This window comes from Bidens hawaiensis, unplaced genomic scaffold (genome assembly GCF_021521415.1).
Source record: "Bidens hawaiensis isolate Kalapana, Puna unplaced genomic scaffold, B.hawaiensis_p1.1 tig00024447_1, whole genome shotgun sequence".
NCBI lineage: Eukaryota > Viridiplantae > Streptophyta > Magnoliopsida > Asterales > Asteraceae > Bidens > Bidens hawaiensis.
The window spans coordinates 8,423-80,511 of record NW_027493858.1 but is presented as its reverse complement, the minus strand read 5'-3'; the positions used below and the strand labels follow the sequence as shown (position 1 = coordinate 80,511).

The window sequence follows — 72,089 nt, the reverse complement described above, 5'->3', positions numbered from 1 at the left end:
TTGTAACAAAATCCCTAAGGGATTCATTATAAGGTTGGACAACTCTATACAAATCACTAGTTAACTTCTCAAATTTCCTACTACAAGAAAATTGGCTGTTGAACAAGTTAACTAAATGCGAAAAAGAAGTAACAGAAAAGGGACGAAGACTTAGCAGCCATTTAAGTGCAGATCCTGCTAGTGTGGATCTGAAACCCTTGCATAGACATGCTTCCTTGAGTCTTTCAGGAATTGGATTGATCTCCATCCTCTCCCTATATTGAGCCACGTGCTCTTCCGGATCAGTGGTCCCATCATGCACCTTCATGTTGGGGGTTTGAAAGCGTTTCGGGACTTCAGCATCACAAATAGGTGGAGCAAATCTAGACAACTTATGGTTCCCTTATGGTATTTCAGGAATTGGACGGACCACTCCTGGCACGCTGGATATCATATCCTTAAGCTTCTGAAGTTCCTTAGCCATAGCCAAGTTGATACCTGTATCCTGCATAGAGCCAAGGTTAGTGTCTAAGGATATATGATTATACATGTTACCTCTCGGTTGATTGAACGTTGGTATCCCAGAAGTGTAGCCAAGATAAGAAGCATCTGCTACAGGAGTTGGTCCACCATAGGCAATGGTTTGCATGGGGATTATGTCTCCTTCATGAACCTCTGAGGATCTTTGATGTTGCACCCCTGAGGATCCTTGATTCTGCCATAAGGATCCTTGAGGTTGGGAGCTGAAAGATCCTTGGTGATACATCCCAGAGGATCCTGGTTGGAGGAACGAGGATCCTTGAGTTTGTTGACCCATGGATCCCTGTTGAAGGATAGATGATCCTTGTTGAAGGAACGAGGATCCTTGAGTTTGCTGACCCATGGACCCCTGTTCAAGGATAGGTGATCCTTGTTGGGAGATGAAGGATCCCTAAGTCTGTTGAGCCATAGATCCTGGAGTAGTGAAATCCAGAATCCTTGGCATCAAAGGAGTCTCATCCTCCAGTGGCCTCTTTCTTTTCTTGAGATCTTCAATTTCACGAAGGATCTTCTGATTAGTCTTGTTCTGCTGTTCCATGTATGATTTAACCTGTGAAAACATAGCAGAAACATCATTGTTAGAGTTAACCACCGATGTGGCAGCAGTGGTCTTTGAGCTCTGGAAGACTGGAATTTGTGTCTTGTTTCCAGCAGCAGCAGCCCGTGATGCTCCCGTGATTGGAGGAGGCATCAGCGGCAAAGTCTTTGATGAGAGAGAAACCGAAGATGGCATGGTTGATGAAGCAGAGGTTGATTGAGAGGCCATTCATAGTAATATGGGTAAGAAAGGTTGAATATTGATAAGGTATTTTCTGGAGTATAACACCAATTGCCCTACGGTGGGAGCCAAATTGTTTTGGACAAAAATCCGCTAAGGATAATGTATCCAAATCTGTTATGTGAGGTTTAGTGCTAAAATGATAACAACGAATATGTAAACGAAATAATAATGAACACAAGGAGTTGTTACGAGGAAAAGCCCTTGATCTTGGTCGGATCGCCGGCACAAAAATCCCGGGTGATGACAAATCGTCTATCACCACTTTATTACTCAAAAATTGGGTTTCAATGGTGGAGATTATGATCAGTAATACAATGATTTCTAAGTGTGTGTGTATATTGCTGTTGTATTCGCAGTGGATTGTGTGTCCTTTCCTAGCTGATCATAGTCTCTATTTATACATAAAAGTTAATAACTCAATGGAGTTATGAATAATAAAGACTATTAACTAATAATCCCTAAAAATCCGTCATTGCCTTCAATATAACTCTTTCCTTAATTATTCACGCGTTTTATTAATTTGATGGCGAGATTATAGCTTTGACTTGGTCATTGGCCGTTGTACCTACCAAAAATATCAACATAACAAAGGAAAATCGTTAATAAGTAATAAGTACTGAGGATCATTGATCCTGACAGGATCTTCAACATATTCTAAGGATAATTGATCCATATTATATGCCAGGATAACATATCCACAGTGTCAAATTTCCGTGCACTAACAATTATAAACAAAGTCACATCAGTGTCTCAATTAACGGCATTAGCCTTAACTTAACGGTGGAGTGATAAAAACAAATAAGTTGAAAGTTGGAAGTAGTGGGAGACAAAGTGAAATTTGGGAGTGTTATCTACCAAAGAGAGAAAGCTGAGAGTATTATAAACCAATAGGCCTTTGTTATATATATTTTGAGTTACGATTTTTTATTATTTTTGTAGAATTCTTTTAAAGAGTTTTTTTTTTTGCTACAAATATTTTTCACGCTTTCACATTTTAATATAATTTTTATTTTAAATTTTTTTCCTTATAACTTAGTTTTAAATATTGAAACAATTGAAAATAAACTTCGTATACGTTCGTATTGTTCGATTCGATTACGCCACGTATATACCAATCTTCATATATTATACAAAAAATGCTATCCACTTAACTTTATTATTTTTTTTTATTTTTGTCATATTACGTTCGGTGATCCAACATGCATAAACTGATAAAAGATACTAATAAACACATTCTCTCAAAAAACTAGTCTCAAAGAAACACCAGAAAACAATGGTAAGTGTTCCGGAGATTGTGATAAGCTCTTCCGAAGGTCCTCGGCTTGTTCCCGTAATCGCGATGGGTACATCAACCGAATCAAGCGTTGAGGGTATTGATGTGGTGAAACCATCAACTCTAATCGAAGCCATTAAGGTGGGTTATCGTCACTTTGACACAGCAACGGTGTACCAAACTGAGAAAGCTTTGAGATCGGGCCTCATAAAGTCTCGATTGTTGATCGGTTCTTCATGTAAGTAATAAAAACATGATAAATATTAAACCTATGAACCTGTTACAGCATGAAGAGTAGTAACCGCAGCAGGGTATGATGTAGTCGACATGCTTGTCATCTTGATCGAGTTCCCCTTTAGGATGTATAGTTAAGTGTTAGTGCACGGAAATTTAACACTGTGGATATGTTATCCTGGCATATAATATGGATCAGTTATCCTTAGAATATGTTGCAGATCCTGTCAGGATCAGTGATCCTCAGTACTAATTACTTTTTAACGATTTTCCTTTGTTATATTGATATTTTTGGTAGGTACAACGGCTAATGACCAAGTCAAAGCTATAATCTCGCCATCAAGTTAATAAAACGTGTGGATAATTAAGGAAAAGGGTTATATTGAAGGCAATGGCGGATTTTTAGGGATTATTAGTTAATAGTATTTATTATTCAGCTAGGAAACACATCCCAATACACCCAATACACTCTGCTCTCTACGAACACAGCAGCACACACACACTTTGAAAACATTGTATCACTGATCATAATCTCCAACTTTGTATCCTCATTTTTCATATTAATAAACTTGACGGTGATAGTTTTCACCGTCCGAGGGTTTTTTGTGCCGGAGATTACAATAATCACGTACTATCCGACCAAAGGTTACCTCGTTGATCCTTGACCAAAGTGATTCGACCAAAGATTATCTTGTTAATCCTTGACCGAAGTCATTTGATCAAAGATTGCCTTGTTAAGTTTTGACCGAAGTAAGATTATCGTAATTAAGGGCTTTTTCCCTCGTGATCAAATCATTGTGTTCACCAAGATTTCGGTTATACATTCGCTTTTATCATCATAGCACTATACCTCACTTTACAGATTTGGATACATTATCCTTGAGTGATTTTTGTCCAAAACATTAAGGATGGTTAGGGTTCTTGAGAGGAACCCGGTTTAGAAGAGAGAGGAGACACATGATTTACTTATGTGTGTGAGATTAGGTTATGATGTTAATTTATTCTCTCTATATATACACCAAAGGGGAAACCCTTTATTAGCTATTAAGAGTAATATGGCCCATCAACAATTACCAAGCTAATATATAATAAGGTATAATTAATTATTTTGATCTATTATTATATAAATGATAATGATGGTCATATAAATAAATATATAAAATATATTTATTCTTACATTCTCCCACTTGGCCGAGTAATCACTTATTTTGAGTATTAGATAAGCCTGATAAGGAGTTAACACTCATTTTAGCTTTAAACTTAAACTGAAGCAGAGAAATACAATCATTGAATTGAACATCAGCTCAAGACCCCCATTAATCATACTGCAGTCCTTATTTAAAACCTAAGTAGTTATGATTAAAAATTTTCAAGTAAGCCCTTCAGAACGTTTGATTTGTATATTTAATTCGTCTATATGTCATTATGCATGCAGAACATATTAAGAGACGTACAAAATCAAAACTGATGAGGAAATTTAATAGTTAATCATTCATAGTACGATATGCAGTTGAACGTGGTCATTAATAAACCCCTCATGATTGTAAGTGCTTTCATAATACTTATGGGTAATAGAACTTTAGTTATAGGATTCTTAAGCATATCATGAATGTATTCGATATGAAAATTTAGATTCCTCAATTCGTTCATAAACAAATAATTAATTTCATATCAAAATTTAATGCAGCACCTCTCAAACTGTTACTGTTTGAGAAAATATGGTAGCTGACTTTATCACAATAAGTCTTCAATATATAATTTATATAGAGTTTAATAAAAACTTATGAGTCCACTAATAAATATTCAACAACATTTATTGACAACAACGTTGTAATTAATCAACATATTATGTTGTTATGACTTAGGTTGTTGTTATCAGTTCATTATGACTCCTCCATGAGATAGATTTATCTACTGACATAATAATATATCCCGAAAATTACATTTTCTTATCTCTAAATATGACAAAGTTTAGAGTAATATACCGGTTTAAATTCTCACTTCTTCTTTTAAATTATAGTCTTTCGTTTCTTTTAAAGATATTTTAATACTCTTTTAGATGTTTCACATTAATCTAGGCATATCTAGTGTGTTACAATATTGAGTAATATCTAAACGAGTATAGACTTGAACCTACATAAGGCTTCTACTTAATGAAGCATAAGGTAATAATCTCAATGATCTTATTATCCTCTAAATAGAGCAATATTGTTTGTTACATGTGTAAGGACCCATTTAAGATAAAACTTATAGAACAATACTAATGTCCCTTTGGGTCTATCTTAGAATGTTATGATATCTATTATGTAAGGGATATATTTGAGATATTTCATATCAAAGTGTGTGAACAATGCTTTTATGTAACATATACTTTTCAGAAGAATGTCATCTATATAAGGACAAGTTTGTTTTTAGTTGCTCCCACTCATCTTGAGGTAGGTACATTAATCCACTTGGTTTTTGATGAAAATAATTGTATAAATATTTCATCAAATTTTGATGTTTGCATTAACCCATATATGGATTTTATTGACTTATAGACTAAATGTTCATTAACCTTCAGTTTATAACATTTAGGTTGTTTTATGAGCATGTAGATATGTAAGTCAGTTATTAGGGAAAGTTGTTTTAATGTTCTTCTAACGTAGCTCTTTAACTATTATAAGCTACTTGAACAGTGATGATCCTCAAAGAAATGTTTTATAATATAGGTTATAAGATTCTTTGATTATTTATTCCCTTTTGAATCTAACCTTTAATAATCAATTATGCTTCTTAGTGTCTTAACGTTTGTGTTAGGATTTAGTTTAGTTATGAACACCTTTTGGTGATTCAACCAAATCTCAAAACGTTAGCGACTTATGGAGTTAATTATGATTGATGATAATGGTTTAATTATAAGGGGTATGATCATTAAACTTTCCAACATCCAATTCAACTTTAGTTAGGGAGGTTACATAAGCATCAAATTTAGTAGGTTTTAAAACCTTGATGGCTTCCTAAGTTGATTTTGGGTAATTGTTTTGGACAAAAATCCACTAAGGATAATGTATCCAAATTCGTTTTGTGAGGTTTAGTGCTAGATTGATAATAACGATTATGAAACAGTTGCAAACACAAACACAAGAATTTGTTACGAGGAAAAGCCCTTCATCTTGGTCGGATTGCCGACACAAAAACCCCGGGTGATGACAACTGTCTATCACCACTTTATTAATATAAAAAATGAGGATACAAGGTTTGGAGAATATGATCAGTATTACAAGAAAGCTATGTGTGTGTGTGTACTGCTGTAGTATTCGCAGTGGATTGTGTGTCTTTTCCTCACTGATCATAGTCTCTATTTATACATAAAAGATAATAACTCAATAGAGTTATGAATAATAAAGACTATTAACTAATAATCCCTAAAAATCCGCCATTGCCTTCAATATAACCCTTTCCTTAATTATCCACGCATTTTATTCATTTGATGGCGAGATTATAGCTTTGACTTGGTCATTAGCCGTTGTACCTACCAAAAATATCAACATAACAAAGGAAAATCGTTAATAAGTAATAAGTACTGAGGATCACTGATCCTGACAGGATCTGCAACATATTTTAAGGATAATTGATCCAGATTATATGTCAGGATAACATATCCACAGTGTCAAATTTCCGTGCATTAACAATTGCCCCCAAAATGGAGGTTGTGATAAGATTCCATGGTGGATGCAACGGCAGGACATGGTGGATGCAACGGCAGGACATGAAATGCTTACCTTTATGGATGCTTCCTCTGGATTCCAATAAATTCAGATGGAACCATCTGATCAAGAGGATACAGCATTCATGACTCCTACCGACATATACTGTTATACTGCTATGCCGTTTGGACTAAGAAATTCAAGGGCAACATACCAAAGATTAGTCAACATGATGTTCAAGGATCAGTTGGGCAAGACTATGGAAGTATACATAGACGATATGGTGGTAAAGTCGAAGAAACCTGAGGATCACCTTAGAGACCTCGAGGAAGCATTCAATATCCTCGACCAGTACAATATGAAACTGAATCCGTCAAAATGCCATTTTGGTGTTAAGGCTGGAAAGTTTCTAGGGTACATGGTCACCCAAAGAGAGATTGAAGCAAGCCCCGAGCAGATTGAAGCCATCATCAACTTGAAGTCTCCTGCAAATGAAAAGGATGTCCAAAGGCTCACGGGAAGAATAGTTGCTCTCAATAGGTTCATATCAAGATCCTCCGAGAAGTGCAAGGACTTCTATGACATCCTTAGGAAGAATAAGAAGTTTGAATGGACGGAAAAGCATAAGGATGTGCTTACAGCCTTGAAGGATTACTTATCCTCAGCTCCAACTCTAATGAAGCCTGTGGATGGAGAATCCTTATATCTGTATTTAACTGTCTCAGGAAATTCAGTAAGTGCCGTTTTGGTAAAGGATCATGAAGGTGAACAACATCTCGTTTATTATGTAAGTAAAAGCCTCTTAGACGCAGAGGTCAGGTATTCTCACCTTGAAAAATTAATTCTTGCTTTGATTATGGCCTCAACCAAGTTGAGACACTATTTTGAAACACATACTATTATTTTAAGAACTAACTATCCTGTTAAGAATGTGCTTAGAAAACCAGAAATGTCAGGTAGGATGGCCAAGTGGGTTGTGAAGCTGAGTGCATATGATATTCAGTATGAGCCTAGAACAGCCATTAAATCACAAGCGCTTGCAGACTTTGTGGCTGATTTCAGTAGTAACATGCAAAATGAAGCTGATCTAGAAGTCCAACAACTTGAAGAAACCAAGGATCCTTGGATCCTCTTCACAGATGGAGCATCCAATGTAAGAGGAACAGGTTTGGGCATACTACTAAAATCGCTACAGGGGGACATAATACCCCAGTCCATTGTATGTGCATTCCAAGCCACCAACAATGAGGCAGAATACGAAGCACTTATCGCAGGTTTACTCTTAGCCAAACAGATGAGGATCAAGTATCTTCAATTTTATATAGACTCTTTACTTATAACTAACCACTTTAAAGGTTCTTGTACTGTGAAAGGTGAGAATATGGTCAAATATTTAGAAATTGTGAAGGAATTGGCGAAATCCTTCGAATTGTTCAGTATAATACATGTACCAAGGGAAGAGAATGCTGGGGCAGATGCCTTAGCAAACTTAGCATCATCGTTGAAGATCCCGGATGATGTAAAGGTACCCATCATTCATATATTGTCTCCGGCAATTGGAGAACAAGAATCCGTGAAGATAACAGTGGATTGCACAGGAGAACATACGGATCCTCCATCCTCTTCAAAAGTAGGATCTTGGATCCTTTCAATCAAAAAATTCCTTCAAGATGGAGAGATCCCTGCAGGGGAAAATCCTAAAGCTTTCAGATTAAAGGTATCACAATTCGTTATTTTACAAGATATTGTGTATAGAAAATCTCTTGCAGGTTCCTATCTGAGATGCATTGAGGATCCTGAAATACAAGAGGTACTTCAAGACTTCCACGAAGGCGATTGCGGCAACCACACAGGGGGAAGAGCATTATTCTCCAGGATACTGAGGACTGGATACTTCTGGCCAACAATGAAGAAGGATGCTATGGAATACTCAAAGAAGTGTGATGCTTGCCAAAGGCATGGAAATATTCTTCACCAGCCAGTAGAACCTATGTATCCTATATCCTCTTCATGGCCTTTCATGAAATGGGGAATGAATATTGTAGGCAAGCTACCAAAGGCACCAAGCGGAAAGGTCTTTATGCTTGCTATGACAGACTACTTCTCTAAATGGATTGAAGCAGAAGCATTCGTGCAAGTCCGAGAAAGGGAAGTTATATCCTTTATTAAAATAAATATTATAACTAGATTTGGTATCCCTTCTGAAATTATTTGTGACAATGGTTCCCAGTTTATCGGGAAAAGAACCACTAACTTTTGTGACAGTTGGGGAATCAAGATGATAACTTCTACTCCAGTACATCCTCAAGCTAATGGTCAAGCAGAGTCCAGCAACAAAATTATCATCAATAATCTGAAGAGTAAATTAGGATCCAAGAAGGGAAAGTGGGCCGAAAAGCTACCTTATGTTCTTTGGGCCGACAAGACAACACCCAAGAATGCAACAGGCCAGACACCATTCTCATTGGTATTTGGCTCAGAGACAGTAATTCCTACAGAAATGGTGATTCCTACAGCAAGAACGAGCATCCGTGATCCTGAAGCCAATGAAGAAATCCTTCTTGAAGACTTGGATACTGTAGAAGAACTCTAAGACCTGGCCAAAATCAGAATGGCAGCTTATCAACAAAGGGTAGTTGGGGCATACAACAAAAATATAAGAATCGGAAGATTTCAAGAAGGAGATTTGGTTTTAAAGAAAGCCTTCCAAAATACTACCAATCCGGCTGATGGAAAGTTAGCACCCAAATGGAAAGGACCTTATCAGATCGAGTCGGAGGCAGGAAAGGGGGCATATCATTTGCTTACAATGGAGGGCCACAGAATACTAAGAGCATGGAATGCTATCCATCTCAAGAAGTACTTTTTCTGATCAGGATCAAGTATCCTAAGAGGATCGAATATTTTTAAATGATATAGGATCCTAAAATCGGTAACATCTATCTGATCACTTATCCTTTTCAGATTCTTATTAATTTAAGGATAATATATTTTTAACGTTTGTCTTTTCCAAGTTTTTAAGTAACAATGCAGGTTTCAATAAGAAGATTCAATGTCTAAGAGGTTAGCCACCTCTCCCTCACGCTTAAGGTACATCGCTGTTTTCCTTGGCCTAGCCCACGATTGGGTATGACCCCCGATGGTCATACCCTCCAAGGTTTAAAGCATTTCACCTTTCTTATAAATTAGAGTTTCTACACTCTCGCTTGGAGCGCACGTTATCCAACGTATAGTCCGGGTCAGCGGGACTAGTACACGCTTAGTGGCTGACAACTTCGTTGCTTTCGGCTATATGGAGGATCCTACGATTTATGGTAGACGTACCATACCACCGGTTTATAACGTTTTCACGTTATCTCAAGACAAAGGTTTCTAACATTTTCATGTTAACTAAGGTTTATAACGTTTTCACGTTATCTCACGTTTGGGCTAAATCCCGGTTTGGGCGATTCCCCAGTTAACATCCGTATTTGGGCTTGTCCCCAGTTTTGGGCTTGTCCCCATTTTTTGGGCTTGTCCCCAGTTCACGGGCTTGTCCCCAGATTACACGGGCTTGTCCCCAGTTGCACAGGCTTGTCCCCAGTTTATTTTTTGGGCTTGTCCCCGGTTTATTGGTTTAATCCCAGATAATATCATAAGTTATTTGCATCAGGTATCATAAATTAGATTCTGAGGATCACCGAAGGATCAATACTTATGGATTCAAAATTCTTAAATTCAGTTTTATAAGGATTGCAAAAGGATCAATATTTATGGTAACTTAGGTCTAACCAGACCTTATGGTATGATTTCTACTTATAAATTTACATTTACTTGGCTAAAATCTTTATAAACTCTTTTTTGTAAGGATTCAGGATCCTTAAAATTGTTTTTACAACGATGCTCTATCCTTAAAGCTTTTTCTCAAAGAATATTTCTTAAAACTATTTAAAGATCTAAAACTATAACAAACACGCTTTTATAAAATAACAGACAATCAACAAATAGTTAAAAGATACTATTTATTAAACTTACTTGCAATTACCAAAAATCTTAACCCGTCTTTTAGTACAATTATTCTATGCTTGTAGTTGCAAAATAACACCATTCATAAAACTGGATCATCCACCCGGGTTAAACAGGTGTTACTAGTTGTTCATGATTTGCAGGGAGAAGGATATACAACCGGAAGGGAAGTTCCCAAGGAAACTCCATTAAAATATGATAATTATATCCAGCTTGTCAAATCTCATATGTTTTTGCAGGAAGTTTGAATTCAAAGGCAAAATGACAGCTGTGATCTTATCACAACCGCCATTTTGGGGGCAATTGTTAGTGCACAGAAATTTGACACTGTGGATATGTTATCCTGGCATATGTTTTGGATCAGTTATCCTTAGCGTGTGTTCCAAATCCCATCAGGATCAAGGATCCATAGTACTTATTAGTTATTAATGGTTGTTCTCATGTGTAGTCTTATATTTAGCAGGTATAACGGTTAGAAGACTCAGTCTATCCACTGACTTGCAGTCAAAAAGATATTGACGTGTCTGGATCAGTTATCCTTCTGAAGAGTTCCAGAGCTATGTCAGGATCATGGATCCTCGGTATTTGGTGCTATTAACGGTTGTTTCTTATATGAAGGCTGATATTTATCAAGTGTAACGGCTCCAAGACCTGGTCTACCCCCTATTTCGCAGCCTGAGTAATGAAGAACGTGGTCAAAATGGCAGTTACGATTATATTAAAGGCGAAGGCGGATTTTTAGGAAAATTAGTTAATAGCCTTTATTATTAATAACTCCATTGAGTTATTATCTATTATATATAATTGACATTATGATCAGTTATAAGACACATTGTATATACACACACCTGACTATTCTCTCTATGAGAGCTCGCACACATAGCTTTCGTTGTAACACTAATCATAATCTCCACAATTGTAACACCCTTTTTTGATTAATAAAGTGGTGATAGACGATTTGTCATCACCAGGGATTTTTGTGTCGGCGATCCGAACCTGATCAAGGGCATTTCCCCGTAACAAATCCTTGTGTTTGTGTTTGCAATCAATACATACTTTTTTACATCACCATAGCACTAATCCTCACTAAACGAATTTGGATACATTATCCTTGAGTGATTTTTATCCGAAACACATGGGTAATAAGGTTGTACAGATACGCTAGTACCTCTAAGCCAAACTCGCATCCCTCCTCTACGGTAATCCTTTCTATGGTGTGAAGGACTCTCCACAACATTGGCATAGCTTGAATATAAAAAATTCCCGCCAAGTTGAAGAACCTTTGAGTGAAATTGGGGAAAGGGTACTTATAACCTATGAGAAACGGCTGGGCCAGAAAGCAAACCCAGGTTTTCGAGATGCTGTCACTGCGAGCTGTGGAATCGAAAGGTCGGAAAACCGTGTTGATTGGAAAACATGATCGAATCTCATCAACTTCCGAGTCTGTGAATTTACAGACTTCGGAAGAAGGTTATTGAAGGATGTTTTGCGAATATAGTTCGTCATGAAGGAAAAAGGAAGAGGAAGAAGATGTAGAAGCAGTCGACATATCGGATAAAGATAAATAAAAAGATGAAAGGATACCTGAGATATGATTAAAGTGTGTGATTATAAAAGGATTATAATTATCACATATATAGGCGGCTTGTAATTGTGGTTTATGAATATCAACCGCCTGACACACGTCTAATCATCTACTATTTTGCAGATTTTGAATTTCAAAATGACAGCTGTGCTCCACTGTCACCCGCCATTTTGGGGGCAATTATTAGGCCATGATTTTTATACTGAGGATCCTTTATCCTTAACTATCTTATGGATAGTTTATCCTTGAAATTTATGTCAGGATATAAAGGATCGACGATCCTCGGTATTGTTTGTTAACTAATGATTGCATTTAGTATGGTGATGTGTTAGACAGGTGTATCAACTCCAAGATGAATTTGCATCAATTATCCTCATGGAACATCCTATAGCTGGAACATGGATATAGGATCCTAATTCAACATAGCTGATTATGGACGAACTCTCTAGAAGATTGAAGTTTAAATATCATCAACGGCTGTGTGACTCATTCTTCCGCTTATTTCGCTACTGTGTGACTATTGGCACGTGGTCAAAGGTCGTGGAGTGGCTAGGTGGAAGACTTCCGGATAGATAAGAAATGTTGTTATTGATATTTTCTTATTTAATCGAGTAATGATCGAATAGAAAACACACATGTACTTACACACACACTTGAGCAGAACTAAACACTCTCTCAACACTAGCTTTCATTGTAATCTCGATCATATTCTCCAACACACTTGTAATCGCGTTTTGTTCATTAATAAACTTGACGGTGATAGTTTTCACCGTCCAGGGGTTTTTTGTGCCGGAGACCGAGATAACCATATACTCATCGACCAAAGGTTACCTTGTTGATCATTGACTAAAGTGCTTCGACCAAAGATTATCTTATTAATCATTGACCGGAGCTATTTTACCAACGATTGCCTTGATAAGTTTTGACCGAAGTAAGATTATCTTGGTTAAGGGCTTTTTCCTTCGTGATCAAACTATTGTGTTCACCAATATCACGCTTATACACTTGTTATTATCGAATTGGCACCTTACCTCACATAACAGATTTGGATACTTGATCCTTAGCTGATTTTTGTCCAAAACACTTCCCATTTAGGTGCTAGCTTTCCATCTGCTGGATTGGTTGTGTTTTGTAAGGCTTTCCTCAAAACTAGATCTCCTTCTTGAAATCTTCGAATCCTAATATTCTTGTTGTATGCCCCAGCTACCCTTTGCTGATATGCGGCCATTCTGATTTTAGCTAGGTCTCTGAGCTCATTAACAGTATCCAGATCTTGGAGAAGGATTTCGTTGTTGGCTTGAGGATCACGGATGCTTGTTCTAGCTATAGGAACCACCATCTCCATAGGGATTACAGCTTCTGAGCCAAACACCAATGAGAAGGGTGTTTGACCTGTTGCATTCTTTGGTGTTATTCTATCAGCCCAAAGAACATATGGTAGCACTTCGGCCCACCTGCCTTTCTTGGATCCTATTTTCTTCTTCAAGTTGTTGATAATAATCTTGTTACTTGATTCTGCTTGACCATTAGCTTGAGGATGAATTGGTGTGGAGGTAATCATCTTAATGCCCCAACTGTCACAAAATTTAGTGGTTCTTTTCCCGATAAACTGGGAACCATTGTCACGAAAAATTTCTGAAGGGATACCAAATCTAGTAATAATATTTCTTTTAATGAAGGATATCACCTCTTTTTCGCGGACTTGAACGAAAGCTTATGCTTCTATCCACTTTGAAAAGTAATCAGTCATTGCAAGCATGAATACTTTTCCTCATGGCGCTTTAGATAGCTTACCCACGATATCCATGCCCCACTTCATGAAATGCCATGATGAGGATATAGGATACATAGGCTCTACTGGATGATGCAGAATATTGCCATGTCTTTGACATGAATCATACTTCTTTGAGTACTCCATGGCATCTCTCTTCATGGTAGGCCAGAAGTATCCTGTTCGCAGAATCCTAGTGAATAGGGCTCTACCTCCGGTATGATTACCGCAATCTCCTTCGTGAAAGACTTTGAGCACCTCTTGAATTTCAGGATCTTCGTTACATCTTAAGTATGGACCTGCAAGAGATTTCCTATACAGAATATTATTTAATAGAATGTATTGTGATGTCTTAATTTTGAAGGACTTAGGTTTCTCTGTGGCTGGAATCTCTCCATTTTGAATGAACTTCTTGAGCGGGAGGATCCAAGATCCTTGATTACTTGAGGATAATATTATCTCCCCAACTTCCTGTTCTCCTATTGCTGGTGAGAGTACATGGATATTGGGATCTTCGTATCTTCTGGAATCTTCAATGATGAAGCTAAATTTGCTAAGGCATTTGCCCCAACATTCTCTTCTCTTGGTACCTGTATAATACTAAAAGAATCGAAGAACTTTGATAGTTCCTTTACAACATCTAGATATTTGATTAGTTTTTCACCTTTAACAGCATATGAGCCATTAAAGTGGTTAGCCATCAATAAAGAATCCACATATACTTGAAGATACCTGATCGTCATGTGTTTAGCTAATTGCAAACCTGCGATCAGAGCTTCGTATTCCGCTTCATTATTGGTGGCTTGAAATGCACATGCAATTGACTGGGGTATTATGTCCCCCTGTGGCGATTTCAGTAGGATACCCAATCCTGTTCCTCTTACGTTGGATGCTCCATCAGTAAAGAGGATCCAAGGATCCTTGGTTTCTTCCAGTTGTTGAACCTCCAAATCAGCTTCCTCTTGCATGTCACTACTGAAATCAGCCACAAAGTCTGCAAGCGCTTGTGACTTAATGGCTGTTCTAGGCTCATACTGAATATCAAATGCGCTCAATTTCACAGTCCATTTGGCCATCCTTCCTGACAATTCTGGTTTTCTAAGCACATTCTAAACAGGATACTTAGTTCTCAAAATAATAGTATGTGTTTCAAAGTAGTGTCTCAACTTGGTTGAGGCCATAATTAAAGCAAGAATTAATTTTTCAAGGTGAGAATATATGAACTCTGCATTTTAACAAGCTTTTACTTACATAATATACCGGGTGCTGTTGTCCTTCATGATCCTTGGCTAGAACAACACTTATTGCATTACCTGACACAGCTAAGTACAGAGACAGCGGCTCACCATCTATTGGCTTCATCAAAGCAGGTGCTGAGGATAGATAATCCTTAAGAGCCTTTAGTGCATCTTCATGCCTTTGAGTCCATTCAAACTTTTTATTTTTCCTCAAGATATCATAGAAGTCTTTGCACTTCTCTGAGGATCTGGAAATGAATCTGTTGAGAGTAGCTATTATTCCCGTCAGTCTCTGGACATCTTTAGCATTCACAAAAGACTTTAAATTAATGATGGCTTCTATCTGATCGGGGCTCGCTTCTATTCCCCTTTTGGTCACCATGTATCCTAGAAACTTTCCAGCCTTAACACCAAAATGGCATTTTGACGGATTCAGTTTCATATTGTACTGATCAAGGATATTAAATGCTTCTTCAAGATCTCTAAGATGATCCTCAGCCCTCTTCGACTGCACTACCATGTCATCTATGTAGACTTCCACGGTTTTGCCTAACTGATCCTTGAACATCATGTTGACCAATCTTTGATATGTTTCCCCTGCATTTCTTAGTCCGAACGGCATAGCAATATAACAATATATGCCGGTAGGAGTCATGAATGTTGTATCCTCTTGATCAGATGGTTCCATATAAATTTGTTGAAATCCAGAGAAAGCATCCATAAAGTTAAGCATCTCATGCGCTGCCGTTGCATCCACCATGGAGTCTATATGTGGTAACGGGAAAGGATCCTTGGGGCATGCCTTGTTTAAATCAGTAAAATCGACACCCACCCTCCACTTTCCATTCTTTTTAGAAACAACAACCACATTAGCCAATCATCGAGGATACTTAACCTCTCTGATCATACCGGCCTTAAGAAGTTTTTCAACTTCTTCTTGTATGATCGCCTTCCTCTCAGGAGCGAATTTCATTCGCTTCTGATGGAAGGGTTTAATAAAATAATCAAGGCCCAACTTATGAGTAATTACCTCCTTAGAAATACCTGTCATGTCTGAATGTCTGAAGGCAAACGTGAATTTTCGTCGCTTTAGGAAGAATATTATATCCTCCTCGATCTCGTCAGGGATACAGGATCCTAGGAACACCTTCATGTCTGGATCTTCAGGATCTAAAGATACTTCTTTTACGTCTCGCTCCCGAGCTTCCAACACTTCCCTAGGATGTTGTTGTAATTGCTATGCTATCGTTTGTTTAGCTGTCGGCTTCATGTATGAAGAATAATAATTCTTGGCTTCCACTTAGTCACCATCTATTCTTACTACTCCCCAAGGAGTTGGTAGTTTGATGCACTGATGGTAAGTAGAGGCTACAGCTTTCATTCCATGTATCCAAGGCCTGCCAAGAATAACATTGAAACAAGAAAGATTGTCAATAACACAAAATTTTTGGTAAGAGTTTAACCCTTCAATGTATATTGGGAGTTTGATGTCCCCCAATGTTTTCTTAGTTTCACCACTGAAACCCACTAGCACCGAGGTTCTCGGGATGATTTCTGAGTCCGGGATGTTCATTTTCTGTGGTACGTCATGTTGGATGATGTTGACCGAGCTTCCACCGTCGACTAGGATCCTGCGCACATAATGGTTAGCAATAAATAAAGTTACAATCAAACCATCGTGGTGAGGATCTTGGATGCTTGTCTTATTTTCTTTATCAAAGAAGATTCTTTTGTCAATCGTCAAAGTATTGGATATGACTGGTCGTTCCCCGTTCTCTAACTTTGTTTCTTTGGCGTGTCTTTTTGCTGAGGAGAAAGAAGTACCGTATATATCTGAGCCACCGGAGATGAAGTTGATTACTTGTGCGTCTGGTGGAGGCGGAGTTTCTTTCTGTGGTACATCTTCAGGATCCTGGATCCTAGACTTTTTTCTCCCCAAGAGCTCTTTGAAATGACCCTTGCTCAGGAGGTATCCAATTTCCCTCCTTAAACCAATATAACCTTCTATCTGATGGCCAAAGTCTTCATGGAATGCACACCACTTGGACTTGTCTTTAAGGATGTTATTTTCTCATTTTTTCGAGGCCACCTTGCTTTCTCTCCAAGATCCTTCATGGCACAAATCAAACCATGAGTATCGACAGAGAAGAAATATTCGGAAATACTTGGGTAGTCCTCATCATCTTCTCCTTCTTCAACTGCCCAGACATTTTGATTGTTGGATTTCGAGTACAGCTTTGAGTCGTTGTTCCTGAATGAGGATCGTTGTTTCTGGTTAGATGACTCTTGTTTCGTTGGAGCTCCTAACCGTTCTTGGATCTTCTTGTCATCTTTTAGTCTTATAAATCTGAGTGCCCTGTTTCTGACTTCATCTAAAGTCCTGCATGGAGTCATCACAAGATCATCATAAAATTGGGAGTCCCTTTGAAGTCCCATCTTGAATGCTTCAACAGCCGTATCCATACCAAGACTAGGGATCTCTAGGGCCTCCCTGCCAAACCTTGTAACAAAATCCCTAAGGGATTCATTATAAAGTTGGACAACTCTATACAAATCACTAGTTAACTTCTCAAATTTCCTACTACAAGAAAATTGGTTGTTGAACAAGTTAACTAATTGCGAAAAAGAAGTAACAGAATAGGGAGGAAGACTTAGCAGCCATTTAAGTGCAGATCATGTTAGTGTGGATCCGAAACCCTTGCATAGACATGCTTCCTTGAGTCTTTCAGGAATTGGATTGATCTCCATCCTCTTCCTATATTGAGCCATGTGCTCTTCCGGATCAGTGGTCCCATCATACACCTTCATGTTGGGGGGTTTAAAAGCGTTTCGGGACTTCAGCATTACAAATAGGTGGAGCAAATCTGGACAACTTATGGCTCCCTTCTGGTATTTCAGGAATTGGACGGACCACTCCTGGCACGCTGGATATCATATCCTTAAGCTTCTGAAGTTCCTTAGCCATATCCTGGTTGATACCTGTATCCTGCATAGAGCCAAGGTAGTGTCTAAAGATATATGATTATACATGTTACCTCTCGGTTGATTGAACGTTGACATCCCAGAAGTGTAGCCACGGTAAGAAGCATCTGCCATGGTAGCTGGTCCACCAGAGGCAACGGTTTGCATGGGGATGATGTCTCCTTCATGGACCTCCGAAGACCTCTGATGTTAAAGTCCTGAGGATCCTTGATTCTGGAAGAAGGATCCTTGAAGTTGGGAGTTGAAGGATCCTTGGTGATAAATCCCAGAGGATCCCGGCTGAAGGAACGAGGATCCTTGAGTTTGCTGACCCATGGATCCTTGTTGAAGGATAGATGATCCTTGTTGAGGGAACGAGGATCCTTGAGTTTGCTGACCCATGGACCACTGTTGAAGGATAGATGATCCTTGCTGGAAAATAGAGGATCCCTGAGCGTGCTGAACCATAGATCCTGGTTGAAGGATAGATGATCCTTGCTGGAAGACGGAGGATCCTTGAGTCTGTTTAGCCACAGATCCTGGAGTAGTGAAATCCAGAACCTTGGCATTAAAGGAGTCTGATCCTCCAGTGGCCTCTTATTCTTCTTGAGATCTTCAATTTCACGTAGGATCTTCTGGTTGGTTTTGTTCTGCTGCTCCATGTATGCCTTAACCTGTGAAAACATAGCAGAAATATCATTGTTAGAGTTAACCACCGAAGTGGCAGTAGTGTTCTTTGAGCTCTGGAAGACTGGAATTTGTGTCTTGTTTTCAGCAGCAGTAGCCCTCGGTGCTCCCGTGATTGGAGGAGGCATCGGCGCAAAGTTCTTGATGAGAGATGAACCGAAGACGACATGGTTGATGAAGCAGAGGTTGATTGAGAGGCCATTGATAGTGATATGGGTATGAAAGGTTGAATGTTGATAAGGTATTTTCTAGATTATAGCACCAATTGCCCCACGGTGGGCGCCAAATTGTTTTGGTCAAAAATACGCTAAAGATAATGTATCCAAATTCGTTTTGTGAGGTTTAGTGCTAGATTGATAATAACGATTATGAAACAGTTGCAAACACAAACACAAGGATTTGTTACGAGGAAAAGCCCTTGATCTTGGTCGGATCGCTGGCACAAAAACCCCGGGTGATGACAATTGTCTATCACCAGTTTATTAATATAAAAAAATGAGGATACAAGGTTTGGAGAATATGATCAGTATTACAAGAAAGATATGTGTGTGTGTGTGTATTGTTGTAGTATTCGCAGTGGATTGTGTGTCTTTTCCTAGCTGATCATAGTCTCTATTTATACATAAAAGATAATAACTCAATGGAGTTATGAATAATAAAGACTATTAACTAATAATCCCTAAAAATCCGCCATTGCCTTCAATATAACCATTTCCTTAATTATCCACGCGTTTTATTAATTTGATGGCGAGATTATAGCTTTGACTTGGTCATTAGCCGTTGTACCTACCAAAAATATCAACATAACAAAGGAAAATCGTTAATAAGTAATAAGTACTGAGGATCATTAATCCTGACAGGATCTGCAACATATTTTAAGGATAATTGATCCAGATTATATGTCAGGATAACATATCCACAGTGTCAAATTTCCGTGTACTAACAGTAATTTTAAAAGTCTCAGTTTTATGGATTAGCTCTTAGTTAGGTTGCTATCATTTTCAGGATTCTAAGTGTGTAAGATTTGGCGCAGTATGGTATACAAGAGGTGTAATTGGAGTAAAATTTAATATCTCTCTTCCCCCCGCCTCTTGTACTTCTAACAAGTCATTATAAAGACTTTTACTGCTCCCACTGACCTTAGAAACCTTTAGGAAATTAGCATACTTAGGGTCAGTATTTAAAGACCAATAGATTCTAACAGAGAAACAAGTTAATAATATAAGTTGTTGCGGTTTTTCTTGGTGAGGATTAATTTAGTAAGAAATCTGAATTTTTCCACGTTTAAGCAACAATGAAACTTTTGTAAGAGTAGTAGTAAATTCTAAAGAGATAAGTTTTGATGGAATAATGTTATGATGGAGCAGTTTCTTGTACAAGAGGTGTATTTGAGATAATATTAAGTTTTCACTCCCCCACCTCTTGCAAATCTTGTAAGTTATGATTAAGACACTTAAGGCTCCCACTGATCTTTAATATCTCTAGGAAAAATACAAGAGAAGCTTCAATGATGTACATGACGTGGGAATCTGTCATATATATGTTAGACTTGATTTGATTCCATTAACGTCCTGATGTCATAATAAACTTAAAGGACATATTTAGAAGAATCGTATTAAGTATATATGATTGGATCTCTTTAAGACCGCGGACCATAGAATACTGATTAGATACAAGTAAATAGCATTTTAAATGATAAAAGAATTATGTCTGAATATTCCGTTTGAATAAGTTTCACGAATGTCAGTGAAATATAACTTATGGTGGACCCATACTTATTCCTTAAGCCAAGTAATGTTTAGGGCATTTAACACATTATTTAAAATCACTAAGAATGAGATTATATGAAAAATCACACTCATCAACCATGTCATGATTTCTCATGAAATTTGGTTTTAATAGATGAATATTATAGGTCTCATTTGTCTTTCGTTAAATTTTTATTTGCATTATAACAAAAGTTGTGAAAGTATACATTATCATCTAGTTCTATTTTATAGATGTTTCAATCCATATATTGATAACAAATAATATAAGATTTTAAGGTAAGAGTGACTTTATGTTGGCTATGCAAACCTTATAACTGTCATAATGTAACTTAAGTATTGATACTAAATTCTGATTAATCTTCAGAATATTTAAGGTATCATAAAGTGTAATTAAAAGACAGTTTATCATGGTTCTAATAACCTTAATATTTAAATTTGTCACTAACACTCATGTTAGTTATTTGTTGATTTCAGGTAAACATATAGAACTAGACTCAACAAATCATGTGTTAATGGGAATATTAGGATTAGCATACTTATATATCATTATTATACAACTATTAATTTTAGCTAGTTGTTCTTTTGAATTATGGATAGTCTTGTAATGTCTATGCCTAATCTAATGGCATATTTTTGCAGTGGGACTTCTCCTTAAGAAACCTAAAGCTGGAAGTAATACTTGTATTTTGTCTATGAACCTTAGAATTATCCTCTTTTAGGTTTTAGTGGTAGTGAGTTGAATAACATCATATTTCTAGCACCAGACATTTCTTTTCATGTACATATGTTGTTGATCAACACACTCACTTTCCTTTGGTACTTCTGAGTGTTATAGTTGATTCGTAAGACACTAAATTGTACAGCTGAAAATTTTAGTATGTAATGTACTAAAAAAATGTATTTATTTCCATGTGTAAGCTCTTAATTTTACGGGTCATGGTATTTTACATTATGAAGTATTCGGTAATGCCATTTAACCTTATAGTTAGAATTTTCAAGAAAGAATGCATGCATCTTATGAGTTATTTTGATTAGTCTTAGGAAAAACTAAATCAAGAATAACTCTAGTGATAGCGTTTATTTAAATAAATTATTGATTATCATTATTATAAGAGACATTATGATTGACGCATCCCATTTGTTATGCTCTAGTTTTTAATATAATGATTGTTATTAGAAAGAGCAGTAGGATAGTCATATCATGTCTTAATGAATAATTAAAATTCAGAAGAGCTAAATGTTATTAAAACTCTTTATGAGACAAAATTCAATTGTATTTTAAGATTAGTGTGGATGATTTGGATGAGATCGTTATTTATGGAAGAAAATATAGTGAGTAATATTATGGGATATTAAAATAATATAGATTAAAGTTTATGATCATTAGATTAATGAAAGATCATTAATATGAGGATCACTATATTTTATTGAAGATGTGATATGTCTATTATTAGCATCAAACTAATAGACTATAATTAATAGTTCTACTTAAACAAAAAATAAATCACCTTTGGGCAGAATTAAAATTTATTTAAGTATATGTGCAAAACAATTGCAACACATCACCTTCGAGCAGAAGTGAGACAATTATTTTAATTATTCACGGGCTAGTTTTGCTAAATAAAAATGTAACAAATCACCTTTGGGCAGAAGTGAGGCATTTGTATCATGTTAGGCAAAACTAACAAAAGCTTTTCAGTTATACTTGAATGATAGGGTAAATGTAACTCATCACCTTTGGGCAGAAGTGTTACATCAAAAGTTCATTCAAGTTAAGCCTTTATGTTTTGTAAAATGTTATAATATTTAAGGTTTACAAAACATTTAATTAGTTAATAGCGGAAAATGTTTAGAGTAAGGATTTTTAAGTTTCCGGTAGGACTTTATTTTGCGGAATTAGTTCTCGGAAATTTTTGGTTCCCGAGAATTGCCAGTTTTCGACTTTTAGTGGGTTTTTCAGTATTTGGGTGTTTACATGATTTTATGGAGTTTTATGAAAAATGTTGATTCCGTTAGTGAGTTTTCGGGTTTATGGGTTATGACCCCAAACCATTTTATAAACTAATAAACTCTTAGAACACATAAGTTATTTTAAGCCCATAATACATGATTTTTTAAATAGCCCATGAACCCGTAAACTGGTTTAAGCCCTTAACCCATGATCTTTATTAACTAAATTAATAATGATAAGATTTGGTTCAGATCTTTTTAATGATTAACAATTATATTTGTTTCCTATTTTAAGGGGATTCAAATCTTTTAAGAAAATATTAAAACTTCTAAGTTATCCAAGATTTGAAAAAATATTTCCTTAAATAATCATTAACAAATTTTAATCTAGATTTTGAACCAACATATGTATAATTTTCGATAATAATGATGAACACGAAGAACATCATCGAAAATTTTAACAATTAAACATAAAAAAAACTTGGAATCGAAATCTCTAAACATGAAATTAACAGATCGAAAATATTAGAGTTTACTAAATATGAATTTTAGTGATTTTAAACAGTTTCATGTATTGTTTTCGTAATAGAACATGAAAAAAAGAAACCTAAAAAATTAGGGTTTATCAAGTTTTAGTCCATGTCTTCTGATTCAATTCCAGATTTACAGAAAACATGAAGAACTGATTAATCAACATCACTCTGATGCCACATGTTGATCAGTTCTTCATGTAAGTAATATAAAACATGATAAATATTAAATCTATGAACCTGTTACAGCATGAAGAGTAGTAACCGCAGCTGGGTATGATGTAGTCGACATGCTTGTCATCTTGATCGAGTTCCCCTTTAGGATGTATAGTTAAGGATGGTTAGGGTTCTTGAGAGGAACCCGGTTTAGAAGAGAGAGGAGACACATGATTTACTTATGTGTGTGAGATTAGGTTATGATGTTAATTTATTCTCTCTATATATACACCCAAGAGGAAACCCTTTATTAGCTATTAAGAGTAATATGGTCCATCAACAATTACCAAGCTAATATATAATAAGGTATAATTAATTATTTTGATCTATTATTATATAACTGATAATGATGGCCATATAAATAAATATATAAAAAATATTTATTCTTACATCGATCCAAGATTTTTATCACCACCAAGCTGTGGTGTAACTCTATTGATCGACATCTTGTTGTACCCGCCATCAAGCAGTCTCTCAAGTAAGAACGTTATGTGGAAATGATTAATATAAGGTACTAGGACATTGGGGAACTCACTTGGGCCTTCGAAAACATCTAGGTAGGGACGAATCAGGGCTTTAATCCCGGGTTCGAATCCGACAGGGAGCTACGGCCTACGGATTCCACCCGGTTCCCACGCATTAGGCGTTATGGTCTCACGTCGGTTGATGAGTTGACCTTGAACAAATATAGATTTACACGTGAGATTTTCTATCATTTAACAATAAAAAAAGGACATCATGATGGGCCTTCCAACTCAAGAAATTTTAAGAACGATTAATTGTTATCTATTTTTGCCTTTAAATGCAAACAGGCCCACCAGACCATAACCAAACAACAAAGAAACTTTCTCTATATTTGTTGCGATTCTTAATTGTTTAAATCGTACTGAAAAATCAAAACTAAACCGAACTAAATTTAAATATTGTATTCGAACTTTTGAATTAGGCTAGCATTTGAAGTGAATTGTAAATTCGATTTTCGAAGCTAATTCAACTTGTGATATTTGAAACCATTCAGCTTAAATATCTAAATTCAGATTGGTGTGTATTTATATTTTTTATATTTTTATTGTGAAATCAGTCTCTCTATCCTCGTGATTAAGTGTAAGGTTTGTCTACGTATTACTCTCCTCAGAAGCTAACAATACATATGCTATTTATAGAATTCATAGGGTAAGAATGATGATACTATCTATTGTTATTAAAAAAATTTCCTGCAATTCAGACGCTAACAATTCAGTCTATTCGAATAATCCAGAATTCTAACCTAACTATAATTTTCAAATTTGATTTAGTATTTCACAATCAAGTTCGATTCAAGTTAATTCAATTTTTAATTATTTAAAACCAACTACCAAAATAAATCGAAATTGACCTGGTAAACGCCCTTAGTTTTTGAAAATTTCAAAAATTATATATATAGATAAAGATCAAATGTTGGTGCCACAACCTTTCTTAAGAAACCTATTCTTTTAGTATTTATGATTTTAGTTTCATCATTGAAACCAGTTTGTTGGTGATGGGGTATTGGCTAAAGTGTGTCTTGCTAACTTACTTTGTGGTGAGTTGCTAGGGTTCAAACCTTGTCTCCTTCATATGGATATTTTTTCCTTATCTATTTATTTTTTTTAATTTTTATGGGCTATAACATTACTATTTTTTTTGCCTTTCAATATGTATTCTTTTTTTTTTAAATTATTTTTAAGTATAATAATTTGAGGAACCTTTGTTTCAGATTTATTTCGGTATCGTAACAAATTTAAGTGTCACCAACTACAAACGCAACGCCTCGTATAACATAAATATAGAACGATTGTGCCACGGGATTTACCTTTGCAATCTTACATGCACTTTAAATGCAATAATACCTGACCTAAAACAATGACAGATCGCTTGTACGGATGGTTATTGCTAGGAAGATAAACATTACCTTTAATTCAATCACCCTGTTTTTGAGTCTTCGTTGTGATATATTTTTGCAGCAAAAAGCCATTTGATTAATCTTTCTTAGATAATTTGGTGGGGGAGTAATTTCCTGAGGCATGCCCGAGACACGTTTCGGTATCACTTACTATTTCGATTATGTTTTACTTTGTTCCTCATTTTGATATACTGTGTTTGTTCTTTGAATTCGCACGTGATTATTGCTTCAATAATAATTATAACCGAAACCGCCTGAATTCGCGTCGACTCTCCACTACAACACCTAGGTTTTATCAACTGAATAAATGTCGTTTTAAGTATGTTATTTTTGTATCATTAGTTGTATAAATTCTTTTTTGTTTTAGTTTCGGTTTAGTAACGAACGTAACTGAAATCAACCGAATTCATGTCACAACTTCCGGTTTTACCGACCTTATAACCATTGTTTCAAGTATGTTTATTTATGATTTTTTTTTTGTTTTGGTTTCAGTATCATAACGAACGTAACAAAAAACAATGACTAGTGAATCATAAGTTTTTTTTTAATTTTTAGTGCTTTTTATTTTTAGTTTTTTAGTAATTTAATGTCTTTTTGCTTTATTATATGTAAATATTTTGTCTTTCTTTTCTTTTTAATTCCGACGCAGTAACAAAAAAAATTGAAATCGACCTAATTCGTGTCGACTCGCCGTCGCCAAACACGTGTTTTATTGCTCGAATAAATTTCGTTATAAATATGTTATTATTTTTTATCATAAATTATACGAGTATCATGGATGTTTAATAATTTAATTTTTAGGTTTAGTGGCAATACTGTAACAAAGCAAACCAATACCAACTGAATTTTGTTGCTTTGATCATAATTGTACGTGTGGCGATACTTTTTGGGCGCACACAGATGTATTTTTGGATTTATTGTTGTTGCCTTTACGAACTTAAATGATACCAACCGAACTTGTGAAATTACTCTGTCGCCGCAATGCGGCGGTACTCAACTAGTTTTGTTTTAAAATAACTATTATTAACTTTTTTTTCCAGTTTAGCGTAAACAGAAAATATTATTCGGCAAAGATAACAGTATTAATTCTTTTGGTGATAATATATGATTTTATAAGTCACTTCTTTCCATCTGAAAGTAACAATCGTATTGCTTGATTAAGATAAGAATGTTTAAAAAAATAGAACAAAACAAAATTTAGGAACACTAGTTTTTTTGACCTATGTCGTGTTGCGACATGGTGGTTAATCTTTGTAGAGGTGTTGCTAAAATAGTAGTTACGTTGACTTTATTATTCGTCTAGTAGTTGGTATAATGTAATTCAAAGCATAATTTCTTGTTTGTGTAATGGCTTGAATTTGTTTTCATCATTTGCTATAATGAAAGGTGCTAAAACACCAACTGCAAATTCATGTCATATGCTTTAAGCAAGTGCTTGTCATCTAAGGTTATAATATTAGTATTTAACAAAATGTTTCCCCTTATGACGGAGAATTAAAGTAGTTGTATAAGAATTTTATACAACCAAAAACACAAAGGGTGCATTACACAAAAAGCTTAAGAGCATGTACAACATAAGAAGCAAAGGTTATAACAGACAATGCAAGATATTTGTATTTTAACAAACTTACATATCAAAATCAAATTGAAGGATGAAGTTAAAATTAAGAAATGCAAAATTATATTATCAACCTAACTTCAAAATGTGATTGTGATTGGCTGGGGAATCTAAAGCAATAAAGGTGGAAGACTTAGTGGGTAGCAAATGGAACAAATATGATGGTATGGAATACAATCAAAAGAAGCTCAAATATGTGAAGCAAATTGTTAAGAATGTAGCTAGATAGTGTGTACAACAAAAGAAGCAAAGTGTACAAATCACATTGCCCTTTGTTCTGCTTTAATATATACTAGAGGTTGCTACTAGAGGTTGCCCTCCATCACGAATCAAACACACATAAAACATAGTACGTCATAATAACTTTACCATCACGCCATCTTTTTCATTGCTCGATTTAGTATGAAATCTATAAAAACAAAAATCTATTTTTATTTTTAAAAAAGAAAACACAAAGAAAAACAAAAACAAATGAAAAACACAAGGACCGGCTAAAAGGAGGCTTGAACTCGCGACATGCGAGTCTCAACACCACAACACCACCACAACAACAACTTCCATCTTCGGTATATATGCTAGATTCAATTAATAAATACTCATAAAACATATTTCAAAAAAAAAGAGAGAGAAACTTAGTGTGATTAGACCTCCTAACGTACAACAACTTTAGGTTTGGCTTTATATATAATATATTTATTATGTCTGATGCGTTTAGTTTTATAATATCGATCGATGGGTTTTCTTCATAACATATCCTTTGTCATTATATTGCAAAGTTTTTGTCTTCGTCGATGAAATAGTTATACTTTAATTTAATTTAATTTAAAACAGTGTTAATCGAAAAAGTATTCATCAATATACGTGTTGTATAAAATATTTATAAACATAAGCTACCGACCACAATTGTGGTCGTTATAGAATACCTGTACCAACCACATGTGGTTAGGATAGGGCTTGACCAGATTTCACTTATGACCAACCTTTTACCGATCACATGTGGTTAGGATAGATTTAGCGGGAATTTTGGCGCGTCGTGAAAATTTATCCCGACCACATGTGGTCGGGAAAAAGTAAATCTCTTTTCTTTTAGATTTTTTTTTTAAACTTAACCAGATGAAAATGTTATCACAACACATATACTTACCATATGTGGTCGGGATTTTATTATGTTTTGTTTGTTAATAATGTTTGATATTTTGACTGTGAACTTCTAATTAACTGAAATTAGGGCTTAATTTGGGTCAGTTTAATATGGGTCAGTTTGAATGAATCAGATGTTTACATCTGAATGGTTCCATTCAGATGTAAACAAACAGCCCCTTAGTTTGGAATGTTGCAACCCCCATCTACCTGTAAGTATGGTCGACTCGTCAGTAAAGGATCTGACCCCAAGCTAAGGTAAGCTCGTTCGTTAGATGGTGTGTGGAATAATTAGTGAAATTCGAAGGTTTATTTCAATAGTTATGTTTCAGTCATTGTTATTTTTTTCATGATGATCCAAGAGCTCTAAGAAAAATTCACGAATTTTAAAAACAAATGAAGAGATTTTCAAGGTTGGGTGAATCTAAAGGCTGTTGTTAATAAAGTGACAACAAAAGGATCTAGGAGATGAAAGGCTCATACGGCCCGCAAACTGCTAGTCATTTGTTAACAGGTTCGGGTGGAAATATTTTTTATTGATTTTTAAAGACCGGCTTTTGTTTTATGCTACACCCATATGGTTTATTGTAGGGTGCAAACAAGTCGATCCCAATCTCAAGCTCGGCTCATAACTTGGTTAAGGCGGCCAAGAGACTGGCCGAGTTGCATACATGTAATTAAGAAGAATATGTTTCACATTTGTTTCAACTTTTTATAGTATAAACTTCATGATAAATGAATCTTCACAACTTTATGTAATTGTTTATATTTGAACTTTTGGCATGAGCATAGATAATGTACCAAGAAAGGTTGTGGGTGCTGTGATTCAAGAAGTAACTTCATACATTTTCTTTCGTTTTGTAAGTATTTCATTTCATTGTTAGTTTACACTTTTAGTTTTTCCTGCCAAGTGAATATTTTATTTGCTTTTTTAATATGTATATATTGTTCATGTGTATGCACATATATTTATATGTTGGTTAGTATTACGAACACGACTAGTTTGACCCGAAATATGAATATATGTATGGGAATGCATGTATACGTACATATGTATATTGAACTTATAGGTTTGTTTTAAGTATATTTGCATTTTTGTTAATACGTATTATGTATTTATTGTATGTGTATGCGAATATGCATATATATGTTAATATTACGAACACGTCCCATTTGACCCGAAATGTTTTTTTTTTCCTTTAATATAGGATACAATTCAAAACAAGCTCACTCAGATGCGATGTGAAGCGGGTGATTTACCGGTTCATGAGGTTGGTGTCTTAGACGTTCACTTGGTCTACGCTGTGATTGGGAACGAGATATTGGCAAATGGTTAAAATACAACCAGCAATGTGGCGTGCATATACAAACAACCAACACTATCACATGAATAATCATGCAAGAACAATTGACGGAATTGTGCGCCGAGATTGTTGAAATTAAGTGAATGACATGAATAATCATGCAAGAACAATTGACGGAATTGTGCGCCAAGATTGTTGAAATTAAGTGAATGACAAAGGGTAGCCTGAGTCAAGATGATGAAGACACCTATATGATGAAGATATATTGAGTTATTAGTTATGATATTGTGATGGTTTTTATGACAATAATTTAAACTATTTAGTTTAACGTTTTCTAATTTGACGTTTATGGTTTTATTTGTTAAAAAAAGTTTAGACATTTCATGAACTATATCTTTACAATTACATTTTAATTGGTAGAAAATCTGGAAAAATTATATTTTTTTTAAAACTGAAAAATACCTATACCAACCACATGTCGTCGGTAAAGGTATTTAAAAAAAATCTTATACCGACAACATGTCGTCAGTAAAAGTTTTTAATTTTTTTATTTTACATTTATTTTTAAATAAGAAAAAAAACTATGACAAAACTTTTTGTGACCGCTTGTGGTCGGGAAATGTGTACTTATACCGACCACAAATTTGACTTATAGCGACTCTTTTGTATTGACCAACCTATATCGACTACATGTGGTCGGTAAAACTTGTGCCGACCACACGTGGTCGATAAAGGCGGTCTGATCAGAGCAATTTTCTTGTAGTGATCGTTAGTAAAAATAACGTTAATCAACAACAATGACTTCTTCTACTTCTATTTCTAAGTGTACTTCAAATTGGAATAATTGCAGAACGATATTCTTGTGTTTGTCTTTGATTTTTGAATCTTAATCAAGTAACAGAAAACATTATATGCAAAAAACATTATATGAGAGACGTTTTGTCTTGATTATACATTTAGCTGTATTTTATATTGTTTTAATTTATTCTGAACCTAGTTGTAAAATTGATTTTTAAAATAACAAATTATATATTTTTTTCATAATTATATTATTATTATTGTTGTTGTTGTTTAATAATAAAATCTTATGATAGATAAGGATTGTAATATATCAAAACTTTTTTAATGGAAATTTTTAATTTAAATAAATAAATAAACATTAACAAAATCTTCGGACATGGAGATATAATTTGCTTTTTCTTTTTGTATTCGTAACGAGAGTTTTTTTTTCCCAAACTAGTATTGGTGAAAAACTATTTACTACTTTATTGTTGATTAAAAAGTATTTACCAAACTAGTGTTTCAGTTATGTTGTTTTCATCTTTTACTTATAAATTAACATATTAGTCTTTTTAATTTTTCCAATTTAGTTCATCAATTATCAATTTTCATATCATATGTTTTATATATTTTTATGCTATTAATTCAATATCATATGTTTTATATTATTATTTCTCAGTCATCCTTATTTTACTAATTCGGATAAGAAAATTTTCTTTTGTTTTCATTTCTTTAATTATTATTTTTTTCACATAAATTTAGTTTTTATAATATATTTATTTTACGTATGTGTTTTTGAGTATAGTTTTGGTACCGTAACAAGTATAACTAGTACATACTTGAGTTCACGTCGAACAGTCGCTACAACGTTTGAGTTTTACCAACGTTTGGGTTTTACCGATTTTTTTTGTTTTTAATATGTTCATTTTACGAACTTATTTTTTGGGTTTTGTTCCGATATCGTAACGATCCTAACAGATACCAACCGAATTTACGTCAAATAGTCACCGCAACACTTGGGTTTTACCAACGCTCGAGTTTTACCGATTTTTGTTGTTTTTTGTTTTAAATACGCTCATTTTGATAATTTAATTTTTGGGTTTAGTTCCGATACCGTAACGAACCTACCAGATACCAATCGAAGTAATGTCAACGCTTGGATTTTAATTACACCCAATTTTTTATGTTTTAAATATGTTCATTTTACGAAAAATTGGTAAAACCGGGATGTTGATAAAACTCGTAAAATGACGATATTGGATTGATCAGATAAAAATTCATAACCAAGTAAAAAAAAAGAGTTAAGTGATTAAAAGACAAAAAATATTGAAACCAAATTCGTAAATGACGATTTACAAAAAAAAGGAGAAATCAAATAAAAAGAAAAGATTCATAGCTAAAATAGTTATAAAAAAAAAAAAAAAAAGTGTTTGGATTGATCGGAAAAATATTAACGAAATATGAGATAAAAACAGAATTTATGAACTTAATAAAAGAAAAGTTACATAGACTCTAATATGTTAATGTAAAAGTAAAAGGTTAACACAAAATAAATACAAAACACTACTTTGGTAAATATCTTTTAATCAACACAAGTAATAAATATCTTTCCATCAAAAATAGTTTAAGAAAAAAATTCTTCATATTGTCAGTTTATGTTTGCTCATTAAGATTATACTTAATCATTTGAACAAATTATATAAATAGTATTTAATGTGTCATTTTGAGAGGCATCGGGCCGTCAACCAAGGAATAGAAAGAATATTTTACAACTCGAACCTTCATAGATTTTACAAAAAAATAAACAATATTTTTGACTCGTTACTTGTTCCATCCAACATGTTTAAAAAAACATTGAAATATCATCCCCACAAATCCCACACTCAGGATCATATTCACTGAAAAAAAAACTAGTACCAAAGTTCTCAAAGAAACACCAAAAGCCATGGTAACTATTCCGGAGACGATGATAAGCTCTTCCGAAGGGCCCCGGCCCATTCCCTTGATTGCAATGGGCACAGCAACGGAATCAGGCATTGCAGGCATTGAAGTGGTGGCACCATCAACTCTAATTGAAGCCATTAAAGCGGGCTATCGTCACTTTGACACAGCAGCAGTATACCGAACTGAGAAACCCATTGGGGAAGCCGTTGCAGAAGCTCTTAGATTGGGCCTCATAAAGTCTCGGTCCGAGATTTTTATCACCACCAAGCTGTGGTGTAACTCTGCAGACCGCCATCTTGTTGTTCCGGCCATCAAGCAAAGTCTCAAGTAAGGACTTCTTCAAGTTTCATTATTATTAGCTTATGATGATATATTTTGTTGTTAAAGCTTAACCAAGTTATAAGAAAAGATAACTAGATATTAAGAGTTTATATATCAACTAATGTAGGAATCTAGGACTAGAGTATGTAGATCTATATCTTATACATTGGCCACTCAAGCTGATCCAAGGCGATTATAAAAGCCCAATTCCAAGCGAGTGCATAGCCGCGATGGATATGAAAGCAGTCTGGGAAGGAATGGAGGAGTGTCAAAATCTCGGACTTACCAAATCCATTGGTGTAAGCAACTTCTCTACTAAAAGGATCGAACAAATTCTTTCATTTGCCAATATTCCTCCGGCTGTCAACCAGGTGATCATCTCAAATATGTATCAAAATAAGATCTTTTAAGTTATGAACTTTCTTCATCAATGTGTTATTTACAAAAGACTTGAACTGATGATCAATATTTTTTTTTCAACTATGGGTTAATTAGTTTCTATCCAAGACCAGCAACTTAAGTTTGCCTACAATGAAGCAACAATTGTCTTGTAATAGCAACTTCACCTTGATGGTTGGAATTTCACCAACTATCAAGGTGACGCCATCAGAAGTTGCGTGCTATATATCTTAGATAACGACTTCAACTGCTATAAGACAAAGATATGACGGCTCAAAGACACAAAACTCACTATCTTAGATAGTTGCTTACTCCAAATTGAGAACAAAAAAGTCCATATTTTACATCAAGGACTTTGAAAATAAGCCATCAACTATAGATGATTTATGAATTATGACATTAAAATAAAGTAGGTAAATTGGTGAAACTGACATCATTTATATCTGGTTTGAAGATTGAGATGAATGCACATTGGCAACAACAAAAAATCACCAATTTTTGCAAAGCAAATGGCATCCTTGTAACTGCGTACTCCCCGTTAGGTGCGGCTGTTAATAGCTCATGGGGGCATGACATTGTCATGGAATGCGATGTTCTCCAAGACATTGCCAAGTGTAAAGGGAAGACAGTGGCTCAGGTACTCTTGATTTCCTGATATCTAAAGTTATAGGAGCATGTTTTGAAAAAACAAATGCAAGGAAATAGATAAAAATGATAATTCTTTACTATATGAAGTCAATTGCTAATTGCTTCATATCAAATGTCTAATGCTATGGTATTAACACGTAGATTTCTTTAAGATGGTTGTATGAGCAAGGGGTAAGTATAGCAGTTAAGAGCTTCAACACGAAAAGGATGAAGCAGAACCTTGACATCTTTGACTGGTCGTTGACTAAGGAGGAATTGAACAAAATTGGCCAACTTACTCAACGCAGGCGTCTTTATCTACTTGGGACAATGGTGACTGAGCATAACGATATACTTGCTGAGATCGATGCAGAGCTTGATTGAAGAAGTACTATGATTTGTGTAAGTTGATGTTTAAGATCATGCAGTCCGTACTTTCTTAAGATATCGTTGTATAATATCTACTGTTTTCTTTTTTTCAACATTGCAACAATGTGAGTAGGGATCTATAACTATATTTGAAATTTATGAGTGTTTTGAATAGAATACTTCTGCATGCTACACTGATATTATGCTCAAGAAATTATAAATTGAAACACACCGTTAGACGTTAGGTATGTTTATCTTGCATATATATTAATTTGATAATGAACACTTGTTATACTTAGATAGTTAGTGTATAGCAATTAGTGAAAAAATAGTACAAGTATTGCTAACGTAGCCTTTATCAGTAATTCGGTTTATGCCGTCCAGAAAATACCCAAGGCTACTTCATATATATGCCCATCGATATTAACTTATGAACAAAATGATAATGTATATTTACAACTTGACAAATTACGTGAACAGAGAGGAAAATGATAATTTACTTATGAACAAAATGATAATGTATATATACAACTTGACAAATTATGTGAATAGAGAGGAAAATGATAATGTATATATAACTTAATTATGAACAACTTAACAGAGAGACTTAACAAATTATGTAACTGGAGAGGAAAATGATAATGTATATATAGGTATAATAAAAAATAATTAAGAGGATGATAATGTATAACAGAGAGACTTAACAAATTATGTAACTGGATAGAAAAATGATAATGTATATATAGGTATAATAAAAAATAATTAAGAGGATGATAATGATATACATTATGTAACTAAAGATTAAATGATATATTTACATATATGACCAAATTCAAAAAAGAAAAAAAAATTAAAGAAAGAAAAACCCGAAAAGGCCGATACTCGTTTAAAAAATCCTTGAAGAGAAATGAGTACACACACGCACACTAGACTAGTCAAATGAAAACGCTAATAACATAATGGTGAGTAATAAGATAGCGTAATGACGTGATAATTGTGTGTAAAGGTCTCAATATAACAATTCATACAATATTTATTAAAATGGTAACTAATATTGTCACCAGGCCTCTAGTAACGGTGGTAAGAAGGTTTTCCTTTTGCGGGGTCCTCCTGAGAAGGCCTCGAGTTTGATAACCTAGAGCGTCAAAAAGTTGGGATGTTGGAAACTTCTCGTCACATAATTCGAACTTGGGTAATGGTGATTGATGAGCCAAAGGCTTAGCCCCATCACTTTCATACTCAAACTCAAATCTCACAATCACAAATTTCTATGTTCTTTTCAATCGCCATTAAAATAACTCAATCAAAAACTTCTTCTACTGGGACTCATATTTTTGGTAATTGTGTGATGGTAGCTCATATTCAGAGGATTATCGGGAGGTGCCTTGGCCGGATTCCAAAGTTCCGGTAGATATGTGTTTTTGGTTGTACTCTTCTTTTGTTAAACATAATAAGATTCGGTAGAAGCTATTATCTTCTCGCCGTGGTGGTTTATTTGGAGGCATCGAAGTGAGATTGTGTTCAACAAAATGATCTCACAAGGGAGCCACTTGTTGATTCCATTAAGGCAACCGTGTCTTTATGGGCTTCGAGTACAAATGTAAGATTTAAATTAACTTAACTGAATGGCTGAAGCACCAATCCTTGTTATGTTATTTTTTCTCATCCGGTTAATTGTTAAGCCGTTGGTTCTCACGTTATTTAATCTTAATTTTGGATGGTAAAAAAAAAAAAGAAAGCTTCTACTTCTATATCTAATTGTACTCCAACTTGGAATAAATCCACAACGATATTCTTGTGTTATTCAAAAGATCTGTTTGGGTTGAAACAAATCGTATATTTACTTATGAACAAAATGTCTTAGATTTTGTTTCTTAATGGGCCAACAAGTACAATAACGGGTCATCTTAGATTTTAACGGTTATTTGTTTATTCATGGTTATATCATTATATTATAATTTTAATGTTAAAATCTTATAATAGATTAGTATCGTAAACGGTAAACGAATCAAACATTTAGTGATCACTTAACGAACAATTCGTTGGAAATTAACCTAATAACTTTTTTTGAAGGACATTATTTATTCGTTTAAATGTTTAATTAAATGGCGGTCATGAATATATGATTTGTTTTTTCTTTTGCATTCACAAATATCTGTTTTGTTTGTCGCTTAAGGTAGTTCAAATATATTTCGTTTATACTTATTAAAACAAATTAAATAGCAATACTAACAATGTGTCTATTGAGAGCCATCGGCCGGCTACCAAGTAACAAAGAAACATAGAAATATCATCCCTACAAATTAAGTATGTTTCGCTTAATTCGTTAAATAATGTGTCTATTTCATAAATCTCCGTTTTGTTTGCCCCTTAAAATTGTTTAAATATGTTTCGTTTATATTTATTAAAACAAATTAAATAGAAATACTAACAATTTGTCTATTTAATAGGTTACCAAGATCAAAGGAACATAGATATATCATCCGTACAAATTAAATATGTTTCCTTTATCTATATCTATATTTATATTATATAAAAAATATGAGTTAATGACCTCTTAATTTTTATGAGGTAACTTGTTGCTTTAGATACAAATACATTTTAAGGGTAATAACCGTAATATCATCTTTAGAAAATTTTGTCTTTTAGCAAAAATAATGTACGGTTGATTTCAATTCATTCAATAATAATTGTTGAATTATAGAATAGCTATATATATACCCCTTATTTTTAAACCAACCACCCCCACAACGTTTAAACGTTTATAACTTTTTCACACGTTAATATTATTTAAAAACCATCTCTTTATTTTGAGTATGGTATTGCTATACTTTTTTCATTTAAAAACTTAATGTGTTACGTGATTACCATTAAGAATTGGTAAACGGGCCGGGCAGGTTCGGTCGTTCGGGTCATGGGTATAAAAGCTTAAGGTTGGAATGGATCGATACAAAAAAAAGTTAATTTGGTTTGGGTCAGGACGGGTTCGGGTCGAAAGAGGTCAAGTCAGAACATATTTCAGGTTATAACAGTGGCAGGCGGAACGGGTGGCGGGTTAAGACTCGTTCAATGTAGCCTTACGTGTGCACCGACACTTGATTGCGCGCGTACAGTCGTTGTGTGACGTGCTTACTAACACCGGTTGAGCTTCCAATGCCGCATTACGAGCATACTATTGCCGGATTACACATGTACTATTGCGAAATCACGCACCTACTGAAACGGCAACACGGTTATCCGTTCGATGTCATGTTTGCGTACATACCCCGTTACATTACGCGGACACCTAGCTAGTATTAAACAATGTGTCTATTTCATAAATGTCCGTTTTGTTTTCCCCTTAAGGTCGTTTAAACTTTAAATATATTTTGTTTATAGTCATTAAAACAAATTAAATAGCAAAACTAACAATGTGTCTATTTCATTTTGAGAACCATAGGCTCGCGACCAAGTATCAAAGAAACATAGAAATATCATTCCTACAAATAAAATATGATTTGTTTATATTCATTAAACAATAAACAACATGTCTATTTCATAAATGTCTATTTTCTTTGCCCCTTAAGGTCGTTTAAATATGTTTCGTTTTTATTTATTAAAACAAATTAAATAGTAATGCTAACAATGTGTCTATTTCATTTTGAGAGTCATCGGCCGGCTACCGGTGTCAATGTGTCTATTTCATAAATGTCCGTTTTATTTGTCCCTTAAGATCATTTAAACATGTTTTGTTTTTATTCATTAAAAGAAATTAAACAATAACAATAACAATGTGTCTATTTCATTTTGAGAGCCGCCAGCTACCAAGTAATAGGAATAACAAATAATGGATAAAATACAATAATTGTTTAATGTTATTAGGTACAAAAATATTCATATTCATGAAATTGATCCATGAAATCACATCATATGTTTTCGAAATCATCAATATATGTCTAATTAATCATCAGTTCACAAAAAAAAAGATTTGGATCGTCAATTGATCAATTTTTGTACTTTTCTTCATGAAAAATGCTTTTGAGCGTAATTATGGGTTTTGAGAGTTTTTATGAAAACCTTACATGGATTTGAGCGTATTAAATTTAACATTGAGCGTTTTTGTAAAATGGCTTGAGTGTGATCCGCGTACATATTGTACGTTAAGCGATTATTATACGATAACTTTACCCTTTTACCCTGGAAGAATAACTATTCGTCTTGTCTCTTCCAATTAACAATTGTTTGTCTTCATATACTAAAATGTTTTTGACTCATTAAGTTCTTTAATCCAGTATGTATAAAAGAACATAGAATATCATCCCTACAAATGCATACTCAAAGATCATATTCATTGAAAATACCAGTATCAAAGAAACATTAGAAACGATGGTAACTATTCCGGAGACGATGATAAGATCTTCTGAAGGCCCCGACCCATTCCCTTGATTGCAATGGGCACCGCAACAGAATCAGGCATTGCAGGCATTGAAGTGGTGACACCATCAACTCTAATTGAAGCTATTAAGTTGGGTTATCGTCACTTTGACACAGCAGCAGTATATCAAACCGAGAAACCTATTGGGGAAGCCGTTGCAGAAGCTCTTAGATTGGGCCTCATAAAGTCCGGATCAGAGATTTTTATAACCACCAAGTTGTGGTGTAACTCTGCAGACCGCCATCTTGTTGTTCTGGCCATCAAGCAAAGTCTCAAGTAAGAAGTTCTTACATTATTATTATTATTATTATTATTATTATTATTATTATTATTATTATTATTATTATTATTTTTTAAAATCAAAACAACTATGTTGCCTAGGTTCCACCGCTAACGGCCACACTTTTGTTAATGCGCATCGAAACATATATACCATTGTTTGTCAACAATGTATAGTTTGGGTTGTTTATGAAAAGCTAGTTTTGTAGTTTATGACAATATCTTTGTGGGTAAAGCTTAACCAAGTTATGAAAAAATCATAGTTAGCTATTAACACTTTTATCAACTAATGAAGGAATCTGGGACTAGAGTATGTAGATCTATATCTTATACATTGGCCACTCAAGCTGATCCAAGATGAATATTATAAAGGCCCAGTTCCAAGTGAGTGCATAGCCGCGATGGATATGAAAGCTGTCTGGGAAGGAATGGAGGAATGTCAGAATCTTGGGCTCGCTAAATCTATTGGTGTTAGTAATTTCTCTTCTAAAAGGATCGAACAAATTCTTTCGTTTGCCAACATCCCTCCAGCTGTCAACCAGGTGATCATCCCTATTTTTCATCTACGACTTTGATAATAACCCATGAACCATAGGATGATTTGTCTTGGTAGAACAAATTAAGTAAAAAGATAAAATGGTGAAACTAACATCCTTTTATATGGTTTGAAGATTGAGATGAACCCACATTGGCAACAGAAAAAAATCACCGATTTTTGCAAAGCGAATGGCATCCTAGTAACTGCGTACTCACCGTTAGGTGCGGTTGGCAATACCACATGGGGACACAACATTGTAATGGAATGTGATGTTCTCCAAGACATTGCCAAGTCTAAAGGCAAGACTATGGCTCAGGTACTCTTGATTTCTTGATATCTATAGTTATAGGAACATGTTATAAAATTGAAATGCATGTAATAGATAAAAGTGATACTTTCTTGACCATGAAGTCAACAACTATTGTTTTATATCAAATGTCTAATGCTATAGTATTAACATGCAGATTTCTTTAAGATGGTTGTATGAGCAAGGTGTATGTATAGCAGTTAAGAGCTTCAACGTAGAAAGGATGAAGCAGAACCTTGACATCTTTGACTGGTCGTTTACTGAGGAGGAACTAAACAAAATTGACCAAATTCCTCAACGTAGGCGTCTTTATCTATTTGGATTACTTGCGAGTGAGCATAATGATATAACAGATGAGATCGACACAGAGCTTGATTGAAGAAGTAATATTATTAGTAAAAGTTGGTGTTAACATTATACAATGCATGCTTTATTAAGATATCATCAGTTTGTTGCTTATCTTCAAATTGCTTGTCCGCTTTGTAATAATTATTGGACCATAATCTAGTTCGTTAAACCATGAGTATTGGGCCTACAAGACCAAGTTGTTTCAATTTTACTATTAATGGGTCTAGATAATACTATTATGTATTTTAGCTTGGGTCAAAACAATTGTTATGGCTGGTTATAAGCAAAGCACATGTGTGTCTATGTTTGTTTAAGTCCATATATGAAGAAACATGAAATGTATCCGGGTCGGATCCATGTCCAAGTTCCCCAATCTTCAAGATGAACGAACCACCGCCTTGATCTCCTTCTCCGGTTGCTCAGATCTGCCATAGAAAAGTGGGGGTGTGGAGGTGACTGCTAAGAGAATGAACTCTTGTTTACAGACACAAAAATATGTGGGAGCCAAGGGTCCAAGAGAAGGTCCTTTCAATGAATGATAAAGGCTCCTTATAAAGGGACTCCATGGCTACCATCATGAACCCTAACCTTTATTGGGCCAGACCCGGTTAGGGGTTACCTCCACAAACCCCCAGCCCAATGGGCCTAATTAGTAGACAATAATAATAATATAATAAACATTATACATAATGTAATATATAAAGGGTCGTACCGGGTTTGACGTACCCTACACCTACAATATAGGATTGGAACAACGTTAGGGAGTTACAAAAGGGAAGGTGGTTATCATTGAACCATCACATCGTTCCAAATATCAAATACACAGATTCATATCCTATATAAACTATGAAAAAGCCAATTAGACGGTGTGTGTTTCTATTGGTGTGTATTTAACGTTCGTAAACAAATTCTAGTTTATTATTTTTGTTATTCGAATTCTATCGTGTAATCAATTTAAGATGATTGTAACCTGTTAAGTAAATAAGCTATTATTGACAAAGCTCATCTGAACTAGTCAACATACATCTCATTTTGTTTAACAATGTTCTATTCATCCTTTCCACAAGACCATTTTGTTGTGAAGTGCCCACAACAATTAAATGTCTAGCTACACCATGGTTTTTGCAAAATTGATGACACCAACCATTGTAGAATTCCAATGCATTATTTTTTCTAAGTTTCTTTAATTTTCTTTTAGTTTGGGTCTCCATCAAGACCTTCCATTCTTTAAATCTATAAAGGTTTCATCTTTATGTTTAAGAACAAATACCCAAACCCTTCTTAAAAAATAATTGATTAAAGAAAGAAAATACCTAGCTCCACCAAATGAACCAGTCTTTATACGATCCAAATATTAGCACGCACATAGTCCAAGATTACCTTTGTTCTATGCATCCCTTTCTTGAATCTAGCCCTTTTGGTCTTCCGTAGTACGCAATTTTCACAAAAACATACTTCACAGGTTTTGAGATAACGAAACATTTGTTATTTGTTTAGTTTAGTAAAACTTTGTGCACTCATGTGACCTATATTATGACACAACAATACAATAAAGCCATTAATCACTGTTTTTGCAACTACAGAAATGCCACTAGGAGTAACTTCACCATTTAAAAGGTATATACTACTGCCACTTCATAAACCACATATCATGAACATAGACCCCTTTTATGATCACTTCTAACTTTTCCATCTTTCAAGCTAATATGATATCCCATACCCTCAAAAGTACCAATAGAGGATATTCCTTTTCAAATCATGAGTGTACCTTATATTTGCAAGAACAATATTGGTACCATTCTCTAGCTTGGAATGAAATAGTATCAAATCCTTGAATATTGGAGGGTTTATTATCACCCAATCGTACGTAGAGTTCCTTTTCTTAAGAGGAGTCAAATGACAACAACATCCAGAGTCCATTCATCTTATACTTCCTGATCTTGTCACAACATATACATCTGCACTCTCATAGCCATCGAATTCTTCATGTTGTGCACGATGACTCTTTTGCCCCTTGGAGCTACTTCCTTCACGCTTCTTCTTTTTCTATTCAGGGCAATCCCGCTTGATCACAAGAGTTACATATGAAACATATCTTTGTTCACCCTTCTTCTTGAATGATCTTTGTTCATTCTTACCCTTTTAAAAAGGCCATTAGCCCCTTCATCTCTTAATTCACCCCTCTTCTTCATTCCATTGACAAGGTTTCTCTACCATACATCAAAGTATCAACAAATAACTCATATGATGATGGTAGCGATCGATGAGAGAAAGATTAGGGCTTGATATTCTTTATATAATACGATCACAATGTTCTTTAATACGGGTTCAATGTATTGAACTCATCATTATGGTCCTCTAGAGACTAACCTAATGACATTTGAAACGTATAGAAATGTTTCTTGAGGTACATGTAATTAGCAAGGGACTTAGTCATCTACAGGCTCTCCAAATGAGCTGAACTCCGACAGTCGCCTGTTCCTTTCAGATTTCTCAAAGCACTTTATCACCAAGACTCAAGATGATGACATGTGTTCCTTTTCAAGAATGTCACACTTCTCTTTCAGTTAAGCCTTGAGGCATATTCTCTTCATCCAATAACACATCAGAAGGCCCCATAGGCACCAAAATGCTCTCATCTTGACACACCATAAACTTAAATCGTTCTTCTGTTAAACTTATACATGATTGTTGCAAATTAAATAGAACAAGACGTAGAGGTATCTTTGAGCAAACTGAGCTGAAGCTCTTATACCAACTGTTATAGAATTAAGTAGAATTTGATCAATAACACCGAAGAACACACTCAATCTATGATTATGAACATGGACAAAAACTCAATGAAAACCCAAATTGACTTGGGCTAATAATAAAACATAAATGAAAACTTTAAACATAAACAATAAAAATTAAATAAATTATAAAAATTATATATAACCTTAAGAAACTACAATAAAACTGATAAAAAGAGCAATTTGACATAAAACTTATACATGTAAATTAACAAGTAAGAAGTAAATAAAAAGTTGTACTTTCTCAAAATATTTCTAGAATAACAAATTAATGAACATACACAGTAAAAATCCCATGAAATATGCATGGTAGGTCTGCGAAGGATGGGACGAGAACAAACATTTATGTCCATACGTTAGAATCCAACAAATGTATACCACGTTTGATTTTGTTCTTGTAACAACTGTGTTAAAAGAATACACATTTATAGGTATGTTACGTATGTATATATGTATTAATCGAATACATTGTCAAGTGCTTCCATGTTTCTTCCTTCCGACCATGTTTTGGTGATCTTCGATAGACCTGGCCTGATGTATTAATAAAACCCAAAGACAGCAAAATAAACAGTATATCAGAACAAACCGGCTAGTCGCATTTTATAGCTGCATAGAGGTAACGAACAAAGAGCAACGAGGCATGGAAAGCCACACTTCCAAGTAGTAGAAATATGCCATAACTGACACAAGCCATGTACCCAAAGAAAAATGAGGTTTGCATGAAACCACTCATATCTGATCTCTGGATAAAATAATAGATGCAATAACCGTATATAAAAAATCCTGTTGACCCGCCACAGAAAAATGACCTGTGTCAAATAAACAACTCTTATTAGCTCAGGCATTGGATACGATAATCACAAAAACTAAAAAACGTACCTCCACCACCACTCATGATCTTCAGCAGCCAATTGGAAGTATGTCAGTGCAACCGACACTAAAGCAGTCATGATCAAAAGCAGAATGAAGACTACAAACACAATACTGTAAAGTGCGTACACGCGAAAGCCCCAGACACTTGTAAATATGTAGTAAAGCTGAATATATATAACACTGAAAGGCAGAATACCAGCTAAAGCCATCTGAGGAACAACGCCCCTATACCAACGGAGCCGAGGAACCTCTTTAGGACACTTGGCGGTTCTACACGGAGCTTGGAAATCAGTTGCTCGGTTTTTCCCAATAAACCCTCCTAAAAGAAGCAATGGTGATGCTAAAAATACCGACAAAACCGTTAATATTACTATTCCTCTTAACGGCAATGCAGCAGTTGTTCCGTAAACGACAGCAACACTATTTAGGAAAGTAAATGTAAGAAAGAGGGGCATAAAAAATAGCCCTCCGGTCAGCATTAGGTTCTTCATCTGTCAAACAAATAAACTAAGCTTATTAATTGAATAAAGGTTAACAGATTATATGTATGATAAGTTCACATACCCAATGGATTCCTTCAAGTTGAGAATAGAGAGAAACAGATGTATATCCCGAGACTACAGATGCAACTGCATATACAATAACAAGTGCATTCCAGAATACTCCTCGAGCATAGGGTGGAAAGAAACCTAGGAGGCCGAGAAAAAGAATCGATATGATGCTGCAAATGTAATAAAATGAAGGTTACAACTTACAAGATTAATTTCTGATGATTGCACAGAATATTAAGTAAAGGTTAAAACGCCTACAGTACAAGCAAGTGAGTGCCAGAACCAAGCGCAGCAGCAAATAAAGACTTGTGTTTTGGGAATCTAAATACATCACCATGGATGTTCTTCCAACCGGTCTCTTCATGATTTTCAGCTTCCACGTCACGTGCGTAGCTTTTATATTTTCATGCAAAATAGGAAATTTAGAATGAGATTAACATATTGGTAAAGGATATAATTGTGTTAGGTTTATAGTAATTATACTTGGAAATGTCTTTGCGAAGGACTCGCACATAAAACGTCACTAGAAAAATTGTCAGAATGATGAGCATGATTGAAGAGAATGTAAGCGAGTGATGATGAACCGGTAACTGGTGTGGTAAAATTGAAGAATCGATGTATTTCTCCATTCTGTTTTCAAAAGTCTGATCTGTCTTCTTCCACCTAACAGAATATGTGAAGCTGACATTAACTTCTTTGTCCTCTGTCATGAATGCCAAGGATTGAGTATCTGCTCGACGAACGACCTCTTTAACACGGTCCTTATTGTAGAAAACTTCAAAATCAAAATGTGTGTAAACGATAGGTACGCTATCGATTGCTTCATTTTTATAGTTGTTTCGCATCCATCCAATGAAAGCCCATACAGGCAAGTCATCAAAATACAACTGCATAAAGTAATCCTTCGCGATTGCATTTATAAACTTAGAAAGTCTCTTTTGCTCAGTGTCTTGTTGCATAACACTTCATAATCTTTATCCACAAGGAATTCAATCTTGTATGGAGTTGAAACAAGCCGATCCCCGTTCAACATTTCACCTAGATTAAGGTTTTCTTCTTCCACAGTATCTGTTATCCAATAAACAATTAGTGCAAACTTAACAAAATACCAAAGAAAGATAAATATATCTCAAAAAAGAATTACCTGCAGAGCAATAGGGAAGATCATAATAAGAATATGTTTCCCTGCACACAAAATAAGCACATTTGTATAACCTGTAGACACATGATACCTTTTACATATTAAATATATATTTGGAGAACTGAAACTCACCGGGAATTACGGTATGGACCAATTCTATCGGCATAGAAGGGGACTATATCTCCTTTACTAAATCGATTATTAGAGGCATCTGATTCTGCTTGACTTCCAAAGCAGATCAAATGAAGAGCAATAATAAATAGCATTTTAGGTAATCCCATCAATCTTATTATACTGAGAAAAACAAGTGAGAGTATATAAGCAACTAACAAATAAACAGATGTACCCAGTAATATCTCACTGAGAATATATGAGTAACTATGATCTACCAAAGCAAGGGGTGTTCGGAATTCAACTCAGATTCGAAAATTTTGAAATTCGACTCTATTCGAATTCGCATGTCAAGGTTGAAAATCGGTTTTCAAAAATTTGATACAAATTTGAGTTCAGTAATCGAATTTGAAGCGAATATGAATATATGATTTTCAATTTGATGTGATTCGAAATTTGAATTCATAATACATATATATATATAGGGGAAAGTTAACGTACAAATGAAATTAACGTGTAAACTGTGAGAATCAAGTAGAGTAATTATATAATTACTCTATGATGTAATTACATAATTACTCTACTTATATATAATTACTCTACTTGATTCTCACAATTAGCACGTTAATTTCATTTGTACGTTAATTTTCCCCTATATAAATATTAATATGTATATACACACACGCATAGGGATGAGATCGGTACCAACCGGTCCCGGTCCCCAAAAATCGCAAATTTTTGGTACCGGTACCGAAATCTTTGGTTCGGTACCCTACCAGTATTGAAGGTAAAAAAATCGGGAAATACGGTACCGGTACCGGTACCGATACCGAAACTCAAAACTTTGGTACCGATTCGGTACCAAATCGGTACCGATTTCGGTAACGGTACCAGTACCAGTCCCGAATTTGCTTCTTCTTCTTCTTTTTTTTAATATTGATTGTTTCTTAAGTTTGTTGATCAGTAACATAGTTTATTATTTAAAGTGAATTTGAATTAAATCGAATTTATTCAGATTCGAGTTTCAATTATGATTTGAATCAAATTTTAAACTGGGCATAAAATTCGAATTCGGATCCGAATCGAAAAAATAAATCTAAATCGGATATGAATTCAGGTATAAAATATAAAAATTCAAAAAAATCGATTCGGCTAATTCGAGAATTCGTTATTTGATTCGTTGAACACCCCTAACTAAAGTTGAGGCTAATAAATTAATAACTATGATCATTAATTCATGTAACTAGTGAAATTTTAGACCGAACAATGTTAAATCCTCGTGTTTGTTAATCCTATCATACGGGATTGCTATCACAAGAGGCTAAAGTCAACCACTTGTTCTACTGAGTTCAACTAAGAACTCGATAAATGAATCTAACAATTGCAAGTATATTTCAAAAATCAAGCTGAATCATAGTGTCTAGATATAAACAGTTTAAAAGTGATGAAACTAACATGTTAGCACAGTTGAGATAATCGAATAACACAGCTACAATGATCAAGTAAATTTGAACAACGTACAATTGAAAGATCAGTGAACTAGAGAGATAGAACCTTTTGTGTTGACCTGATGAAACTGGTCTTCACTGATTGAAAGTTTCGAACCATAAATGGTGTTTACTTGGAACTGGTCACTGGAGGAGACTTTGACTTTGACTTTGAACTGTTTAAGTTGAGTTGTGTGCTCGGTGGTTAACTGTTATAACTTTAATAAGTTACAAAATGGTCCTTTGACTTATGCTTGACATGTAACTTAAGGCTATAAGTTTTCTCAAATTGTTTACACGTTTTCATCTATATTAAGGCATCTTATATGAGTCATTTGATAATATGTGATTTGGTTTCCAACGAGATTTATTTTGGCATCCTACGAAATTTACTTTGGCTTTCGACAAGATTTATTTTGGTTTCTGACGGAATTTTTATGGATCTGACGAGATTCTTTTGGCTTCCGATGATATTTTTGGAAAAGTACCAGATGTAGGTTGGTTAAAAATCCCATCAAGTAATGATTAAAATGTGATCAAGTCGATATAGGGTTGACATATAGTGAATTGGTTGGTTAAATACACACTTTGTCGACATTGACCGGTCAAATAGATATTTTCAGTATCAGTTATTAATTTTATATATATATATATATATATATATATATATATATATATATATATATATATTTGCAAACACTTATTAACATTTTTCAAATGAACATAAAAGGATATTATATAAGATAATTCATGACAAGTTTGGTAAAAGTGTTTCTGTTTAATAACATACGTTAATTTAAGAATTTTCTATAAATGATATGATAATAAGAAAAAAATGTGAAAATTATAACAATACCACCTTAACGGGCAAAACGGTTAGTACGGAAATAAACTAGGGTGGTTCGGTAATCTCTAAAGGGGTGGTTGGAGGAGATTAATAAAGTCCAAGGTTTAGTTCGAATTACTTGGAGGCTAAGTTCGTTTATTATTATCTGTTTAATTTTAAATGTTTAGATAATTCTGTTTCTTATTTGAGTTTGAGTAGGACTAGGTTGCTGGGTAGTATATAAGCCATCTATGTTTAGTTTATTTTTATTGTAATCGTATCTTGTTTTTCAGTTTAATAAAAACAAAAGAGTCGATCGTCCGATCAATCTCAGCGTGTTTATGTGTTTGTGTATGCTTCCAGTTTAACAATTGGCATCAGAGCATACTTACGATCAAGGGGCCAGAGCAGAGTTCAATTGAAGAAAAGAAGAATCCAATTGAACCCTAACTGGAAATCGTGACTAACATACCAGGCGGTTCGTTTGAAGATTGCACAGCAACAAAAACCCAATTAATTCCGAAGATGGCAGATTCTCATATTGCAAGTGGGATTAGGAAACTCAACCAATCTAACTATACGACCTGGGCTACGTGTGTGAAGTCGTACTTGCAAGGGCAAGATTTATGGGGAGTCACAAACGAGCCTGATACGGAGTTGCCCAGGATCGATACGAATGGAGCGGTGCACAAGTGGAATGTTAAGGCGGGCCGATCAATGTATATCTTGAAGACGACAGTAGAAGAGGAGATGTTGGAATATTTCCAAGAAACCGAGTCTCCTAAAGTTGCGTGGGATACATTGGTGAATCTTTTTTCTAAGAAGAATGACACCCGGCTTCAATTGTTAGAAAGCGAGCTGATGTCATTGTCTCAAGGTGAACATTCAATTCCACAGTTTTTCAGAAAAGTGAAGACTTTGTGCAGGGAGATTGGTGAGTTGGACCCACAGTCTAGAATCGGAGAACCTTGGATGAGACGAATCATCGTCCATGGTTTGAAACCGGAGTACAGGACCTTCGTTACCGCAATCCAAGGTTGGCCAACCCAGCCTACTTTAACCGAATTTGAATACCTGTTAGCGGGTCAAGAGGCACTAGTAAAACAGGTCACCGGGGTTTTGGTCAAGAACGATGCCGAGGCGCTTTATGTCAAAAAGGGTAAACATAAACAAAAGTATAATCGGTATCAAAACCGAAACGGTGACAAAGGAAGAAAGGTGGCTGAGAGAAAAACAAGGGTTACGGAAAAGAACACAAGGTCGGGGATAGGAAAACAAATAAGAATAGCAAACGTTTTCCATGGAAGTGTCATAAGTGTGGTGTTAGAGGTCATATGGCAAAATATTGTTGGGAAGAACAACAAGAAGAAGGAAATCACGCCGAGGTAGAAAACGAGCAAGCGTGGGATGCCGAGGCCCATGTAGCTCAAGTTGAAGATGTGGTAGCACTTACGGTAACCACCGAACAACAACTGAACAGCCTTGACGAGTGGATTGTTGACTCGGGATGCTCCTACCATCTTACCGGAGATAAGAGTAAGTTATCCAACCCGAAGAAGTACGAAGGAAGCCGGGTAGTTGTAATTGCGGATAACTCGAGACACTCGATCTCAAACATCGGTAACGTTAATTTTCCTTATAAACATGGCCAAAACGAGTTAACTCTCGATAATGTATATCTTGTACCCGGGATGAAAAAGAATTTAATCTCGGTACCACAAATAACCGAGACCGGGAAATATGTTTTGTTTGGGCCCAATAGCGTGTAGGTGTTTGATAAATTCGAGACGAAGTCGAAATCAATGTTGGTGGGGCGAAAGAAAGATACTGTGTACGTGTTATCTGTTGAATCAGCCTATGTCGAGAAGACAAGAAACCAAAGTAGCATGGATCTATGGCATCAACGACTCGGGCATGTCGGTTATGACAAACTCGAGTTAATGACAAGAAGAGAGGTAGTGAACGGCTTACCCAAAATGAATTTTTCCAATGAAACGGTGTGTGCGGGTTGCCAATTTGGTAAGGCTAGTCAACAACCTTTTGAAAGATCGAAGATGAAAACAGTTAAGCCTCTTGACCTTGTCCACACGGATGAGTTTGGCCCGGTGAAACAAAAGTCCCTCGGTGGAGCGGGGTTCATGATCACTTTTATAGATGATTATTCTCGGTTAGCTAAGGCGTTTGTTGTAACATCGTGAAAATTTCGAGTTCAAAATATTAAGTTTTCCAAACTCTAGGGACTGAATTTGCCAAAATCCAAACCTGAGGTTTAAAAATGAAAATTTTGATTTCTTGTCCTATCGCGCTACGCGACGGGACAAAAGACAGGCCCATCGCGTACCGCGATGGGGCTTGGTCAAAGCTTCTGGAAGAGGTCAACAGCGATACGCGATCGCTGCTGAACCAACGTCATCGTGTATCGCGATGACGTGGTCTGACAAGTTGTGACACGTGGCACACGGTGGCATAGTCTGCCGCCACGTGTTGCCACGCGGCACAACGCCTGTAACGTGTCGCCACGTGGCAGGTCTACGTGGTGACGCAGAAGGCCTACGTCGCGATACGCGACGGGCCTGACCAGGAGGTCATCGTGTATCCCGATGGGCTCCGAAATTTTGTCTATAATTAGCAGGTCCGTGGTCTTCACATTTCACATCAAAATCACACACACAACTCTCTCTCTAACATCTCTCTACACCTCGATATTTGTACCCTCGATCTACCTCGATAAACGTGCCATAATTCCTCGATAAGCATGCCCGATCCATCGATTTCCGTGTCGAGTTACCTCGAAGTGCATGCTACCCTCCACCCACATACGACCAAGGAAGGTGTTTGTTCTCAAAAGGCGTGCCAAAGAAAGGTGTGTCCAAGTTGATCGAGAAAGTGAAGCGGCGTTGGAGTGCTGCTCAAGTTCTTAGGGTTTCTAAACGCCAAAAAGGTTAGGTGTGATGACAAATGTATATAATATAAGATTATATTAAAGGCTTAAGCCTAAAGTCGAGGTTATATTCGATACCTGGAAGAGGTCAACAGCGATACGCGATCGCTGCTGAACCAACGTCATCGCGTATCGCGATGACGTGGTCTGACAAGTTGTGACACGTGGCACACGGTGGCATCGTCTGCCGCCACGTGTTGCCACGCGGCACAACGCCTGTAACGTGTCGCCACGTGGCAGGTCTACGTGGTGACGCAGAAGGCCTACGTCGCGATACGCGACGGGCCTGACCAGGAGGTCATCGTGTATCCCGATGGGCTCCGAAATTTTGTCTATAATTAGCAGGTCCGTGGTCTTCACATTTCACATCAAAATCACACACACAACTCTCTCTCTAACATCTCTCTACACCTCGATATTTGTACCCTCGATCTACCTCGATAAACGTGCCATAATTCCTCGATAAGCATGCCCGATCCATCGATTTCCGTGTCGAGTTACCTCGAAGTGCATGCTACCCTCCACCCACATACGACCAAGGAAGGTGTTTGTTCTCAAAAGGCGTGCCAAAGAAAGGTGTGTCCAAGTTGATCGAGAAAGTGAAGCGGCGTTGGAGTGCTGCTCAAGTTCTTAGGGTTTCTAAACGCCAAAAAGGTTAGGTGTGATGACAAATGTATATAATATAAGATTATATTAAAGGCTTAAGCCTAAAGTCGAGGTTATATTCGATACCTCGATAAAAAGAGAAATAAACATAACAAAGAAAAGAATAAAAGATTGAATAGTTGATAATATATATGTGTGTAAGTATATATTATTCTTTGTTATGAAAATATTATTTAAGCAATAATAGTTATTCTTAAATAATAAAATAAAAGAATACGTTTCTTGGAGAAGAAGAAATGTCGAATTTTATATATAAACTAAAGGTTTATAATTACTTTTTAACTAAAGGTTTTCAAGTAAAAGAAAATTATGAACTAAAGGTTCATCGAGGTAGAGATATAAAATAAGACTAAAGGTCTTAAGTCGGATTGTATATCCGACTAACAAATGGTTATACTCGTACTATAGGTGCGAGATAGCAAGGGAAAGACCCTCGGACGGTGTTGAAGCCGATCCCAAAGAGAAAAGGTGAATACGTCCCCAAACGTTTATAAACTTGTTTTCAAAGGAGTCAAACATGTTATATGAAAATTGTTTACAAGGAACTATGTGTTTCTAAAACCGTTATAAATAAGAGTATAAGCCTAGCCCTCAGGCTGCAGTATATGTGTGTCTGGATCCTTACATATGTGGTAGTACGCGGTGGGCGCATCGCACCACGCTTGGTCGTAGGACGCTTTCCTATAGGAAGCACGACCATGTGTATACTTACGGGTACTTAACTAAGTCGAACACTGCGGTGTTTGCTGAGGTAACCTAGTGTAGAGGCTCGAGTTTATAATTGTGTTATTTAACTTTGTTATTCCTAAGCCACGATGGGCCGAGGCAGGCGTAGTCTCGAGGGGTAATAAAGTAAAAGAAAATGTTTTAGCGTCAGCGTGTTCACCAGCATTCGTTGCTGACGTATTTTATTTACATTTTGCAGGTGAACAACGAGAGCGCTTGGAGAGACAAGGTGCTATGAATATCCGAATGGCTCGGATTTGTTTTGTATAAACTTAATATATATAAATGGTGGTTTTGTAAAAACAAGTAAACTTAATCGGGAACCTTTTATAATCCCGACTTTTGTATATGTAAATATTTACAACTTTAATCCACATGTTTATAAGTCTTCCGCTAAATTAACGCAACTATGTTTTATTTACAATTGTGGTACCAACTGTTGATCGCACTCCTAGGCCCAAGATGGGGGTGTGACATTTGTGAAATTCAAACTGTTTAAACAGGAGGCGGACGGGTTACCGGGTTGAAAATAAGAATGTTACGGTCAGATAACGGCGGGGAGTACACGTCACGGGAATTTAATGAGTATCTAAGGTCGTGTAATATTGGTCGGCAGTTAACGTGTTCGAATACACCGCAACAGAATGGTGTCTCGGAACGTAAAAACAGACACCTAACCGAAGTGTGTGGAAGTATGACGCACGGTAAAAACGTACCTGGAAGATTTTGGGCTGAAGCGATGAAAACCGCTGCGTATATAATCAATCGCTTGCCTCAACAAGGACTCGATCAGGTGTCACCATACGAACTGTTGCTGAATATCAAACCCGATGTAAGTTACTTAAAAGTGTTCGGATGTGTTTGTTATGTGTTCATACCGAACCACTTACGACACAAGTTAGAGAAGAAGGCCGTGCGTTGTATATTTGTCGGGTATGACCAAGAGAGAAAAGGATGGAAGTGTTGCGACCCAACTACCGGAAGATGTTATGTATCCCGGAATGTCGTCTTCGATGAGAATTCCTCTTGGTAGTCACCGGGAAAAGAAGCATTACCGGATACGGATCAGTTGAAGGCATATTCAGAGTCCTCGATGATCAAACTTAATGAGTTTGATAATAGTGAGCTGGTGGAAATTGAACAAACAGAAGCCGAGTGTTCTGTTAATGAGGAACCAAGGGTCGAAGAAACCGAGGAACAGCCCGTGAGACGTTCGGGCAGAAGCCACAAACCGAACCCCCGGTACGCACATTATGTAACCATTGAAGAAGAGGTGAAAGAGCCAAAAGACTACTTTGAAGCGAGTGAGAAACCAGAGTGGGTAGAGGCTATGAAAGCTAAGATAAGTGCACTCAGAAGCAACGAAACGTGGGAGTTGGTTCCAAGACCGGATGGAGTAAAACCGGTAACGTGTAAGTGGGTATATAAGATCAAGAAGAAAGCGGACGGGACGATTGATCGGTATAAGGCGCGGTTAGTTGCGCGGGGTTTCTCACAAGAATATGGTCTCGATTATGATGAGACATTTAGCCCCGTTGCTAAGCTAACCACGGTTCGGGTTTTGTTAGCACTTACGACGAGTCTTGGGTGGAGTCTAGAACAAATGGACGTAAATAATGCATTCCTATATGGTGATTTAAATCATACAATTTATATGGAACAACCCATCGGTTTTGAAGAGAAGGTCGTGTTCGGTTATGTATGCAAATTGAAAAAGGCGTTATACGGGCTCAAGCAATCACCGCGGGCGTGGTACGATAAAATCGGAGAGTTTCTCAAGCATTGCGGATATAGAAGTACCGTTGCGGATGCGAGTTTATTTGTCAAGCAAGACGGGCCGAATATTGCTATATTTTTTTATCTATGTAGATGACTTGATTATAACCGATAATTGGAAAGAAGAAACCGAGCAGCTTCGAGTTAACCTTAGTACTCGTTTTAAAATTAAGGACCTGGGCAGATTGGGTCATTTTTTGGGTATGAGATTGAATACTCAAGTACTGGATTGGTATTACATCAAAAGAAGTATATGTTAGAGTTGTTGCAAAGGTTTGGAATAATGCCAAATTCAAAATTGGCAACACCACCCATGGATGAAAATTCTCGGTTGTATCAAGAAGATGGAAAGGAGTTGGAAAACCCGACTGAATACCGACAGATTGTAGGTAGTTTAATCTACCTAACTTTAACGAGGCCGGACATCGCGTTCGCGGTTGGTGTCTTAAGTTAGTTCATGCAACAACCTCGTCGTCCACACTTGTATGCGGCTTATCGTGTTCTAAGGTATGTGAAAAATTCGATCGGGCTCGGAGTGGAGTTTAAGAGGGAGTCGAGTACCGAGTTAAATGGGTTTTGTGATGCGGATTACGCAGGAAATCCAAACACAAGAAGGTCGACAACCGGGTTCGTGTTTTTCGTTGTTAAAAACATGGTGTCTTGGTGTAGTAAGCGACAACCAACGGTGTCGTTGTCGAATACCGAGGCGGAGTATAGAGCCTCGGCAATGGCAGCTCAAGAGTTAGTTTGGTTGTTTCGACTACTTGGTGAACTTGGGCAGAAAGTTGACTATAAAGTAAAGATGTTTTGTGATAATAAATCCGTGATTCAATTGGCCGAAAATCCCGTGTTTCATGCACGCACCAATCACATAGAAGTGCATTATCACTACATATGTGAAAAGGTGTTAAACGGTGAAACCGATTTAACGTACGTGGATACGAAAGAATAAGTAGCCGATATGTTGACTAAGAGTTTGTCTAAAGTCAAAATGTTGAAGTTTTATTCAAGTATGGGAATGAAGAAGGTTGGTATGGAGAGAGAGTGTGAAAATTATAACAATACCACCTTAACGGGCCAAAACGGTTAGTACGGAAATAAACGAGGGCGGTTCGGTAATCTCTAAAGGGGTGGTTGGAGAAGATTAATAAAGTCCAAGGTTTAGTTCGAATTACTTGGAAGCTAAGTTCATTTATTATTATCTGTTTAATTTTAAATGCTTAGATAATTATGTTTCTTATTTGAGTTTGAGTAGGACTAGGTTGGTAGTATATAAGCCATCTATGTTTAGTTTATTTTTATTGTAATCGTATCTTGTTTTTCAGTTTAATAAAAACAAAAGAGTCGATCGTTCGATCAATCTCAGCGTGTTTGTGTGTTTGTGTATGCTTCCAGTTTTACAAAAAAAGATGTTAAATTTGACGATTATATAAAAGTATGATATAGTGCACTTGGGCGGGTGTTTTGGTGTTTGGTTTTCTAGCTTCTTGCTAGTCTTTGGCGTTCAATAAAATTGGTTGTTCAAATAAATAAATAAATAAAATATTTTACTTGGGCCAACCAAACATTAGCAGGCTAAAAATGAGGTAAGCATGTGCACGTCAATGCACACCACCAGCAAATACAACCAACAATGATCATTAATTTCTTGTAGTTTCTTGTTTCAAACAAACTGAGGTTACAATCTTAATAAATACTAAAACGGAGTTAATAATGTAGTTTGACCTTTAATCTTGGAATCTAGTTTGAAGATGAGAGTAATATTGTAATTGACAATGAGTGTTCCTTCATATATAAACAGCAGGCATTACACTTGTTGATATCAAACAATATGGGACAACCTGAATCACCTGATCAGCAGCCTCGGTCTCAACCCGATGAGCCCCTAAAGATTCAGGTTTCTGACACTCCCCAAGCTGATGATCATAGTCAGGTTCAAATTCTTAATGACTCTAAGCCTCATTATCCTCACGCCCCCGTTAGAAATGTGCAAGTATTTGCGATTGTCTTGTTAGGTGTAAGAGTGGTTACATGGCTGTGTCTCTTAGCGTCACTCATCATTCTAGCATCCAACACTACTCCAACCATTTATACGGAACTTTTTACATACAAATTCGGGTTCAACGATTTCCATGCTTATCAGTAACTCTCTTTCTCTACAAATTAATAAAAGAAATAAATTCATTATAAACTCGTGCTTTTGCGAATGATCATATATTATTTGCAGGTACATGATGTCCGCTATAGTGATAGGTTTTGCATACACATGTGTTCAAGTAACCTTTGAAGTCTATCAATTAGCCACGGGTAAAAGTCTTATAACAGGCAATATGCTCCCCAAGATCATCTTTTATGGTGACAAGGTTAATTTCTTTTATTTTGTTGTTATTTTTTTACAAATGAAAGATTTCATTTAAACGAGTAGTGTTTACATCAAAATAGAAGGCAAACGGGCAACAAAATGTACCGCTAGCCTTTCTGAATAACAATCTAAATCGTTTAAAAGTTTAAAAAACTTTATTATTATCATATTGTGTATGATAAGGTGTACACAAGGATGAATATATCATATATGTGTTCTGTCACAAACCTGTATCGAATTAAATTAAACTCAAACTCTAAGACCACCGGGAATTGGAACAACTTACAGATTCAATTGCAAATATGTGATTAATTCCTAAACCAAATCTTCACCAAAGGGATGATCGAGATTACAATGAGTCAAAAAATAAAGAAAAAAATTACAAACCAATCTCTCAAATGAACACTCATATTACAAAACAAGAATCACCTAACAATCTAGAGAAGATTATGAACGGGCCCTAGATTCATTGATGAACACAAGAAAATAAGAGTAAAACAAGAATCCTTTTAAAAGTATTCATTCAATATATCCACTCCTTCTAATTATCAGCTGTCCGGTCCAGCGCTCCATCTTCAAGTATACTACAAACAATATTTCAAGTTACCAAACAAACTCAAATTTGCTAATGAATTGACTACCTTTTAGCATGTTCAAAGAACTGAAGAGTGTATTATGTGTAAGACCAAAACTATAAGGCTATCGTACCAAATAATGTTTGTGCAGCTAGTTGTTCGTTAGTTTGTTTTGTATGTTTTTACTCGTAAACTGCCAGTTTGTTTTATTCCATGACAATGCTATACTGATTAAACGTTATTTTCAGATTCTATTATGCTTTCTAGCTACTGGTGTTGGTGCGGCATTTGGTGCGACAGTTGATTTAAAGAAGAAACTTGATTGGATTGATGACCTTCTTTTGTTAATAAATGATGGGTATTCATTTCTGACTCCATTTCGACCAAAGCTTGATAACTTCTTCAACATGGTTTATGTTTCGGCTTCTTTCCTTGTTATTGCCTTCTTGAGTTCAGTAGCTTCTTCAATTCTATCTTCTTTGGCCCTTCAAAAGAACGGATCATTTACAACCTTTGTCTGTCTTGCTTCTCATGTTAAAGAATAATTCAGATCATGCGAGCCGTTGAATGAGTAGCCATTGAGGAGATTTGCTGGTTCCAGGCCGTTGTGGGAGTCTTTAGGTGATAGTAATTCTTGAATAATTATAGGTTGTTTCATTTCTGTTTTTTTATTACCTTTGTTGTAAGTCTCATGTTTATTTAAGCATTGTCTTTGCGATCAATAAAATCACCTTGTTCATGTTGATGTGTATGTACATGTTCGGATCGTGCATCATGTTTGATCTCAAGCCCATATGAAATCTGGCCATTGGACATTTGGACTCAAATTAACTGATTGACATACTCGCTTTTATGATAGGTTCATCTTCATTTCAAAATAACGCCTCTTTCTCTTTCCCCCTCTCTCCATAGTCGTTCTTTATACATACTGAGGTCATATGTATACTACGTTCGGTCATTTGAAAATGATCCCAATTTTATCATCCGCTTTAAGGTCCCAAAAAGATTGAGGCATCCATACTACAATGCAACAACCTTCAATCTTATCATTCAATTATTATCATTCATATGAGAATATTCTTGCCACCAGTCTCACAATTTTACATTTTTTTCATTGGACCTCCGTTTAACTCCATTAAGTTTAATCCCAATTTCAAATTTATGTTTTAAAGCTTTTGATCTGAACGAGGATACAAGTCGATTGGTGTAAAACCTTACCTTGAAACGGTGCTCCAAACGTCGATTGGCTTGATTAATTGGAAGTTTAAACACCCTTATCCTCCTTCCAATCGTCTTTTAGAGCACCATTTCGAGATAAATTTTACATTAATCTACTCGTGTCCTTCTGATTAAAAGCTCAAAAACATCAGTTTTAAGTTTTAAATTCAAGTAAAACTCAATATAGAGTTACTTTTTTTAATTTAAATGGTGGTTCAATGAGAAAATATAGTATAAAAGGCGGGACCGGTGGAAAAACATTATCAAGTGAGGATATTATTGGCCAACTGTAAAAAGATTAGATAATTAAAATCCAATTTTTCTTGTTTAAATAATCTTTGTGAGCCCGTTTCCTTTGGATAGAGGTACGGTGTGCCTACATCCCACCCTCCCCAGACCCTACTTATAGCTTTGCTGTCGGTGGGATTTTACTGGGCATGATTGATTGATTGATATATAAATGACCTCGTCACTTGAATGATAGTAATTTTTGTTTCTTAAAATTTCATGTTAGATTCTTGAAAGCGAGCTAAAAAAGATTCCAGGTAACTAACTGATCTTCAAAATAGCTCGATTTTGGGGGATGAAAGTGATGCATGCGTTAGCGTTTGATTTTTCTTTATTTACTTAAAAGTGGTGGTTGGACTAAAATACGTACCCTCAGCTGCTGAGACTGACATTTAACGGATAAACTGGACGATAGCCATAAGGACTCAAATCGATAACATTCTAAAACCTGAGGCCTGATAAAAATGAGAATTCGTACTCAAGTAGATAGAGTGGCCAAACCAGCTTAGGGACTCAAACCAAAATTGACTAAAAAAACATGTTTCATAGAGCTAGGTTCACTTTTGAATATCCGGTACCTATAAGGTTTAATGTCGATTCAACAATTTAATTTGATAGCTAATGAGCTAAACATTGTATTGAAAAACAAAAACAAAAAACCATGTATCATCATGATCAACTTATTACTGCAGCTTTAGCCTAGATAAATAAAGAAATTTTTAAAAAATCATCGATTTTAAGGTTACATAACGGATGCCTTTGGTTGCTAAATTTGGCTTCAAGTGATACTGTTACCACTTATTTGCAAGGGCTCTAGAAGAGATAACCGAAGAAATCACTGAACAAAAGCATCCAATGAGAAGAAACACTGCTGATATATTGGCCAACATGCAATATTTTCTCATTTCCGAACGATAGTCTTTGGCATCATAAACTTTGTCGGATCCACCGAAGAATTCTATGTTTTGAGCACCGTCGTTTGTTTGAACGGTTGCTCCAAATAATGCTCCAACAGCCGTTGCTAGTAATATCATGCAAATCTAAAAAATATGTAACGGAACAAAATTGTTAGCTTGATATATCATTAGAATGTAACATGGCAGTATAAAGTAATACTATATCATGCATATTGATCATAGACTAATTATTGATTTTTTTATACAAATAGGTAATAGGCTAGCAGCTACACTTCTGTTTGCTTTTGTAAAATTTTTTTGTTTCAAGTCAAACTTAAATTCAGATAGGAAAAGTTTAATAGAAAGTAGCATGTTAGTAGGTATTAATGGTGATCAGCAGCACGGATTTGTCGATGATAAGATTATCTTTCGGTTAGATCCGTTGCATGTGGTTATAGAGCAGTATATTATAAGAAGGAGAATATGTTTTAGAGGACTTTTCACAATTTATTTTCGTTGTAATTTAGTCATAGTCCCGTGATTTACTTCAGTAAAAAGTTCGGTTAGAGAGGCGCATGTTATAAAGGGTTAGTGGTACAGCTTGTTGGTTTCATTCTATTTCAATGAAAAACTACTTAAACAGTACTGGTAAATATGCGCTATATAATAATAGTCCGCACTTCTTAAAAAGTTATTATTTTTTGAATCAAATGTTCCATATAATTCTTGAAAATAATCTATACACTAAAATAGTGCCAGTAGGTTTTTTTTCCAGTAAAACTAAGTTTTTAAATATTACATTAATAGATATTGAGGTTATAACATTATTATTCTTTATTAGTTAATTCTTTGGTATTGTAGATAAATCAATTATGTGATCAATTCCTATTCAGAGTTTTAAATAGGATATGACGAACCTTGTCGCCATAAAATTCAAACGCGAGGAAAGCTCTATTGTTGATGAGTCGTTTCTTGCTGAAAAAGAAGTACATAGCAAACGGAACCTGCAAGAAGGTGTAACACAACCCGACAACGGTTCCAAAGAAGACATACCTGCAAATGATGATTAGATTTTAATGTTATAAAAACTGCAAGTGTAACAAAAAATATAAAAATAAAAATAAAAATTCTAAAGGCCAAGGAAAGAATTGGTTCATACTGATATGTTTGAACCGACTTAAAAGTGAAGGTTTCGCGACCTTGACCCCTGTCATAGGTTACACTATTAGACCTCAAGAGACCCATTGATATCACAAGTGTAACCAACGTGGTGACTCTTAGTGTTAATGCTGCAATTGGTAACTTTGATGCTTTTGGTTCTTCATAATGAAGATCTGACATTTTCATTTACCTAAGGAACTTTGTTCTAATGTGCTGTATTCTGGCATCTCGGACTACAGTCTTATAGCAACACAGTTTTGTCATTTGCCAGGATCCATGGACTTATTAATAGAGAAGACATGGTCAAACAAAGAAAATATACATTGAATTTCATATAAATATTTTATAAGCCTATAGGAGTGTTCGTACCGTATACAAGTGTCATGATGGACCAAACCTATTCCAACCGAAAAATATTGATACCGAAATTATTTCAGCAACAAACATCGGCGCCCAATGCGTACTATTAGAATCTATACCTGTATTTGTTCTATTGTTTTCGGTCGATATCCTTTTAGTCATATCACAACGTAGGTTTTCACATATGAGAAGAAACAAAATATGCATAAAAAAAGCAAAACCGGGTACGTATAATTAGTTGTAATTCAAGCTTCTTACCACCACAACAGTAATCAAAAGTTTTTTTAGTTTCTTGGTGGTGTTACTATTCATACCGATCATCAATATTAATATATGCTAATATATATGTATTTGTTTAGTTACTTATTATTTTTTTTAAATTATAATTTTCTTGTGTGTTAACTTTATTTCTTGTTAAAGTTTATTTATTTGTTTAAAGTTCAAATAATTTTTAACATTTTTAAGTACTTCTGTTGTTTATACTTGCTATCTTGTTTCGGATGTTACAATTCACCCACCAAGTGTCCAAGCAAGAAAAGACAAATAGCGAGTAGCTTTGGTTGACCTCTTTGATGATTGGCATAAATTGTTTTCGGATATTACGAAGCATATTTAACACACACATATATATAGTAAGGATCCTAAGAGAATCTTTTGCAAATTAAGAACTTAAAGAATTATTTTGGACCATTAAAAACATCTTTAAAAATGATATTTAAAAAATCATAAAACAAAAAATAATAAAAATTAAAAAAAAAGTAAAAAAACCAAAATTCTTATATTTCATTCCGGTTTCATTAAAAAAAATAAAAATAAAAAAACGTCGTATTATACACATATGTATAATTTTATATAATCTTTATTACGTAATATACACATATGTACAGTATCATTTATCTTAAATTATACACATGTGTACAAAAAAAACATGTAAATGTACATATATGTATATATTATACATATGTGTATATAATTTAACTAAACCGAAGTTTTTTTTATGAAACCGGGATGATAAATAAGAATTTTGGTTTTTTTACCTTTTTGATTTTTGTGTTTTTTTATTTTATGATTTTTTTTATTTTTGAGTTTTTTGTGGTCCAAAATGGTTCCCATAGTTCTCAATTTCAAAAAAAGTTATCTCATGATCCTGATCATATATATAGGGAGATTTCAATTAAGAACCCCTTTGAGTTTTAAGAACTCGAAAGTACTCAGTATAACGATTTTTTTTTTCAATTTTTTTACACACACGTAATATATGTAAGTTACATACACGTAAAAAAATTACAAAATTTTTTACGCACCGAGTCGACTTTTTACACATGTGTAACGGACGTAAAAGTTAGTGTAACCACTTACATATTTATTCTCTCTCCTACTTTGACTTTTTTGTCGATTTAATCTCAACCGCATATTCCAATCCATTTAATTAAATGTGTGACCTAGAATTGAGTTCTTAAGTTCTTAAAACTCAACATGGTTCTCAAAATATCCCTCCCCTATATATATATGTATATATATATATATATATATATATGATAGTTCAAGAGAGAAATGATATTACTGCGAGAAATGTGGGAAATGAATACGAACCACTGGTTTTATTTAAGAGTTTAAAAGCTTAAAGATAAATTAAGAAAATATAAATGCATTATCTCACTTCAATTAATGTAACTAATAAACCATAATAATTATCTATTTAACTAATATAACTAATCAAATTACTATAATTGAAAAATATTAAGAATTCATTTATTTTTATAACTTATTTTTTGTCTCTTAAATTTTTATCATATACAAGTACAATTTATTCATACGTTAAAATTTATTTCTATCCAAAACCAATTTCTTCCAACTCAATATATTAATATCCATCAACACGTAGTTACATTGTGATAAATAATACAAAAAACTATTTTACACTTGTTTGTATTAAATATCAACAAAAAAAGATACAACGTACACCAAAAACATATAGCCTACACTTGTTCTAACAATAAAAAAGCATATAACATATACACAAAATTCATCATCAATAAAATAAACACACACACGAAAACATATAACCTACACACGTAAATTTTATCCTACACAAATACAATTTATTCATACATTAAAATTTCTTTCTATTTAAAACCAATTTTTCCAACTCAACTTATTAATATTTATCAACACGTGGTTACATAGTTATGAATAATAAAAAAAAGTATCCTACACATGTTTGCATTAATGTTAAATATACAACCTACAGGAAAACATATAACCCACACTTGTTCTAAGAATAAGTGTGGGCTTCTATTTTCCTTTTTTTGTCACACACCATAATGATATTTTCGTTACATATATTATTATTATTATTATTGTTGTTGTTATTGTTGTTGTTGTTATTACTGTTGAATTTTGATTTCTTTGTATTGCTTCATACATATGTACTTTAGAGCTGAGGGTCTCTCTGGAAACCACCTCTTTATCCCTTTGGATAGAGGTACGGTGTGCCTGCATCCCACTCTCCCCAGACCCTACTTATAGCTTTGCTATTGATGTGACTTCACTGGGTATGATTGATTGATAGTGTTCTAAGAATAAGAATATATATAACCTACACATGAAAAACAAATAACCTACACACTTGTAGGATATGTGTATCTTTGTGTAGTTTATATAATTGTGATGTCCGAATTAAATATGGAAGTTGTATGTTTTTTGTATTTGCTCAAAACAAGTGTAGGTTATATGATTTTGTGTATGTTGTGTATTTATTGTTTATATTTAATGGACACATTTGTATGACATTTTTTTATTATTTATGACAATAGTTTTTCTAGATATATCAATTGAAAAAAAAAATATGTTAATAATATTTATTGTTAAAAATTACGCATTGATAAATGCTAATAGATTGAGTGGAAAGATTTTTTTTTAATATAAAGAACTAGTATTATATGAATAAATTGTATTTTTGTTGGATAAAATGAAGAGAATGCAAATAAATTATAAAACTAAATTAGTGTTTTTTATCTTTTTAGTTATTATAGTTAAATTAGGTATATATATTAATTAGAGAGTGATTTATTAATGGTTATATTAGTTGTATTAATTGAAGAGAGAGAGAGTGTATTTATTGTTGCATTTACATATTTTTTATTTATCTTTAAACTTTTAAAACCTAAATAAAACTAGTAGCTCATATTCATTTCTCGCGATAATATCATTTCTCTTCTGAACTTAAGCATATATATATATATATATAGGGGCGGGTTCAAGAAGGAACTCAAAAAAAGTAGTGAACTGGTAAACTCATAAAGCTCGATTTCACGTGTAAAAAATTAGTTTTAGCTTAAGACTTTTTGCTTATAAATACATGTAAAAAACATTCCAATAAAAAAACGAATTTTGTAAAAAAAATTGCGTTTTTAGACTGAAAATTTTTTAAAAAAAGTTTTTTTTTTATTTTTGAAAAACACTTCTACATGTGTTTATATGCAAAAGAAACTCTTATAAGATTATATAAAAATGTGTTTCTTACATGAAAAATGGATTTTTTAGTACTTTTTTACATGTAAAATGAAAAGTTTCTCAGTTCTCTATTTTCTTAGTTCTCTCTTTAACCTGCCCATATATATAATTTTTTTTTAAAATAGAATACAATTCTTTAAATTATATCGTTGATTTTAAACCAACTACCCTCATGGTTTTTAAACTTAATAAAATTTTATACGTTAATATTTTAAAAAAGTAAAATTACATTATAAAAATGGACATTTTATTGTCATAAATTTAAGTATGGTACACTACAAAAAAAATGTCATATAGTGACATACAAAAAGTGCTACTAAAAAACAAAAAAGTGCCACTAAAGACTCCAGTAAGATTTTGCAGCACACAAAAGAAGTGTCACTAGAAGCGGTGACGCTAATGCTTTTTAGTGTCACTTTTTCGATGTGTCGCACAAAGTTTTGAAGCTTTTAGATGCACTTTTCTTTTTGCCACAATATAGAAAAAGACTTTAGTGGCTTAATTTTTGTGCCTTTAAAAAGTAGTCCTAGTTATATATCCATACTAGTTTTTGTGACACATTTCTTTTACCACAATCTAAAAACATCTTTTGTGACACAAATTTTGTGTCATTAAAAAGGGTTTCTATTTAAATATATACGCTATTTTTAGTGGTACATAATTTCACATAAATCACAAGATTTTAAATATAAAATATACTATAAAAGTTCGATCAAATTGTAAATGACGAAATCATAATATTATAACTTAATAATATATTCAACCCGAAACATACTACAAATGTTAAAAAAAACTATGTAATAATTTACATATTCTAAATGTTTACACGATGAGTCTTAAAACGGACTATTGGGTTACGGGCGGTCATTTTACTAGAGGTTTATAATCTACCCTTGTGTGATTCCAGTTGAAGCATATACTCGAGGGGTGGGTGCAGGGCGGACGATTTGAAATTTGAAAGCAGACTCCCCATTCATTAGATAGAGAAGATGACCAAGATTTCGTGATCCGCTGTCGAACTTATTCCAAGAGAGCTCGGATCGAATCGGTATTGCTATCCGAGCTCTCTTATTGAATTGCTCATTGAATTAGCATTCTCAATATTATGCCTTGAAGAGGACTCGAACCTCCACGCTCTTTAGCACGAGATTGAGCGTTCTTTTGGGTGAGAATTTCACTTTCATAAAACTTAGCTCCAAAGCTTTTCATGATATCTAACCTACCATCATCAACCGAATAACAAGCATTAGTATTGATTCAAAAAAACCTAAAGGTTCTAATTTTTCATTTTTTTTATGAAAGTCATTTCTCTTTTATTGAAAAGAAAAACATGTATAAAAAATGGCACGAACGCCTAATAATTAGACAAATAAATAAATAAATAAAAACCCAACATATTACCTTAACTGCAATGTGAACAAAAATTTAAAGATCAATTGTTCAAATGTCTTTTTACCCTGTAAAATGAAAAGTTTTAGCTGACTAATTTCATATGAAGATTTCAACAACATAAGCACAACCATTTAATATAGCAAAATAAAGAAAAAGTAACAAGTTAAAAGTTATTACCAATATCATCATGAATTCTTGAGGATGATATTTCGTTAACTGATAAAGAGTTGTTATGGAGCAACGAACCAATACCAAGGACCTAAAAGATATAAATGAAACAAATGTTAGTACATAAAAACGTAATCATATATAAAAAAAACAAATAATGGTCCATGTGTGCAATTACATGTATGTTCATATTGCTCGAGAACCGAAGACAAATTTGCATTGAGAATATGCCATAACAACTTTTTGATAAATATTGATTTAACAATGTTTTTATCATTCATTTGCTATCACATACGTACTGAGTGAGCATAAAGAAATCCGAGGTTCATTAGCTCAAACATGATTTGTGGTCCATAACCTGAATCTACAAATTTTGGGTTCTTAAAGTAACAGCTTAAAGTCTCTGTTTTTATTTTTTGAATGGCATTCTTTAGCACAGCAGGTGTGTAAGCCTCTAATTGATACTCCATTAGTCTAAAAACAACAATTTACCTTATATATAAATAACAATGATCGACATCCAACTAATTTTCCTTCAGTAGGGGTGTAAATGAGCCAAGTTGGATGGTGAGTTACTCGAGATCGGCTTCTTATAAGAAGCTTGTTTAATAAACAAGCTAAGCCTTGCTATTATTATTATATAATTTTTATTTAATGTATAATGTATTATATATACACACAGTAACATTTATTACATAAAAATTTTATAATCATAATATTATTAAAATTAATTGAGATGTGTATAAATTAATTAATAAATAATAAACAAGCTATTAATCTCAAGGTTGATAAAACGTCTCACTAGCCGAGGAATATTAGAAAAAGAGCTCCAAATGAGTTGAACTCGAGCTCGTTTACAGCCCGATCTCAAGTGTAATTATTCATGCATAAAACAAAGAAATCGTGTGTATCAATGCCAATTTCAATAATAGTTTGTATTATAAATATTGGAAAAACAGACTGCAAAAAGATTATTATCAGATTCTGTTGGAAAATTTTGGCCAGCTCGTCTAATTATATATATATATTTAGAGCAATAGTCAAAGTGTATTTTAGCCAAGGGCTTCCATGGTAGTTTAAACTTTAAACAAGCAATCAACATAGCAAGTCAAAATTTATAACAGCTCTCTTTTAGTCATTTCATCGAACATTCTATATGCATGCAAAAGTGTAAAACTACTCGTTCAAATTGATATGTATCAGATTGCCAACAATGATAAATGGAACAACCAATAAAGAGTGCAATCACTACCACAATTCTCTATTTCAAAGAAGAATCTAAATCACATATAAGTAGACGAGCACAATTTAGTTGCAATCTAAACGACCATCGAGTCATAAAAAAAGAATCTAAACTATAGATTTCAAATGAAATTTGTTAACTGTTGATACTGAAAACACAATTTAGTAAGAAAACGGAGTTAAAATTGGCATTAGACATAATTTTTTACCTAGTAGAATGATGGAGAATGGCAGACTACCATCCATGCAGGTAAGAAATGCTAAGCAGCCCACTTCATATTTCAAAACTAGAATACATATAACTGGACCTGAAAACAGTTCAAATGTCAGTGTTATGAAACCAGTTGATAAATCCCCTCAACATTTAATATCAGCCTACAACAAAACTGAATAATTACTAATCATTCTTGATATCAGAGTTGGTTACTAACGCTTGATGTCAAGGTTTGATCCTAAAAGTAAAAACATAAGCGAGTTAAATAGGCGAAAAATGATTTATTTATTTAAAGAAATGGAAGAAACATACATAGTTAACACCAATTATGTCATCTCCTCTTGCTTAGATGAAGATCTTATCAACAATTCACTAACTCCTCGTCTGCTTTTCCTTATGAACATCTGAAGAAATGGTGAGTAATTCTAGATAAAGTACAGAAAAAGAAACGATGTCAAAAGTTTCAAAAGAGGGAAATACATCAAAGTGATAATTTAAATAGAAAACAAAAAAGAATAGTGGGGAAAATGCTTCGTAATTATTGTTCTTTGCTGTTTTATAATTTTGCGCCATGTGGATCATGGCATCCGCATCATCAACTGAGAGTTTTGCAAAAAGTGGCATAGTGAGTATAACGTCATAACTCTTCTACAATAATTACATTGGGTTATATTGGTAGGTAGGTAGGTAGAAGAGAGAGAAATTAATGTTTTTTTATTAAAAATTTGGTTGTGTTGGTTTGTGACCAGGAATGGTCTAAAGGTGTATTTCCTTCAATTAAAAGGTTCTGAGTTATGATTTCACTTGAGGCAAGAAGAAAAATTAGCTCTTAAATAAAAAGATTGTATTATACCAATGGAGTCATGGTCCATTAACAAAGACAAGACATTTAAACATCTGGGTTTGAGAGTGGAAGTTCTTGAATTCAACTCCTACAGACGGATAAGGATTAAAGAAAATTTTTGTTAAAAAAAAAAGACTACATTAGATCTTTTAATGCAATAGTTATTGTGAACAAAACTGCCTTAGGCCTAAGGGTATACCTTAACGCCTATAGTGTTAAAGCTAACTTGACAAATGTTAATAAGTGGTACACCACTCCATGGGTTATGGGGCGTTAAAAGCAAGATGAATTAAAATGTTGAAATGCTTTAAAATCATTCATACACACAATAATTTAAGAATTAATTATACATAATTCGTTATGTCAGTTCAACTTGTGAGCCGGATCAAGCTCGATATGTTAAGCTCGAGCTTGAGTGTTTTCCATTAATGAGTGTTAACAAAAACTCAAGCTCGGATTCGAACTCGTTTAAGCTTGGCTTAAGTAAAGTTTTTCACGAGTGAAATTTGAGTAGTTTATGAACATTTCAACTTGTTTACATCCATAGATATATATGACCTAGTGACCTACTTATTAGTTGACATAAAATACTATAAATAATACTCATATTGGGTATATAAAAAAAACAAAACTAAATCAGTTTTCAAATCTAAATAAGTAATTTTCTTGCATTTACATAATTCTAAAAAAATTAATATATATCTCTACACAGTATTATATATTCCTCTACTTATCTTTCACCTGCGGTCTAATAGTAGAAGGTTTGTGATCATATAACGGTTGTCAAGTGGCAGCCGGTGATATGGATTCCCATGGGAATAACCAAGTCAAATTCTGAGGCCAGCATGAGCCCGGTTAAAACAACATAGTCTGGGCAGAGTGGGGCATTGGGGCTCTTCAAATTCTAAAAGTGTGGTAGCCTAAATTAGGGATGAGAATTTTGTCCCAAATACCTGTACTCGTACATGTATCCGTACCGATTTAGCTTATTCGGTAGATGTATTGGTACTCATTTTTGTTGAATTATGGTACGGGTACAATCGTGTACATGTATGGATACATTTGGTATTTTGTACTTGTTTAGAGTATATAAAGGTTTAATTGGGATTCTTCATATTTAATATATAAAATAAACTCTTCAAGCTATTATTGAACAAGTACCAAACGTTTTTTCAAAATTAAATAATATAACATCCAAGACTCGAACCGATAAACAAATCACTTAAAGTCGGCGGCTGAATTAAGGTTCTTCAGTACAATCTTATCAATAAATTGACGGCCAATATGGTACATGTACTAATTTGGTACCCCTCACGTACCTGTGAAAGTATCGATACCCGGACTAATTCATGTTGTTTTTTACTCGTACCGGTACCGGTTTCAAGATCTTCGAAGATTTGGAAGTAAAAAAGGAAAGTGGTACAAAAACGGGTATTGTATCGAAATACCCGTACCTGTACCATACCGAAAAATTTGATACGAGTATTGGTACGCGTTTTTATTGATTTTTAGTATATGTATTATCAGGTATGAGTACGAATACATGTAATGTCTCACGCTCATCCCTAACCTAAATAAAAGAAAGTCGTTGTTTAAAAAATAAATAAATAAAAATATATATATATATATATTCTTCCACTTTGATAGTTAATTAATTGATATTTGCCCTCCCTCCCAGGTAAACTATTTTCCCGCCAAGTCCATAAATCCATTTCACTTACTTAAAATAAATTGTTGATCTATCTTAAACCAAATACAACATAAAAATCCTATCATGTTTCTTTATACTCTCCAATAGTCCAATTTGAGAAATTGACCCCCTTCGTACTCTAATTTGAGAAATTATACCCTAATACGCGATTACGCATTTAATTACAAGGTCGTGCGATATGATTACGCATTTAGTTATTTACATCGGGAAATCAATCAATGAAACCCTATGATTTTACATTTAGCGATTTCCACCGATACTTGTGGTTTGCGCGATTTCCACCGATACTTGTGGTTTGCGCGATTTCCACCGATTTCCACCGACCTGAAAATCGAACCGAAACCGAACAAGTTTGAAACCGATTATGTAGAAACCGATTTGGAACCGATTGAAACCGTAGGTTTGGAGCCGGTTTGTAATTTTCTCTATCAAAACCGGGTCCAAACCTTAAATTCGCCCTTAAAATTACTAAAAGCCAAATTCAATTTTTTTGTTTTAGGTAATTTAAGGTATTAGAACCTTAAAATTACTCAAACAATCCATTATCTGAAAGGTATTAGGTCACATGATTATTAATTTTATAATTATATGTCTACTTATTCGCCCTTACTTTTATTAACACATTCTTATTGTTATTCTGCTGTATGCAGGATTCGTTGGCTCATTTTATTGCAGATGAACATGCAGAAAGTGTATACAAAAGAATTGCACCCTGCATATGCCCCTTTAACTGTTGATGGGGTAGATGTGTGTTTTTAGTTTTCTACGTCGGCTCCATTTTTGAAACTATGTTCATGTTAGAAAACTTTGCGTTTGTATTTTCTTGATGCTGATTTATTTTGGTTGCAGTATTTATTAAATTTCATGTAAATTACCTAAAACAAAAAAATTGAATCCTTAAATTCTTTATTGGACGCAAACGTATTATGAAAACTAAAAGCCAAATCGTCGGTTTTAGTTTTGCTTATTTCAGTTCAGTTTTTTTGTTTACGAGTTACTTTTGCTGGTTTCGTTGATGATGAAAACAACACTTTGGATAAATGAAATGACAAAAAGTTTCAAAGGTTGAAAAGTTAACTCAAATGATTTTAGCTCAAAAAAGTTGTTTTGGCTGGTGTGGCCATGCTAATGATTTGTCAAATGAGAGTGACAATGAATAAGAGGGCTAAAAACAAAGAAAAAATTAAGTTGGAAGTAGAATCGAAAAAAGATACATGAATTCTTTAAAGACTTTGACGAGTTGAACTATGTGCATTTACCCATATTTCTTTTTCATTATAGTTATATTTTCTCTTTTTTTTTTCGAATGTTATATGCAACCAACTAGATATTATGGATGAAAAAGCTACAGAGGATGAAAAAAAAAGGAGCAAACATCTTCTGTGCTAAATACCATTAAAAATGTTTGTCAACCAAATATGGCATACGCAAAATGATACTATAAACTTAAATGTATGTGACATAAATGTTAAATGCCATTATAAATATTGTCAAGAAAATATGGCATACACAAAGTGCCATTAAAAACATAAACTTTAGTGATACAAATACCAAATGCCACTACAAGTGTGTGCTAAGCAATTATGGCATACGCAAAGTGTCATTAAAACCTAAATTTTAGTGGCACTAATAACAAATGCTACTAAAAGAGTATGCCAAGCAAATGTGGCATACGCAAAGTGCTACTAAATCCTAAAATAGTGGCACAAAGCCTAAATGCAATAAAAAGTGTGTGCCACTATATGACATTTTTTTTGTAATGGTATTACTATATTTGTTTTATTTTAAACTTTTTTAGCATGCTATATGTTATTGGTGTGTTTCCCGTCATATTACGGGGGACCCCTCTGGTTTATATATGTACGTTTACATGCGTCTCTCTCTCTCTCTCTCTATATATATATCTATATATATATATATATATATATATATTCTCAAGTGAGAACTAAAAAAATGAGAAATTTTTTATTTTACATGTAAAAAAAATACTAGAAAAATTCATTTTTCATGTAAAAACACATTTTTATATAATCTTTTTAGAGCTTTTACATACAAACATATGTAGAGGCCGTTTTAAAAAAAAAATCTTTTCAGTTAAAAAAGGTAAAAAAAATTATTTTTACAAAATTAATTTTTTTATTGAAATATCTTCTATATGCATTTATAAGCAAAAAATCCAAAAAAGTTTATGCTTACACCATTTTTTTTATATGTGAAATCAAGCTTTATATTACCTTTTTTTACATATAAAATGTAGAGTTATCTAATTTCCTACCTTTTTAGAGTTCTCTTTGAATATGACCTATATATATTTATATATTGGTCGTTGGAAAAAATATATATTTATATATTGTTTTGAACGTTACGCGACTCACATACCAAGTCTCCAAACATAAAAAACAAAGAGCGAGCTGCATTTTGGGTTGACCTTTTGAGTTATTGGCACAAACTTTCGTGGGAAATTACGAAGCATATTTGACATTATTCTTTGTACTACACTAGATCATGTCATTAATGTATCCGAAAACAAACAAGTTAAGACAAGCACAAGCTATCTAATAATCCCTTTAACATATGACACATTCTAGTTCGTATTTCAAGTTATATTAATTCATCAAACATAAAAAATAACAAACTAAAAAGGACGCGTTTTACGTACTTACTTTTGATTGTTTTTGTTATTAATTGATATTAGTATTTTGTAATGTTTGAATAAGAGAAAAAAAAAAGGAAAG

At 34.5% G+C, this 72,089-nt stretch overlaps 4 protein-coding genes and 2 pseudogenes across 6 annotated transcripts; 4 read left to right on the top strand and 2 right to left on the bottom strand.

The window, feature by feature from the left end:
* The first annotated feature begins 31,676 nt into the window (after nt 1-31,676).
* LOC143569302 (D-galacturonate reductase-like) lies at nt 31,677-33,658 on the top strand. The gene is made up of 4 exons (XM_077055255.1): nt 31,677-32,242; nt 32,364-32,607; nt 33,090-33,272; nt 33,425-33,658. Exons 1-4 carry the CDS (start codon nt 31,917-31,919, stop codon nt 33,644-33,646), a joined length of 975 nt encoding a protein of 324 aa, XP_076911370.1. The 5' UTR covers nt 31,677-31,916; the 3' UTR covers nt 33,647-33,658.
* Nucleotides 33,659-37,996: 4,338 nt separating this feature from the next.
* Nucleotides 37,997-39,548, top strand: LOC143569300 (D-galacturonate reductase-like; annotated as a pseudogene). The gene is made up of 4 exons (XR_013141716.1): nt 37,997-38,321; nt 38,620-38,866; nt 38,996-39,178; nt 39,327-39,548. The product of XR_013141716.1 is annotated as a D-galacturonate reductase-like (transcript).
* A 3,214-nt stretch (nt 39,549-42,762) lies between these two features.
* Nucleotides 42,763-46,611, bottom strand: LOC143569299 (transmembrane 9 superfamily member 4-like; annotated as a pseudogene). The gene is made up of 8 exons (XR_013141715.1): nt 46,540-46,611; nt 45,007-45,168; nt 44,878-44,918; nt 44,217-44,801; nt 43,992-44,126; nt 43,747-43,903; nt 43,189-43,673; nt 42,763-43,118 (listed from the first exon to the last, which is right to left on the bottom strand). The product of XR_013141715.1 is annotated as a transmembrane 9 superfamily member 4-like (transcript).
* Nucleotides 46,612-53,864: 7,253 nt separating this feature from the next.
* Nucleotides 53,865-54,359, top strand: LOC143569308 (secreted RxLR effector protein 161-like). Its single transcript, XM_077055261.1, has one exon. It carries the CDS (start codon nt 53,865-53,867, stop codon nt 54,357-54,359), a length of 495 nt encoding a protein of 164 aa, XP_076911376.1.
* A 586-nt stretch (nt 54,360-54,945) lies between these two features.
* Nucleotides 54,946-57,268, top strand: LOC143569298 (CASP-like protein 4D1). Its single transcript, XM_077055254.1, has 3 exons — nt 54,946-55,549; nt 55,635-55,770; nt 56,593-57,268. Exons 1-3 carry the CDS (start codon nt 55,239-55,241, stop codon nt 56,887-56,889), a joined length of 744 nt encoding a protein of 247 aa, XP_076911369.1. The 5' UTR covers nt 54,946-55,238; the 3' UTR covers nt 56,890-57,268.
* A 1,317-nt stretch (nt 57,269-58,585) lies between these two features.
* Nucleotides 58,586-60,107, bottom strand: LOC143569297 (CASP-like protein 4D1). The gene is made up of 3 exons (XM_077055253.1): nt 59,906-60,107; nt 59,664-59,799; nt 58,586-58,890 (listed from the first exon to the last, which is right to left on the bottom strand). Exons 1-3 carry the CDS (start codon nt 60,091-60,093, stop codon nt 58,642-58,644), a joined length of 573 nt encoding a protein of 190 aa, XP_076911368.1. The 5' UTR covers nt 60,094-60,107; the 3' UTR covers nt 58,586-58,641.
* Nucleotides 60,108-72,089: the final 11,982 nt, after the last annotated feature.

Bases quoted from the DNA above. Each gene is read 5' to 3' on its own strand.
- LOC143569302 (XM_077055255.1), top strand. From the start codon at position 31,917: ATGGTAACTATTCCGGAGACGATGATAAGCTCTTCCGAAGGGCCCCGG. The intron at 32,608-33,089 runs GTGATCATCTCA...TCTGGTTTGAAG, and splicing joins TTCCTCCGGCTGTCAACCAG to ATTGAGATGAATGCACATTG. The intron at 33,273-33,424 runs GTACTCTTGATT...ATTAACACGTAG, and splicing joins AAGGGAAGACAGTGGCTCAG to ATTTCTTTAAGATGGTTGTA.
- LOC143569308 (XM_077055261.1), top strand. From the start codon at position 53,865: ATGCAACAACCTCGTCGTCCACACTTGTATGCGGCTTATCGTGTTCTA.
- LOC143569298 (XM_077055254.1), top strand. From the start codon at position 55,239: ATGGGACAACCTGAATCACCTGATCAGCAGCCTCGGTCTCAACCCGAT. The intron at 55,550-55,634 runs GTAACTCTCTTT...TATTATTTGCAG, and splicing joins AACGATTTCCATGCTTATCA to GTACATGATGTCCGCTATAG. The intron at 55,771-56,592 runs GTTAATTTCTTT...CGTTATTTTCAG, and splicing joins TCATCTTTTATGGTGACAAG to ATTCTATTATGCTTTCTAGC.
- LOC143569297 (XM_077055253.1), bottom strand. From the start codon at position 60,093: ATGAAAATGTCAGATCTTCATTATGAAGAACCAAAAGCATCAAAGTTA. The intron at 59,800-59,905 runs GTATGAACCAAT...CATCATTTGCAG, and splicing joins AAGTCGGTTCAAACATATCA to GTATGTCTTCTTTGGAACCG. The intron at 58,891-59,663 runs GTTCGTCATATC...CATATTTTTTAG, and splicing joins TTGAATTTTATGGCGACAAG to ATTTGCATGATATTACTAGC.